The 69,476-nt window shown below is 50.3% G+C and overlaps 3 protein-coding genes across 16 annotated transcripts in view; all 3 read right to left on the bottom strand.

Annotated features, from left to right (window-relative positions):
• Positions 1 to 8,995: 8,995 nt before the first annotated feature.
• HMGN2 (high mobility group nucleosomal binding domain 2) lies at positions 8,996 to 12,278 on the bottom strand. 2 transcript variants are annotated; one of them, XM_089301292.1, is made up of 6 exons: positions 12,156 to 12,278; positions 11,364 to 11,408; positions 11,179 to 11,208; positions 10,896 to 10,946; positions 10,131 to 10,223; positions 8,996 to 9,827 (listed from the first exon to the last, which is right to left on the bottom strand). In XM_089301292.1, exons 1-6 carry the CDS (start codon positions 12,168 to 12,170, stop codon positions 9,792 to 9,794), a joined length of 270 nt encoding a protein of 89 aa, XP_089157418.1. In that variant the 5' UTR covers positions 12,171 to 12,278; the 3' UTR covers positions 8,996 to 9,791. The 2 variants fall into 2 exon arrangements, with proteins under 2 accessions (XP_089157418.1, XP_051712789.1); XM_051856829.3 differs by having other exon boundaries at positions 10,131 to 10,226.
• A 1,143-nt stretch (positions 12,279 to 13,421) lies between these two features.
• Positions 13,422 to 51,703, bottom strand: DHDDS (dehydrodolichyl diphosphate synthase subunit). Of its 13 annotated transcripts, none has more exons than XM_089301279.1 (9): positions 51,645 to 51,703; positions 51,063 to 51,180; positions 49,027 to 49,143; positions 45,045 to 45,187; positions 41,896 to 42,012; positions 40,990 to 41,091; positions 26,402 to 26,516; positions 23,625 to 23,732; positions 13,422 to 15,613 (listed from the first exon to the last, which is right to left on the bottom strand). In XM_089301279.1, exons 2-9 carry the CDS (start codon positions 51,123 to 51,125, stop codon positions 15,377 to 15,379), a joined length of 1,002 nt encoding a protein of 333 aa, XP_089157405.1. In that variant the 5' UTR covers positions 51,126 to 51,180; positions 51,645 to 51,703; the 3' UTR covers positions 13,422 to 15,376. The 13 variants fall into 13 exon arrangements, with proteins under 13 accessions (XP_089157405.1, XP_089157402.1, XP_089157410.1 ...); XM_089301276.1 differs by having other exon boundaries at positions 13,422 to 15,616; XM_089301284.1 differs by having other exon boundaries at positions 50,926 to 51,180.
• A 3,213-nt stretch (positions 51,704 to 54,916) lies between these two features.
• The window catches only part of LIN28A (lin-28 RNA binding posttranscriptional regulator A), a 15,010-nt gene continuing 450 nt past the window's right edge, over positions 54,917 to 69,476 (bottom strand). Inside the window, exons 2-4 of the mRNA XM_002716102.6 lie at positions 69,052 to 69,248; positions 57,420 to 57,604; positions 54,917 to 56,376 (exon numbers count right to left, since the gene is read on the bottom strand). Of these exons, the coding sequence (XP_002716148.1) occupies positions 56,160 to 56,376; positions 57,420 to 57,604; positions 69,052 to 69,248 (599 nt within the window). The 3' untranslated portion in view covers positions 54,917 to 56,159. The remainder of the gene's footprint in view (positions 56,377 to 57,419; positions 57,605 to 69,051; positions 69,249 to 69,476) is intronic.

A 69,476-nucleotide genomic window follows, 5' to 3' on the forward strand; every position in this document is an offset into this window, starting at 1 on the left:
CAAAACCTTAAACTGCCCTTTTTTGTCCTGATACTGTTGTATAAAACAACTCACCCTCCTCCTGGGGTGCCGGCATCCCTTATGGTCACCAATGCATGCCCCAGCTGCTCCTCTTCCTATCCAGCTCCCTGCTATGGCCTGGGAAAAGCAGCTGAAGATGGCCCAAGTGCTTGGGCCCCTGCCACCCACGTGGGAGATCTGGAAGAAGCTCTGGCTTTTGGCTTTGGCCTGGCCCAGCCCTGGCTGTTGCAGTCATTTGGGGAGTGAAGTAGCAGATGGAAGATGTGTCTTTCTGTCTTTCCTTCTCTCTGTAACTCTGAGTTTCAAATAAATAAATGAATCTTAAAAAAAAAAGTCTTGAATTTGAGTTGAAAGTATCAATGGAGCTTAAGATGAATTTCACGTTAAAGGAAGCTCTGTGCCACCACAGGGCCTGCAGGTTATGAGCGACAGAGCGGAGCTTAGCGCTTGTCTTACCAGGGCATCCAAGCCTAAAAGGAGCCCGAGCTTTCACTTTGTTCTTTCTTCCTTAGCAACAGCTCTTGATCCTAGAGTTTGGGGCAGGAAGTATACAGGATAAGTCTGGAACATTCCATCATAATAGATAACAAGAAAGTTAACAAATACTACCAGGGTTCTTATCAAATGGACTTAGGAGCCAACTGAAGAGGCCCGATTGGCCAAAAATAAGGACAATTTGAGCACCAGGAAGCTTAATAACTGCAATGAATTGAAACATGAAATGTTTGTTTTCAGTGATCACTAAAAGTACTAAAAACTAACAAAAAACTACTGGTCACCTCTGGAGGATGCTACTAAAACCAAAACTTTTTAAAAAAGATTTATTTATTTATTTGAGAGGCAGACGCAGAGGTAGAGGTGGGGGGTGGGGGGAGGGAGGGGGGGAGGAAGGGAGAGGGAAAGAGAGGGAGAGAGAAGTCTTCCATCCACTGGTTTACTCCCCAGATGGCTGCAATGGCTGGAGCTGCGCTGATCTGAAGCCAGGAGCCAGTAGCCTCTTCTGGGTCTCCCAAGCGGGTACAGGGGCACAAGGACTCGGGCCACCTTCTACTACTTTCCCAGGCCACAGCAGAGAGCTGGATGGGAAGTGGAGCAGCCGGGACTCAAACTGGCACCCATATGTGATGCCAGCACTGCAGGCGGCGGCCTCATCCATTACACCACAGTGCTGGCCCCTAAAACCAAAACTTTAAAAAAAAATTCTCATCTATTTGAAAGGCAGAGCGAGCGAGAGAGAGAGACAGACTGTGGGGAGCAACTCGGACTAGACTAAGTTACTGGAATTAAGACTTATTCTATGCATCTGCTCTCCCACAATATGGCGCTGAGAAGGGAGAAACAGCTTCTACACAGCTGCCTCCAGTTCAACCAATAAACTGTAGGACCTACTCCTATTGTTGGAAGAAAACTTAGGGAAACATACCGGGTAGAGAAAAATGTTAGGGAAATTGAAGCTGCGGGGGCGGGCCGAGGCAGAAACGTAAGCTATGTTGGAATTCTTCAAGTCAGCCCGGGGAGCAAAAGGCGAAAATCTGGAACCAGAGGCAGAGACGTGGGCCGCCAGGTTGGAATCCGTCCAGCAAAGGACGGGAAGCCAAGCCGAAGGGCGCAGACGTGAGCTGGGTTGAATTCGCCAGGTTAGCCCGGGAACTTGGACTGAATACCGGTGGCGGAAACGTGAGCTGTGCTGTGTGACTCATGGAAGCCGCCGCGCGCAGAGAGAGCACGTGGGGCACAAGCAGATAGGGAACCCGGGGCTAGCCCGAGGCCGTGGTGCGGACGCAAAGGGCGCGGAGCGCGCGGAGCCGAGAAGCAGCCTCGGGGCGGGCGCCGGGAAGCCGCGGGAAGTTTAGAAGTAAAATGAGAGAAATAGGAATGCTGGCAGATAGAAATAAAATAGGAGAAATAGGAATGCCCGGAGATAGAGAAATAGAGAAAAATAAGGCCTCCCCACAACACAGCAATGAGAGAGCTTGGATTCGGTCTGCCTGATTAGTAAGACGACAAGCACCTGCGGGCGGCTAGCAGCTTATGCGCCGCAGGTCACCGAAGACAGGCACGAATTAACATTAATAAGTCTCCCCACAATACGGCAATGAGGCTTGGATTTGGTTTGCCTGATAGGGCTTGTAAGCACCTGCAGGCAGTTCTAGCAGAGCAGAGCATGCGCTGCAGGGCACCGAAGACAGGCACGCATCAGCGCCTAAAAACCTCCTCACAACATGGCGAAGAGAGGACCCGGATTCGGTTTGCCTGATTGGTAGGGCTTGTAAGCACCTGTGGGCAACTCTAGCAAGCAGAGCAGTGTGTGTGCCGCGGGGCACCGAAGACAGGTGCGTATCAACGCCAAAAAATAAAAAGAAAGGGGGATCTGTGGGGAGCAACTCGGACTAGACTAAGTTACTGGAATTAAGACTTATTCTATGCATCTGCTCTCCCACAATATGGCGCTGAGAAGGGAGAAACAGCTTCTACACAGCTGCCTCCAGTTCAACCAGTAAACTGTAGGACCTGCTCCTGATTGGAGGAGAGCAGCGTACTCGGCGTGTGGGTAGCAGAGTTGGGATTGGTGGAAGAGGACTATAAAGGAGGAGAGAGACAACATGCACCAGGAACATCTAAGGGGAACATCTATCTGAAGGAACACCTGAGCAGCCCCCGAGAGAGCCGGCCGGCGGCGTGCCGCTCCACCGCGGAAGTGGGGAAAGTGGCTAGGGGGAACCGCCCTTCCACGGAGGTGGAAGGGTCGGTAGCCAACCCGGGAAGAACCAGCAGCAAACCCGGGGAGGGCCGAGCAGACGAAAGAACAGCGCAGGGTCCTGTGTCGTTCCTCCACGAAGAGGGGGAGCGACACAGACAGACAGACATCATCCACCCACTGGTTCACTCACCAAACGCCCACACAGCCAGGGCTGAGCCAGACTGAAGCCAGCCTGTAATTCCAACCAGGTCTCCCATATGGGTGGCAGGGACCCAAGTATTTGAGCCATCACCTGCTGCTCCCTAGACACATTAGCAGGAAGGCGAGTCAGGAGTGGAGCAACCAGCACTTGAACGAGGCACTCCCGATAGGGAATAGGATGTGGGTGTCCCGAGTGGCAGCTTAACCCACTCTGCCACATTTGCTCACCAACACATTATTTTGGAAACTGGGAAAACTGGCAAAAGGAGACTTGGGTATTTATACTCTTTTTTCCAAAAGAATGGTGACTCTGGATAAGCAAATGAAGGAATTCTATGAAGGTGCATTATGAAAAAATTATGCATGTGTTTCAATTTCTTTGTACCAAAGTACCTTTAAATCCATTTCCCACCCTCATCTCTGAAATTAAAGTCCTATCATAGAATTAGAACATCACCATTTTATAATTCTTGACGAAATAGCGGGCTAGGGATTGACTGAGCATCCGAACGCCTCAGAGACCAGCAGATCTAATGAAAGCACACAGCGTGAGGTTTCCAACCACAAAACCTGAATCCAGCCACACCTCCAGATCCATTACAGAAAACAAGCAGAAAATACAGATACAGAAACCGTGAAAATGACACCCCAGGACTGGGGGGGATATGGGAATTCTGTATTACTACTTCACAATTTTTGTTTTGTATGCTTAAAGCTACCATGAAACAAAATATTTACAAAATTCACAAAGTTTCGGCCGGTGCCGCAGCTCACTAGGCTAATCCTCCGCCTTGCGGTGCTGGCACACTGGGTTCTAGTCCCTGTCGGGGTGCTGGATTCTGTCCCGGCTGCCCCTCTTCCAGGCCAGCTCTCTGCTGTGGCCCGGGAGTGCAGTGGAGGATGGCTCAAGTCCTTGGGCCCTGCACCCCATGGGAGACCAGGATAAGTACCTGGCTCCTGCCATCGGATCAGCGCGGTGCGCCGGCCACGGCAGCCATTGGAGGGTGAACCAACGGTAAAGGAAGACCTTTCTCTCTGTCTCTCTCTCTCACTGTCCACTCTGCCTGTCAAAAAATAAAAAACAAAAAGAAAAATTCACCAAGTTTCAGTTATAGAGGAGGAAATGTTTTGAGATTTATTGCACAGCATGGCGACTCATTAACAATGCCGTATTGTATACTTCAGAGGCTAAGACAATTTCAAATGTACTCACCACCAAAAAAAAAAAAAAAAAAAAAAAAAAAAGACAAGTATTTAAGTTGCTTTATATGTTAATTAACCATTGAGGGGCCAGCATGTGTACCAGGCTAAGCTGCTGCCTGCAGTGCTGGCATCCCACATGGACACACAGTTCCAGTCTCCACTGCTCCATTTCCAATCCAGCTCTCTGCTGTGGCCTGGGAAAGCAGCAGAAGATGGCCCAAATCTTTGGGTCCCTGCACCCATGTGGGAGACCCAGAAGTAGTTCCTTGTTCTGCCTGGTCCAGCCCCAGTCATTGTGGCCATCTGGGCAGTGAACCAGCAGATGGAAGATCTCTTTCTCCCTCTCTCTTTCAAATAAGTAAGTCTTAAAAAAAAGTTAAGCATCGAACCATCCCATTTTTAATATATATTTCATATCACTTTGTATCTCATAAGTATATATAATCATCATTTGTCAACTTACAATTTAAATGAACTCAGTAAACACATTACTTAAAATGACTGGGGCCAGCACTGTGACATAGCAGGTAAAGCCACTGCCGCCTGCAGTGCCGGCATACCATATCGGCGTCAGTTCGATGGGTGCTCGAACTGCTCCCTGCTAATGCGCCTGGGAAAGTAGTAGAAGATGGCCCAAGTCCTTGGCCATTTGGGGAATGAATCAGCAAACGGAAGACCTCTCTCTGCCTCAGCCTCTCTGTAACTCTGCCTTTCAAATAGATAAATCTTTAAAACAAACAAAAAAAGTAATGACTGCCATCTGGGGAGTGAACCAGTGGATGGAGGATCTCTGTCTCTGTTATGTGTTACTCCTAATAAAAATATCATAAAAAGTTTTTTTCCTAAGTTACTATGACATAAAAAAACTTCTGTATCTCAACAATAAAAGCACAACCCAATTTTAAAATGAGCAAAAAATGTGAATAGACACTTAAAAAGATTTTGTTTGAGGGAAACAGAGATTGATACTCCACCTGCTATTCCTTCCCACAGATGCCCGCACCAGCCAGGGCTGGGACAGGCTGAAACCAGGAGCCTGGACTCCACCCAGGTCTCCCCCATGGGTGACAGCGGCCCAACTACCTGGGCCATCCTCTGCTGCTCTCCCAGGTGCATTAGCAGGGAGCCCAGTCACAAGTGGTGCAGCCAGGACTTGAACCAGTGCCCATACAGGATGCTGGCCATCACAGGTGGCAGCTTACCCACTGTCCCACACTGCCAGCCGCTGAATGGGGCCAGCAAAAAATGTGAAGATGCTTAATATCATAGTCACCGGGGAAATGCAAAGCAAAACCACAACAGAATACCACTTCACACCCATTAGGGACGCCTGTAACTTAGAATCTTTTTTTAAAATATTTATTTATTTATTAATTTAAAAGTCAGAGTTACACAGAGAGAGGAGGAAAGGCAGAGAGGTCTTGCATCCACTGGTTCACTCCCCAATTGGCCACAACAGTCAGAGATTGGAGCTGCACTGATCTGAAGCCAGGAACCAGGAGCTTCTTCTGGGTCTCACACTCTGGTGCAGGGGCTCAGGGACTTGGGCCATCTTCTACTGCTTTCCCAGGCCATAGCAGAGAGCTGGATTGGAAGTGGAGCAGCCAGGACTCAAACCGGCGCCCATATGAGATGCTGGCACCGCAGTCGGCAGCTTTACCCACTACGCCACAGTGCTGGCCCCACGGGTGAGTGTTGATGAAGGAAGGAATGGGCCTCCGCAGGTTGCTGGGAGAAATGTAAGTGGTACAGCCAGGGGCTGGTGTTGTGGTGCAGTGGGTCGAGCCGCTGGTTCAAGTCCTGGCTTCTCTGCTTCCAATCCAGCTTGCAGCAAGGGATGGCTCAAGTGTTGGAGTTCCTGCCACCCTCCTGGGCAACCTGGATGGAGCCCTGGCTCCTGGCTTTGGCCTGGCCCAGCCCTGGCTGTTGCAGGCATTTGGGGGACGAGCCTGTGCATGGAAGATCTGTCACTCTGCTGTTTCAATAAATCAGTCTTAAAACAAAACACTCCCGTTCACTATGCCTTAACAACAAAGGGTGCCGGCACTGTGGACAAGTCTAGCAGCTAGTTACTGTGCGACCCAGTGGTCCCGACACAGAACACGCGTCCACACGAACCCTGACCCGGTCGCTCACAGCAGCACGTTTCCTAAAAGCCCCAAGGGGAGACCACTGCGGTGCCCAGCAGTTGATGAGCAAGCAGGACGCGGTGCCCCACACGATGGACACTGTTCCAAGACAAAGGCAGTGAGGTACAGGCTGTGACGTGCATCTTGAAAACACGATGCGAAGCCAAAGATCCGTCACCTGAGACCACAGCTGTTTGATTCCAGAAGAAACGTTCCAAACAGGGAGGTCCAGCCAAAAGGTACAAACGCAGCTACCAGAGCTGGCTGTGTGTGTGTGAGGTGGGGGGTGAACTACTAACAGGCACGTGGCTTTTCTGGGGGTCACTGAAGCATTCTGGGTTGACAGCGGTGACTGTCGCACAGCACTGTGAATAGAATGAGCACTGAATTGTGTGCTTTGAAGCGTGGATCGGATCTCACACTCAGCAGCACCAAGCGCCGCGCTGAGGTCAGGCCGGGTCCAAGCCTACAGTGAGGCTGTCGGCCCGACGGCCTCCTCCTCTGGTCCTCACTCACGCTGACCTCGACGATCCCGAGCTCTGGGCAGATTCTGTGGATCCATACATCTTGCTGGGATTGGTTTGGGAGTAGGCAGGAGATCTAGCATCAATGAAACCCAGCCATGAGGGGCTTGAGGGAAAGATTTGTAAGAAAAAGCCCAGCAGCGCCAGGGCAGGTGCTGCGGTGTAGAGCGTAAAGGTGTGCATCCCTTATAGGTGCCGGTTTGAGTCCCGACTGCTCCCTGATGATGCGCCCGGGAAAGCAGCGGAAGACGGCCCAACTCAATAAACTTGGGCCCCTGCACCCACGTGGGAGACCCAGCAGCTCCTGGCTCCTGAGCTGGCTCAGCCCCAGGCGTTGTGGCCATTTAGGCAATGAACCAGCGAATGGAAGATCTGACTCTTCCTAACTCTGCCTTTAATTAAGTCTTTAAAGAAAAACAAGAAAACCAGCAGCGTCCTGGCCACAGGCGTGCCAGCCCACCTGGAGCCATGGTGCTTGGACTACACACTGGGGGCTGCAGATGAGATGAAAACCTCAGGACCTGTCTGAGCTAACAGTTGCTATTTGTCACTGGGTCTTCCTTACTTAGGAACAGAGTGGGCCTGGGTGTAGGGCTGGGAAGGGTCCGTTTTTGTATCACCCACATCCACACCTTGGTACAAGGACAGGGCTGGCACTGAGCAAGTGGTTACGGCTGCTTGGACAGAAGTCCTTACCACACTTTGATGTCTGGGTTCATTCTTAAGCCCAGACACTCCCATGGCCCAAAGTTAGTCTCATTAGTATGTACAGGGACATTCAGAAAATCTGTGGGAAAATGGAATTGAGAGGAGTTTCTTCTGGTACAGAAAATACTGAAATCTAGGCTGGCGCTGTGGCTCACTAGGCTAATCCTCCGCCTAGCGGCGCCGGCACACCGGGTTCTAGTCCCGGTTGGGGCGCCGGATTCTGTCCCAGGTGCCCCTCTTCCAGGCCAGCTCTCTGCTGTGGCCCGGGAGTGCAGTGGAGGATGGCCCAGGTGTTTGGGCCCTGTACCCCATGGGAGACCAGGAAAAGCACCTGGCTCCTGGCTCCTGGCATCGGCGCCGGCCGCAAAGGAAGACCTTTTTCTCTGTCTCTCTCTCTCTCACTGTCCACTCTGCCAGTCAAAAAAAAAAAAAAAAAAAAAGAAACCTGAAATCTGTACATTTTTTTCCACGAGCTTTTTGAAGATCTCTTCCATTTCCCAGGTGAAGGGGAAGTTCAAGTTTACGGATACTCATCTCTAAGAATGAGTTACGATGAAGTTTTACCTGCCACCTTTCAACCCGGAGCTTCTCAACTACAAAGTGGGGGCAACACATCTCATACAACTGACCCAAAAACTAAGCCACAGTCCATGGCTCACCAATATTGATCAAGAACCAACTGCAGCTTCCCCCAGTTCCCAACTCCACTCAAAACAGAGCCCACGGCGCCCCTCGCCAGGACATCGGAGTGCAGAATGATTTCAGCAATGAAGCACCTGGAAACTAAGAAGCCGAAGTCAGAGAGTACTGTCAGGGGGCCCGCATCCTGACTCTGGCGCTCCTTAGAGGTAAAGTAACAATTTCTTCACCCACTTCCCCATGCATAACATGGGCCTAGCACTGGCGTCCACAATGTCTTTGGACTTAGGAGACAACATGCAAAATCCCTTATTCAAGAAGCCCAGTAGCGACCTTTGTGACAGAGGGTCAGCCCTTCAGCCAACAAAGCCAGCGGTCTGGAAGCAAATGCCAACTGCACTCCAGCCCGAGCCTACCGGAGCTCAGTACTCCAAACAGCCAACACCTCCCGCGCTTCAGTGAAGTCTCTGCAGCTTCTCCCAGCTGAAGCTATCAGGAAAGTTCCTGTCACGTGGCCTTCACAGAGGCAGACCCATGCAGACAGGGCACCTTCTCCCATCAACAGCTCAAAACCCTTCCTCCGCAGACGCCTGGATGAAGCACGGAGCCTCCCCAGCCAGCTACCAGGCGGAAGCAATCTACAGTTGGGAGTCCACTGCAGGGAACAGGTACAGCAAGGACAGAAACCACCGCCCAGGTCACACCTGGGACACCCCCCAACTCCCCCATCAGCTTTGGAGTGGGGACTGTAGATCAATGAAGGCACGCTCGCTGTACACGGGAGCGCCACACCTTCTACCAGAACGCGCCCTATCCCCAGAGACTTGGCAAAACCAGGTCCCCTTGGTGGGAAAAGATCAGAGGCACCATTCCAAGCCAAACTGTATCCAGCTTTATTAAAGATTCTTTTCATAAACAATCATGGTATTTCAGGCAGGACATGGGCAGACAATCGTGAACAGTATACAACTTTCAACTCCCTTCTTCAATGGACGACCAAAATCAGAAAGCCACTATAAAACCCAATGAAGTCTCCACGACGCTCTGGAAAGGGGAAGTTTAGAGTGAGGGCTGACATTTCACATTTAGCATGTTGTTTAACAACTTTTCACAAGCCGACCCTGACTTTCAGGAAATGAAATGAAATGGCAGAATGGTCAACCTGAAGATCCACAATCTAGAGAAGGAACCGCTGCTCTCTCCAGGCCCCATCGCAGGGGTCCCTGTGAAGTCCAGACTGCCCGTCGTGCTGGTACCGAATTGTCTGGGGTCAGGTCCCCACAGGTCTCTGGGTCTGAGGGAGTTAAGTCTATGCTGAAGGCAGACGGGGGGAGGAAGAGGGCATAAAATCAAATTTAGTTGTTCCACACCGCGGGGTGTGTGCCCTGGTGGCTGTGTCAAGGGCAGGGAATCCCTCCGGGGAGCCGAGAGGAGTCTCTCAGACCTACAGGGGACGGTGTTGCCCCCATCGATCCAGCTCCGGAGACCTTCTGTTAGTGACCTCTGCCCCTTCCCCCAAAACAACAATGAAGTGTTCTGTGTGCTAACAACATAGCTTAAAAAAAAAGTAAAACAAAATTCTGCATTTTTATAAAACTTGATAAAAAATAGTATTTCAAACTGTACAGTCACCAGAAGTACACAGTTATCAAAAACGCACACACTTCACTTGGCGTCTCCAGCACCTTCCGCTTTCTGTGCCTGCAAGACAAACAGAGTCACGTGGCACGCATTTACGAGGACCGTCTTCGTCCACAACCCACCTACAGCATCCAGGCGCTTCGACAAGCCCAGCACTCCCTGGGAGAGCAGCCTGCAGGCTGACTTTGCTAGTCACTGCCCCTGAGCCCTGCATCAGACGGGGGCCAGGCAACACCAGATCAGGTGGCCACCAGGCAGCACCTCGGGCGCAGTGCAGACACCTCACAAGTAAACTGGGACCCGCGGGGCGGGGTGGGCGTTCTGGGCGCCAGCGGCTGACCGCACACCTGACGCCCACCGTACCTGGTCTGCTTTGGCGTCTCCGTTCTCTGCAGGGTTATTCCCGTCCTTGCCAGCATCCGCTTTTCCCTTTTTCCCTTTGGGCACCTTCTCTCCCTTCTAAAAGGAAGGGAAAAACAGACCTGTTTCCTTCCGCTTCACCTTAGCAGGATACGGCCTGCAAAGCTCTGTGTAAGCAGTACTGTTTACTGGAAACAACAGGCAGAAGTCCTTCCCCATTTACGAGAGCAAAACTGATCCACACGAGGATAAGGCACGGGCCTTGGGGTCCAGGTCAAACCACCGCCTGCAATGCTGCTTTCGAGTCCCCGCTCCTTCGCTCCCCTCCAGCTCCCTGCTGACACACCGCGGACGCAGACGGCCCAGCACCTGGATCCCTACCAGCCACCGGGAGGCCAGGACAGAGTTCCTGGTTCCTGCTGCAGCCACTGGGGAGTGAACCAGCGGATGGAGGGAAGAGATCTATCTCTGTCGCTCTCTTTCCAATAAACAATTTTTAAAAGAAAAATCAGTGAATCCATCCTGAAACAGACAAACCTAGGCTAAACTTTCTAAAGTTTGCTGTGACCTTCAGCATACAAAATTGGTCTCCTAACCAAATGCACAATGTCCTGCACGCTGATGACAAAGCTACCACCGCTGGGGACCGGGGCAAGCAGGGAGTTCACGACACTCGTCCACGGAGTCAGCGCTGGGCTCACCCAAGGCAAAGGCCCCGTCCCGGGAAAACGACCCCCACATGAGCACTGCTGCCCCTCCCCCACTTACTTTTGCAGGGGCCTTTTTAGGCTTGGGTTCTGGCTTTGGAGGAGCTGGTTTCTTTTGTTTTTAAACAGGGAGAGAGGAAAAAGAACATTAACACACCGACCGAAGACAATAACCCAGACCCCAAGCGCAGCACCAGAGGTAACGCCCCCGCTCTCCAAGGTCTGCGTGGCCTCTGCAGAAACCACTCCAGCAACACCGAGCCGCCCTCCCCTCGCCACCGCCATCAGGATCGCTGAACCAATCAACTCCAAGCGGGCAAGCCACTCCGGCCCGGCGCACTTACAGCGGACAACCGTGCGGATCTTCTCTGTGGCTGCCGGAGAGAGAACAGGACAGGCGAGTCACCCCGGGGCACCTGCTCGCGGCCGTGTCAACCCAGACCCGGGCCGTTCCCACGAAAGGGGTCCTGGGCCTTTAGCCCCCACCCCAGGGAGAGCTCAGGACACCGCCTCAGAGAACAGAACTTACTTCGTCCTTCACCTTGGCCTTATCTCCTTTAGCATCCCCTTCGGCCTACGAAACAACAAGGAAAAAAAGACACAGGCGCTTCCGAGGGGCTGCTGAGGACCCTGGCAAGCCGCGGTGCCCAAGAGCGCCAGCCCAGCCAGCCGTGCCCAGCTCCCGGCGGCCGCCGGGCCAGGAAGCAGCAACAGCTGCCGCCGGCGCTGGCCAACCCTCCGGAGGCGGGGCCCGGCGCCGTTGCCATGGCAGCCGTCGAAGGCGGGAGAGCCGGGCGGCGCGCGCGCGGCCGCGGGGACTCGTGGGCGGCGGCGGCGCGCGCACCGCGCGGGAGGGGGGCCGTGGGCGGGCGGAGGCGGGGCCCCGCGCGCAGGCCCCGCCCCCTCGCGGCGGCAGTTTTTTGGCGGCAGCGCGTTCCCCCGCCCGCCAACCCTGAGCGCCGCCTTCCCGCCCTTTCGGGTTTGAATTGCCCGCCCGCGGGGAGGGGAGGGGAGGGGGCCTGGCGATGGGGGGAGGGGGCACGGGGCGGGCGCGACGAGCCCGAGGGGAGCGGGATAAACAGCCGCCAACATGGCTCCTCCCGCCGCGGCCGCCGCTCCTCCAATATGGCCTCTGGCGCCCGCGGGCAGCCGCGCCGCGCGGGGTGAGCCCGCGGCCGCCCACGGCGCCCCGAGCCCCCGCGCCGGTCGGCAGCGCCTGTTCCGGCCGGCGCCGACTCTCGCGCCCGAGCCGGGGAGGCGGCGGCGGCGGCGGCGGCGGCGGTGGCGGCGGCCCAGCGCCTGGGGCCCTCGCGCCACGTACCTTTCTCTTGGGCATGGTGGCGGCGGCGGCGGCGGGACGTAGGCGCTGGGCGCGGGGATGCAGCGGCGCGCGGGCTTTGGTCGGTCCAGGGGTCGTCCTCGCCTCTTCTTCTTCACACTGCTCGGGCTCCGGGGGGTTTATAAAGTTTTTATAGCGCTGGGAGCCCCGGACCGGTTAGAACCGGATTTCACCTCCCGCCGCCGCTCATTGGCCCAGCTGGGGTCACGTGGGCGGGGTTTAAACTCACCTCCTCTGGAGGGAGTGAGGAGGGGGGCTGGGGGGAGGGCGCGCGAGACGGCGGCGCGCCCAGGGGTGGGGGCGCAGTGGGGGCGGCGCGCGTCGAGGGCACTCGGCGAGGAGGGGCGCGCGGGGGGTTGGCTCCCGCCAAGAGCTGGCTTGTGCAAGCCACCAAGTTCCTTCCACCTTATGCAACCGAGCCACCCACTTCTCGGAGCCGTGCGACACTCGGGGCGCATCTCCGCGGCTCTCCTTCCTGCTCCCGCTGGGGGCCCCGGGAGAGGGCTCGGGCCCGCTCCGCTGGAAGCCGCAGGAAGCGCGCCGCCCGAGGCGCGGGCTGCAGTTGCCAGGGCCAAGGCTGCCGCTGAAGTGGGAGTAGAGCGGGGCAGCCCGCCTGGCGCAGCCGGACGCGCGTGCTCCCGCGCTGCCACTCCGGAGAGCCCTCCGTGCCCTCACCTGGGAGGCGGTCCGCTCGGGGTCGGGTGGGGATCGCAGGGGAGCCTTTTCGCTCAGAGGTGCCTTCCGGGTGCTGTGGGGCAGGTAGGAGCTGTCCTTTCAGCACCCGTTGCTCAGCCGCCTCCCCAAACGCTGAGGCGGCCCCCCATGGCTGATGGGGGGGGCTCCTTTAGGGCCCTGTAATTACTGAACCCCAGGACCCCGCCACAGAATGACGGACAGCGCCTGCCACGGCCTACCAGAGTCCCCTCCCCCTAAGCTCTACCCAGCTTGGAGACATGGAGCCCAGCTGCCCCCACCCGACGAGGCGGCCACCAAGCCTGGGCGCTGCAGACGCAGCTGGCGAAATCCCTCCTACTGTCAAGCTGGCTTCCTTTCATTTGGGTGACGGAAAGGAGGGTGGAGACAAGCGCCCGGGGATTAGGGGACAAGTAGAGGAACAGGTGTTGTGATGGCAAAAGGGCACTTCCAGGGCCTGCCTCCCCTGCCGGAGCGGGAAGCCTTGGTCTTGAGCTAGCCAAACGCACGTGGAGGGCGGCCAGGCGATTGCAGCAGCAAAACAAGTCTTACATCTAAGAATCTTAAAAATTCTATTATGAGACCCAGGAGAACAACAGGATAAAAGTCCTCAAAGTGGGGGTTGGCTTACAGGTGGAAGGACACTTAAATTGGTCCCACCTGGTTTGCACAAATCCTACCAACAGAAAGCAACCGTTAAGTTCAAATCAAGTATTTTGCAGATGCTGCCACCGGACAGCAATGGCCTCAATGCCTCTCCTTCCCACTCCCAGTGTCTCCTGGGGCAGCTGCTCCCTGCTCCACCCTGCGTACCTTTCCCAGAACACAGGACCTCAGGCCAGAAATACCAGTTCCATTAATCATCTCCACCGTCCCCCAATCATATTAGGGAAAGCCAGCCACACTCACAGGGTAGATTCCGTGTGCTGCCTCCAGCCCCTCATTCCCGCCTTAATTGTAGGGCTCTGTATTATAGCCACATAATTCATGCCTCCCTAATTAAGGCTGTCAACAGCCCCATTGTAAGACTGGAAAATGTACAGCACCTGCTCTCCGGGAACATGGTGCCAGGGATTGGTAGTGGGGAGTGCCAGGTGTGTAGGGGGCTTGCCAAAGGATGAGTTGATTGGCTTTTCAATCGCAGTGTCTGGCATTTATGCTTGTTTCAGGAAGCAGGGACAGTGGCCAAGGGGCCTGTGGCACCAGGTATCTAGGCACAGAAAGGCAAGGATGGGTTCGGGTCTCAGAAGTTTGGGGGCTCGGCAGTCTACTCTGCTTACAAGATCCCACCTCCCTTCTGGAGGGAGGCACTAGGGAAACAGATTGCAGAAAGGAAAGCGGGGACACCGAGGGGCAGCCCCGGGCAGGAACCGCCGGAGCAGTCGCTCAGACAGCTCTTCAAAGGCTCTAATCCTCTCAGCGGCGACGCCTGGCAGGGGAGGTGAGGGAAAGGACACAGCCTTCCTTGACTCTGCCCTCTTCCTCCTGCTGGGCAGCCTTGGCCTTCACCAGCAGAGAGCGCCTGGAACAGCCTCGCCATGCTGAGAAGTCAATCGTCTCAGGGCCTTCTTGGGGAGCCAGGTCAGAAGCCGAGAAACCTCAATGACTGAACCAGGAGGACAGGAACTGTGCCTGGTTCTGTTCAGTCCTGATGTGTTACCAGGAAGTAGGCCGGTGCTGCATTCGATTCACCAGGGCCTACAGGCCCTTCTGTTACCCTGTAGCCATGGAGGGAGCCGGTCCCACTGGGAGTGGAGCCTGGCCCCGTGCCCTGCGAGAGGAGGAGAAAAGCTTGTGTGGGCTGAGTCGACAATAGGTAATTGGATTGTAATCACCCGGCTGGCTTCCGCGCGCCATTGGGGGCGCTGAGCCTTTCAGTGAGCAATCAGTACTGCGTGGTGGGAGGGGGTAGAGATTCAATAGCAAATCCCAGGTGGAGAGCCAAGGGGAGGAGCAGCAGATGGGCACATTTTCTTTCAGTCGCTCCTGCCCCTTTTTTCCCTGCCCAAATAATGCTGGCTGCCTCTTAGCTATTTACCAGCCGACCCAAGGTAGAGCCAAATCTTCCGTGCAAGTCAGGGGGAAGGCGGAGATGGATGGGTGAAGGGCTATGGTTCGGGCAGGGAGGGGGTGCCCTCTTCCCTGCAATTGTTTGCTGAAGGATGTGCTGTTGCAAGAAAAGTCCGTCCAGGAGCACAGAGAGAGTGGTGGCAGAGGCGGAAGGGGCAGGCAGCCAATGCACTGTGGCGCCCTGCTCGCCAGACCTGTAGGTGAGCACAGCTGGGTTTACTGGCCTTGGGGGAAGACTCCTCTTCAACCCTTCCCAGGGGCCACTGTCACAGGCAGTCCAAAGATATCTACAGCCCGCAGCCCTGGCCTCGGGGGCTCCCCTGCCAAGCAAAGGGAAGACAATTCTTCCTCAAGAGGGAGGTGCCTTTCACCAAAAAATGAAAGGGGAGTGGGGCCCTGGAGGCAGAGGGCAGGACAAAGTGGCAGGCAGCCAGCCTCACTCAGGCTGATGCGGTGCCCAGACGTGCCAGCCAGTCAGCCCGCTTGAGCTCCAAGGCCTGCAGGAAGCCTTGGACCCGCTCTTCCCGTCTGGCTGAGAGTCTGTGCAAGCGAGTCCGTCGGAGCTGGGTGTCCCCACTGGCCTGGAGCCCCTCTCGCAGCAGCTGCTCTGTCACTGCAGCCTGGTCCCTCTCCAGCTGGTGCCTCTTCCGCTCCTCTGCATACATGTCTCGGGCCTTCTGCTGGAGAAAAGGGGGACCGGGGTGGGGAGATCACTTTTAGGCATGGGTGGAACTGGGAAGGAGGAGGGAGGGGTGGGGCACAGGGCAGGCCAAGTAGGGTGGAACAGTGAAGAGCTTGTACCAGATCTGGAACGCTAGGGAGTAGGTGTGCAGTGGGTGGTGCCCTTGTTGGACAGGCACGACAGTGGCTGTTTTGGGTCCATCTTTGTTTTGTGTGGAAGCATCTCTATTCCTTACAGTTCTTCTCAGGCAAATGTGGGTCTGACTTCTGATTCCCCCACCAACTAGCTTTGTGGCTTTGGCCAAATCCTCTCCTAACCTCATTTCTTCATCTGTAAAGTGGGGGTTGTGCCTACCTTGAAGAGTGGTTTTAAGGATTAGAGATAATATATGCAAAATCCTCTCTAGCATATTAGCAGGCTCTCAGACAGAAACAGCAATTTGGCATGTTATTATTGTCTACTGTCTGCGGCAAGGAAGGTCCTGTTCCTGTCTGGGGCACTATTGCTCACTTCCTTTGGTCTCCCATGTTCCCCACTCCCTACACTGCTGTCCAGGCTGTGGGTCTACATTTACCTCCTGTATGGAGACCAGCCACAAGCATACAGCCCTCCCAGGAACATTCTGAGAAGCATGTTCCATTCTGTTAAGCCACTGACTACACTGTGCCCAACAGACTAGGTGCTAGTGTCCACCGTCCCCTCTCTTAGAAAATAAGCCTGGAAGGTGTGATAGAGCCTCAGGGCCCGGAAACCAGTGCTGACCTCAGGTAGTGATCACAGGCCCCGCAGCACTTCTCAGTCCTTGTGTTTCTCCAGACAAAAACAGGGCAGGGACTGTGCTCCTCCTCCAGGGCACTAGGGGCACCCTGTACATGTGAAACACTCAATCCATTGACCATATGAGCCCAGGAGGGCAGGGATGACACTCCTGGCACAGGAGAGGGGAAAATCTCTTTGGAGCAGAACCAAGGCCTTGCTAATGCTCTTTTTCTGCCAGTCTAACTGGCCACCAATCTCCTCCTGCCAAACCTATTCTGTGTGTGAGAAACCATTTTCCTACAGGGTGCCTGGAGGTACCCTATACTCAAATGGCCCTTACCACTCCCTACCTTCTATCACGGTACCCTGTGTATGTGTCTTTGTCCTAATGAGCCTGTGGGCATTTTGGCTGCTCTGTCTTCTTTCTAGACTCTCTCCTAGGCATAGTACTTCATCTGCTGTCTCACTTGACCATGAGCCATGAGGGAGGTACTTTCTGTGTGTTGGAGACTGACATGGAGGCTCAGAGAAGTGGTTTGCTGAGGTCTCTAGGCAATGACGGTTCACCATATGAATGCAAAAAAATCCCCACTGCAGGCTCTTGAATGGTCTCAGGTATTCAAGGATACTTCTTGTTAACATTACAATGATCCCATGTGGAGCTTTGACTACCACAGGCTTGGGCAATTGCTGCAGAAGCTTCCATGTGCTGGAAGGGCTTCTTCCTGTCCTTGATCATGGGGGACCCTGGGTCCCATCCACAGCAACCCAGGTGCTTACAGGCTGGTTAGGACACAGCCAGGTCCATGAAGTATCGTGGTACGAGGTAGAATGTGGGAATGGAGGCAAGAGGAAGGGCCATGCACGTTCAGAGGAAACAGCAATTATGGCTAGCGGAGGTCAAGGAGTGAAACATCATGGACAGGCAGAATTTGAGCTGACCTTTCACCAATGGGGAGGAATCAGACAGAGGTGAGGTGTACAGAGTACTTTAGCAGTGAGAGTTAACAGGGAAAGGCACAAAACAGAAGACCCTGCTCAGGTCAGAGTAAGTCTACCTGGCACACTGAGGTTTGAAAAGTTTCTGTCCTAAAGACAGCCTCACCTCTCTGAGGCTATTCTAGATCTGCAAAATGGGGCCAGCATCCCACACTGGAGTGCCACTCTGCGTCCCAGCTCCTGTGTGTCTGATCCAGCTCCCTGCTGATGTGCCTGGGGAGCGGTATTTGGGGCTCTGCTACCCATGTGGGAGAACAAGCTAGAGTTCCTGGTTCCTGGCTTTGGCCTGGCCTAGACCTGGCTGTTTCTGCCATTTGAGGAGTGAACCAGTGGATGGAAGATTGATATCTCTCTCTCTCTCTCTCTCTCTCTCTCCCTGTTGCTTTGCCTTCCAAATAAATAAATACATCTTTAGTCTGCAAAAAGGGGTAACAGTTTCCACCCCTGTCTTGTCTAAGAAAAATGAGATGATGAATGCCCAGCCTAGGACCTGGGCATTAACTGTTGCTGTTCTACCACCACCATGTGTGGCCAGGGCTAAATTCTGGACAGAAAGGATGAGTCACCTAGCCACTGACGGAGGAAATGCAGAGCTGGTTAAAGGCTCCTTGTGATTCTGAGGCTTCTTCCAAATGGTGACCTCTGATGAAAGGCCAGCAATGGAGGCTGTGGCCAAGGCAGAGCCTGGCCCAGCAGGGAATCTGTCACTGTTAGGACAGGAGAGCCGGGAGAGCTCCGTAAGCCCATGAGCTCCAACCTCCCCGTCTTGCAGTCAAGGACACAGGCCACGATGGGAAGGGACTTGTCCGAGCTGCCACAACTGGCTGAAGTTTCCTTGGTTTCTTCAGGAGGTGACTTCTTAGGAGGACGACTGTTCTCCAGGGATGACCTGCATCTAGACTCCTATCCAGCTGCCACGTAGTCAGGGTCTACCCTCCCAATCTCAGAGATGCTCTAAGTTCTCATGTAGTCAGCCTTGGAAAATTCAAAGCTACAGAAGTGCTAAGAGTTCAACTTGGCCGTTCCTGGTCATTTATCTACTCTCCCTGTGGGACGGACAGTTGGGAAAAGGAGGGCATTATTTCCTTCCTCAGTGACGTTTGGTACTTAGGCAGTCTTGGCGCAAGGGCTCCAAGAACCTCACTTTGAGAAACGTCACCGTAATCCTCCTGGGCCTTACAGCTCTCCGCGCTGGTCCTCTCCACGGAAGAAGCAGGGCATGTATGTTCCAGGCCTCCGGCACTTAAATCCTCAGGTCCTCCACCACCTCACTGGGGCCTGGGCAGAGGCTGAGGGTGCTGGGCTTCAGAACACCTGTTCACCAATGGAAAGTCCTCCCCAAAGCCACAACCAGCACGCCCAGGTCAGTAGCACAAAGACAGAGAGTGCCTTCTGCAGGAAATGTGATGTTCTGAAGGCCCTGGGGCTTCCCTGCCCAGGGCATTGTACTGGGCACAGGATGACCATGGTACTGCTTGTGTATGGCTCTCCTGTAGGCGGGTGAGGTCAGATGAAGGCCCAAACACACACACGGAACACTTTTAACCACCATTCTCTGACAATGGCCTTTGTTCCAGGCACAATACTCAGCACTTTGATGTGTTAGCTTACTGAATCCTTCTCACAAACCTCTAAGGTAGGTACTCTTATCAATTTTAAAATTCTTTTCTTTTATAGATGAGGAAAATGAAGGGCTAAGTAGCCATGAGTCAGTCACATAGCTTAGCAGGCAGCACCATGATTCCAAGTCAGGAATGCAACTCCAGGTTTTAACTTCTCCGGAGGGGAAGAAGGGACCTGAAGAGCACTAGAACGACAGTGGCTGACCCAGTCTGGTTTCTGCCGTGACAAAGTTCCCCTCTGCGACGTCACCCTGGGAGCTTAGGTGCACCGGCACGTCCTATTCATCTCCATCAGTGAGGCCCCAAGAACCCACCCATGCAACCTGTCACCGAGGATCACTCTGCACTGCTGCCCCCTTTCCCTGGCCTGATTCCCTAGCTGCCCTTCCTCCCTGCTACCTTCTGTGCCAGAGGCAAGGTGGCCACCTGGGGACTGTTGTGGCCCCTTCAGATACCAAGGTCTAGGCCCTAACACCTGGCAGCTGAGCCCCAGCTACACTCAGCATCCACCAGCAGTCTTCTCCCAGGCAGCTCTAGGTCAGAGACTGCTTCCTGCTCTCTGCCTTGTTCTTCCGGACAAAAGGTACACACAGGGCTGACAGGCAGCTCAGACAGGCAGCTCAGAGTTTGACGACAGGAACTTGGTGATGGGAGAAGAGCAGATATGTGGAGGTAGGAAAGGAAGGGTATGGGAACAAAGGAACTGTGGAAAGGCCACTGTGGGCACACGGTACACGACAGGAATGTGGGAAAAGATATTTCTAGTCTGAGGCCAGCCCGGTGAGCATGCTGTTAGTCTGCACTGACCCTCAGCGCTTCTCTAAGGTGCTAAGAGTTTTAGAAACAGAGCTTTGAGGGATCCTGGGTAGGTAAAGCCAGGCTGGGCCTCTTAAGGGGCACTGCTGGAGAAGGCTTCAAGACAGTCAGTGTCTCTGTTAAAACTTGCTCTAGGCCGGCGCTGCGGCTCACTAGGCTAATCCTCCGCCTTGCGGCGTACCGGCTGCGGCGGCCATTGGAGGGTGAACCAACGGCAAAGGAAGACCTTTCTCTCTGTGTCTCTCTCTCACTATCCACTCTGCCTGTCAAAAAAACACACACAAAAAAAAAACAAAACAAAACAAAAAAACTTGCTCTAAAAACTGGAGCAACAATAGTAATTTATCTATTTTATAGCACTTTACAGAATCTATGTAAGGGACACCACACCTGACATGGTCAGAACTCAATAATGTCTGCAGTTATGATCAGAGTACAACATGGAACTCACATATTCCACTCTGACCTTGCCAGGCCACAGCCTACATGTCTTGGCTCCTAATAACATCAGTATTCAGAGCTATTTGTTCTACATTACAAGAAACATAGGAAAGTTTCAAAATCACATTACCAACTTTACCATTAACAATAAACCTCTTAAGTAATGGTGATGTCTGCTTTCCAGTTTGTGTTACCTTAGAACAGATTCCACCAAGCATGTCAGAGAACCGTGTTCAGGTAACCAGAATGAATCCCGTCTGTGGAGGGCTGTCACCTTGCCGGAGTTTCACCATCAGCCCTCCCTCACCATCACCTCCCCTTCTGCACTTCACCCCCACCTCGAGGCCCATCCCCTCTATCTCTGGCTACTGCAGGAGTTTGGTCTCTTGCTCCCTGAGAATCCCGAGTGAATTTTACAGAATGCTAATGAGACCCTGTCATTTCTTAATTCAAATCCTTCCATTCCATTACCATGGCCTATGACGTCCTGTAGGGCTGGGCCTGACTCCTCTTTCAGCCTCATCGCATGCCCCCTCACTTAGGCACACGGCCCTCTTACTCCATTCTTCCAAGACCCAAACTTGACAGCCCAACATCCTTGCACTCACTTCACTGCTTCCTAGCACATTCACTGCCTGACCACAATCAAAAAGGACCTTACCTACTTGAATACCGGTTCACTGTCTGTCTCCTCAACCGAGAACACAAGCTCCAGGAAGGTACACATCTTGTCTGGCCGGCTAACACCTGTCTCTCCTGTGCCTAATACAGTACCTCACTCATTCCAGGTACTCAAAGAGTATTTATTGGATGAATGAAATTTGAGGTAACTCCTCCAACAACCATGTGCAAAGCATCTGAGAAACCTGAAACTACAATAAAAGGCAACTGAACAACCAAATTAGAGATAAGAATATCCACACATGGGAGCACAGCCACCAAGCTCCTGGAGCTTCTTACACAGTCCATTTACTCTCTTTGTACACATAGTTCTTTTTCTTTTTTTAAATTTTTTCTTCATTTATTTGAGTGATGCTGGGATGCACAAACTCAACCTAGGTCTCCCACAAGAGTGGCAGGGAACCAACCACTTGAGACATCATTGCTGCCTCCCAGGGTCAGCACTGTCTAGAAGCAGGAGACGGAGCCAGGAGTTGAACCTAGGCACTCCAATGTGGGATACAGGCATTGCAACCTGTGCCCTAACTGCCAGGCCAAATCCCCATCCCTCTAAACATAATTCTAACATGCTTAATTAGCTGCTTCCTTACCTACAATCGAGTTTATGGTATTATTACTATTTTGCTATTTTATTTACATAAAATAGTAAGAAAAAAAGGAGGGAGACACAGTCAAAATTAGCCACTGACAGCAGTAGCAAGTGAGAGGAGAACACAGAAAAAAATATAAGAAATCTGAAAGCCACGTATCTTGATACAGCCCCACCTTTAAGGACATCACTGTTTACAAGTGCTTATAGTTACCATTATCATTATCATTAGAATGTGATTATTCTAATCATTACCACATTAGCAAGTATCTGCTATATAGCAGGTATCGATGAACTATGTGTAAGGAACATTTCAGAAAGTTTTCCATCAAAAAAGGGTAAGGACAGCTCTAGTTCTCAGAAGGAACTTGGGTCTTGTGAAAAAATATGCTATTCATTCCTCATTCAGTCATTCAGATAACTGAATCTTACTGTTTTTCTTTCAACTTGTAAACTTCCCCTTTCAATTTCCTCATATTCTGAGACTAAATGATCAAGCCTTCACACTTCGACTGATACCAGGAGTTCTGGACTTGATGTCCATGGACAGATTTCTCAGGTTACATGAACCACCCTGAAGGTAATCTCTGTGTCTTAGTGGTCTGCCATTTTCCATGGATGATGGTCCAAGGCTTTTATTAGCTTCTCCAAAGGGGCCCTGACACCAAGGAGACTGACAAGCCCTGACTTACATCAGCTCTCCTGGGCGTCTGCACAGCAGGCTTAACTGTGCCAGCTGTAAGATCCCAGTTCCTAGTTCTGTGCCTTGAGACAGTTTTAGGCTCTTTGCACCTCTGTTTCCATATCTAAAAATGAGGATACCCAAACCTACTCGATATCAAGAGTTACATAAGAAAGCTTACATGAAATCAACTAAAGTGCCATGGTGGCCCCTCAGTGTTACCCCCACCCCACCTGCCACCCCCGTTATTAGTAAGACGCCTTCTAGTAAAACTCTGTCCTCAAGATTTGGTGACCAAGCGTCAAAGCAGAAGAGCAGCATTTTGGCTTGGTGGTTAGGATGCCAGTGTTCTACAGCAGAGTGCCTGCGGTGGATTCCTGGCTCTGGCTCCAGCTTCCTGTTGGTGCATATCCTGGCAGGAAGTAGTGATGGCTCAATTACTGGGGTTCCTGCTATCCATGTGGGAAACATGGATGGTACTCTCAGCTCCTAGTTTTGGTCACATACATTTTTGAGGAGTGAACCAACAGATAGCTCTGTCTCTCAAATAAACAAATTAGGAAAAAAAGGTAAAAGGAGAACTTCAAGCCTTGGCACACATAACTTCATACAATGGAAAGACAATGCTATTTTTGTTTTTTAATCTCTTTTGGAAGTGGTTTGGCTTTTTGCAAAATAAATAAATAATTTTTTAAATGTTCATCTACTTGAGAGAGAAGGAGTGATCTTCTAACTGCTGTTTCACTCCCTAAAATGTCTGCAACAGCCAGAGTTGGGCCAGGCCAAAGCCAGGAGCCTGGAACTCCATCCCAGGTGGCAGGGATCCAAGCACTTGAGTCATTATCCACTGCCTCCCAGAATGAGCATCGGTAGGAAGCTGGATCAGAAGCAGAGTAGCTGGGACGCGGACTGGCACTCTGATATGTGATGCAGGTGTCCCAAGTGGCAACTTAACCTGCTGTGCCATAACACCTATGGCTCTTGTATACTTTGGCTTGCCTTTTGTATACTCCCAATACTGCAATCTTTTATTAGGCTAATGTCTTCAGGGAATAATAGCCAGTCTCTCTGAGAAACCTTTTCTTGGGTCTTTAAGAGATTAAAGACTTGCAGCTTGAACCCCACTCCCACCTCTTACTGATTATATACCCTTGGCTCAATCATCTCTCTTTTAGTTGGTCATTTGTGTAAGGGCAGGGACCACTAACACTTACCTCCCTGGGTTCTTAGAAGCACTGAATGAGGTATTGCATGTAGAGTGTTTGCAATGTGACACACAGCAAGCATGCAGTGATTGGCAGCTGTTATTATCATCATCAACGTGCTTATTAGGAAGTGACTGCTATACATTAAGTTGGTCAATCAATGCTCATCTTTCCTCCCATCCCGTTCAGCCAGGCCAGTCCTGAACTCTTACCTGAAGCATGCTATGGTTCATTTGGAACTGTAGGATGGCCTCACAGAGGTTCCAAAATGTGTATTCTGGCCACAAAACAGGCTGGAACACCAGGCAGGAGTGGGAGGTCTGGGGAAGACAAAGGAGGGAGTATTGTTCAGTGACATGTTGCTGGGCACACCACCCTGCCCAGTCCTCCACGGAAGGGACAGGCTGAGCAGAGCCCAGAAGCCCGGAGGTCAGCCAGCACAGGCACCCCGAGCTGCAGCTGCTGCCGGGCCAGGCCTGATTCTCTCATGAATGGTGGAGAACTTATCTGAGGCAGTTAAATCACTTGCCTGCGGGAAAGCAGAACTAAAATGAGGCTAGATCAACATTTCCAATATGACAGCCAATTTCAGGACTATGGAGTAACATCTGGATTATGTTATTGGCTCGTGGCCCCTGGGGTCACCTGGGAGATGGAATGTTTGATAAAAGTCAGCCATGAACCAATGGCAGCTGCCACTGTGATTTTTAAGTAGCGATAGTACAGCACAGTGGTTAAGGGCATGAGTGCTTGAGCCAGACTGCCTGCATTTAAATGGCTTCACCATTTACTATCTATTTGAGTAGAGGTAAATTATTTAACCTGTCTAGGCTTCTGCTTCCTCAAGTGTGAAACTAGGTAATAAGAATACTTATATGAGATAATGCAGGGTGACGCTTCGTAACAGTCACTGATAGAAGAATCCCTTTCGGAACATTCCTGGCATATGCTTTGTGGGGATGAAGAATTCAATGCTTCACAGGGGATACCGTAGGTTGTCAGTTTATTTTGCCAAATCAACATCACAGCTTCTAACAAGATCCCAGGCATTTTCTCTGAAACAAATTTGGTTCTTCAAAGTGACGATCATTCCAGTATTTGAAGACTAGATTAGACTGCCTGTTATCTGTCCCCTAGGTTATGATGACTTGTTCAGGGTTTGTCTTTCCAGCATCCTCTACGTTTCAGGACAGTAGGGATCATCTTAACTTTGCTCCCGCCATATTTCTGGCACAAAGGAGGAACTCGAGTTCTTTTCTCCTGAGGTGCTACCTTTCAGGGGCACTATCCTTTGGCCATTCCTTGCTATCTAGGATGGCATCTCCGGTTAAGTCGTCCAGTTTACCAACGTGGCCTTTTAAAACTTGGTGCTAGGCCGGCGCCGCAGCTCACTAGGCTAATCCTCCACCTTGTGGTGCCGGCACACCGGGTTCTAGTCCCAGTCGGGGCGCTGGATTCTGTGTCGGTTGCCCATCTTCCAGGCCAGCTCTCTGCTGTGGCCAAGGAGTGCAGTGGAGGATGGCCCAGGTGCTTGGGCCCTGCACCCCATGGGAGACCAGGAGAAGTACCTGGCTCCTGCCTTCGGATCAGCGCGGTGCGCCAGCTGCAGCACGCCGGCTGCGGCAGCCATTGGAGGGTGAACCAACAGCAAAGGAAGACCTTTCTCTCTGTCTCTCTCTCTCACTGTCCACTCTGCCTGTCAAAAAAAAAAAAAAAAAAAAAAAAAAAAAAAAAAAAAAAAACTTGGTGCTAAGAAATAAACTTTCCAGACGTGATCTGAGCAGCAGAGTGGCCCACAGAGCTGTTAGGGGCACACCACACTTTCTTCAATGCAGTCACAGACTCAAAGTATCTTCAGCAGCTAATTCTTGGGTCACTTTTAAGACTGTGGTCCATTAAAATTTCTGGAGCTCAGTTTTGTCAGCTCTTTCAAGCTAATTCTCTCCCTCCAACCTCTCCTTGAACAAGGATTTCCCTGGGAGGCCAATTTAACAGAGATGGACATTTTCAAGCAAAAATAAACTGAATCAGATATGAACTTTTGGGGAACCACTTATGCTGGGGAAAATGAGAAGAGTGTGCACACAGTCTGTATCTGATGGACCGTGCTTACATAGACATGGACCTTTCATCTGAAGAGGAGAGACTGCGAGACCAGGTTCTTGCTTGGAGACGCTAGGGTATCTGGAAGGTTCTCGTGGCAGGAGATTTGTTCTTTGAACATGAGCACAAGTTTTCATGACACAAGACGGTTGGATAGCCCTAATTTTCTTTTTTTTAATTTTTATTATTTATTTATTTATTTTTTTGACAGGCAGAGTGGACAGTGAGAGAGAGAGACAGAGAGAAAGGTCTTCCTTTGCCGTTGGTTCTCCCTCCAATGGCGGCCGCGGCTAGCGTGCTGCAGCCGGCATACCTGTCTTGCACGTTAGAGAACAAGAATCACACAGGGCCGGTGCCGCGGCTCACTAGGCTAATCCTCTGCCTGCAGCGACGGCACCCCCGGTTCTAGTCCCGGTTGGGGCACTGGATTCTGTCCCAGTTGCTCCTCTTCCAGTCCAGCTCTCTGCTGTGGCCCGGGAGTGCAGTGGAGGATGGCCCAGGTCCTTGGGCCCTGCACCCACATGGGAGACCAGGAGGAAGCACCTGGCTCCTGCCTTTGGATCAGCGCAGAGCGTCAGCAGCAGCAGGCCGCAGCAGCCACTTGGGGAGTGACCCAACGGAAGGAAGACCTTTCTCTCTGTCTCTCTCTCACTGCCTAACTCTGCCTGTCACAAAAAAAAAAAAAAAAAAAAAAAAAAAAAAAAAAAAAAACAAACAGGTTTGCAAATCCAGAGACAGATGACGAAAAGCAAATGTTACCAGACACAGCCTGGAGAAGACTTCTTCAGATTTTAGCTCCCCTCTCTTCCGGTTCCCAGATCTCTAGTCCCAGGAGGGCTGGGTATGGGAATGAACAAAATTAGAACAGTGTTTGGAAACTACTTACCTGCCAGAGCAGGAAGTCGCTTAGCCGCACTTCTCCCGAAGTCCGTATCAAGATGTCAGGGTGAGGCGAGTGGCTGGTATAGAGGCACTTATCAAGCAGAGACTCGGAGACATCACTAGCATGTGCAGGAGACAAGGAGAAGCCACACGTCTTTTAGCATTCTCAAGGTGAACTTCCATACATAAAGCTCCCCAGTCTATAGACATCCAACAAACACCTTAGCCGACACTAGCTGGTACACAGAAGGCCCTCAACAAATGTAAACTAAATTAACACATTATTTCTAAATCACCACAACTACAAGGGTATTTATTTCTACCTTCAGCTACTTATTTTTAAAGATTTATTTATTTGAAAGGCAGAGTGTCAGAGACAGAGGGAGAGACAGAGAGATATCTTCCATCTGCTGGTTCACTCCCCAAACACCCACAACAGCTGAGACTTGGCAAGACCAAAGCAAGGAGCCAGGAACTCCAGGTCTCCCACGTGGATGGCAGGACCCTAGGTATCTGGGCCATCCTCCACTGCCTCCCTGACACATTAGCAGGGAACTGAACTGGAAGCCCAGAACAGCCGAGACTTGAATCGGGCACTCTGATAAGGGATGCAGCCATCCCAAACAGTGGCTTAAACCTTAGAACTCAATGCTCGCCCCCTCTATCCTCATTTTATAAATAAGGAAATTGAGGCTTCAGAGAAACGCGCCCAAAGTTACTGAGCTGAGGTTCAAAGCCAGATTCACTCACTGGAATGTGTTGTCATTCACTTAGAACATCTTGTCTACTAGGGTGAGTGGTGCAGTGGTTAAGCGGCTTCTCCAGAAGACGGCCCTAGTCCTTGGGCTCCTGCTCCTGCATGGGAGATCCGGGCTTCAGATCGGCTCAGCTCCGGCCATTGCGGTCATTTGGGGAGTGAAGACCTCTCCCTCTCTCTCTGGCTCTACCTCTCTCTATAACTCTATTTAAATAAAATAGATCTTAAAAAAAAAAAAAAAAAAAGAGAGAGAGAGTGCCCAGTTAGAGTCCTGGCTACCCTATTTCTAATACATCTTCCTGCTGACGTACTCCCTGGCAGGCAGCACATGACAGCTCAAATACTTGGGTCCCTGCGACCCACACAGGAGATTCAAACTGAGTTCTGGAGTCCTGGCTTGCACGGTCCAGCTCTTACTGTTGTGGGCATTTGGGGAATGAATCATTTGCTAGATAATCTCTGCCTTTCAAATAAAATTAAAATAAACAGATATTTAAACATTTTTTAGGGGTAGGCACAGCAATTTAAGTTGCTGCTTAGGACACTTGCATCCCATACCCGAGGGCTGATTCAAGTTCTGGCTATATCCTTGCCACCCATGTGGCAGACTCAGATGAAATTCTGGGCTCCTGGTATTGGCCTCATCCAGCCCCAGCTGTTGGGAGCATTTGGGGTGTGAACCAGCAGATGGAAGACTAATCTCTCCTTCTCTGCCAGTTTTTCAAATAAGTAAAAATTTTTTTTTTTTTGACAGGCAGAGTGGACAGTGAGAGAGAGAGACAGAGAGAAAGGTCTTCCTTTGCCGTTGGTTCACCCTCCAATGGCCGCCGCGGCCGGCGCGCTGCAGCCGGCGCACCGCGCTGATCCGATGGCAGGAGCCAGGAGCCAGGTGCTTTTCCTGGTCTCCCATGGGGTGCAGGGCCCAAGCACCTGGGCCATCCTCCACTGCACTCCCTGGCCACAGCAGAGAGCTGGCCTGGAAGAGGGGCAACCGGGACAGAATCCGGCGCCCCGACCGGGACTAGAACCTGGTGTGCTGGCGCCGCTAGGCGGAGGATTAGCCTAGTGAGCCGCGGCGCCGGCTAAATAAGTAAAATTTTTAAAAATGGTTTTCAAGCCACTTTATTTTTTTTAATGTATATACCATGTGACTGAGCAATGTGATGAAATATTATGCAATTTAAAAAATACAGATAAATCTAAATTTACTGATTTGAAGTGGTGTCCAAGGTCAAATGTTGCATGAAAGAAGCAAGGTCAGCCGGCGCCGCGGCTCTCTAGGCTAATCCTCCACTTTGCAGCGCCGGCACACCGGGTCCTAGCCCCGATCGGGGTGCCGGATTCTGTCCCGGTTGCCCCTCTTCCAGGCCAGCCCTCTGCTGTGGCCAGGGAGTGCAGTGGAGGATGGCCCGAGTACTTGGGCCCTGCACCCCATGGGAGACCAGGAGAAGCACCTGGCTCCTGCCATCGGATCAGCGCGGTGCGCCAGCCGCAGTGCACTGGCCGCGGTGGCCATTGGAGGGTAAACCAACGGCAAAGGAAGACCTTTCTCTCTGTCTCTCTCTTTCACTGTCCACTCTGCCTGTCAAAAAAAAAAAAAAAAGCAGGTCAGAAAATATAGTATGAGAAATACACACACAGAAACCCATACTCACTCACTCACATATGTGCATATATGTACACATTAAACAAAAACCAAGTCTGAAAAGACACACATCATACTATTAACAGTGGGTTGGATAAGAAAGGAAAGACTCTTTTTACTTTTTGTACCTCTGTAATATTTTTTTTTTTTTTAATTTGAAAGGCAGAGAGAGAAAGACAGAAACAGAGACAGCAAACAGATCTTCTGTCTGCTGGCTCACTCCCCAGATGCCCACAACAGGCTAGTCTGGGGCAGGCCAAAGCCATGAACAAAGGAACTCCATCCTGGTCTCCCATGCGAGTGGCAAGAGCCCAAGTTCTTCGGCCATCATCGGCTGACGCCAGGTGCATTAGCAGGGAGCTGCACTGGAAGTGGAGCAGCTGGGACTCCAAGTACTGCTCTCATATGGACTGCTGGCATGGTTAAGTGGTGGCTTAACCTGCTGTGCAATAACAATGGCCCCTATGGACTTCTGTTATAGTTTGAATTTATTATAAAGAGCATTTTAAATCTTAAGTAAATCATACAGATCCTAAAAGTCCCACTGCATAAAGTCCACATTACTCAGGATTTTAAATAAACAGCAGAATCATCAGTTCTCCTCTGTTTGATAAGAGGTACTTGCCCAGGTACATACTCAGACAGAAGGAATTGAGGAAAACTGGCAACTGGCAAGATTCACCTGAAATAAAGCCTCCCTGATCAAAGAAAGGCAGTATCTAGAAGGCTGGTGTCTGTCGGCTCCAAGAACTCCGTCTGCCTGCCCTACCGAGTAGCCACAAGCAGAATTTACTCTCCAAGTGCTAAGAGTTGAATCTTGGGAAGAGTCCAGAAGACAAAACTTCCTGGTGGGAACAAACTTCTTGGCACATGGTCAAGAAAACAAAGTTCTGGGCTGCGTTCAAAACCAGACTACAAATGTCAGCTGTGTGCCTCTGGGCAAGTTGCTTCATGTCTCAGAAATCTTTTCCAAATTACAGAAAGAAATATATTTTCTACAGCATCACAGGAAGTAGCATTCACTTATAATTGGGCAATAGGAAGGGTCTGGCTCAGCTTTCCCGGATAATCTCCGTCTTGCCGTGGCAGCACTGTCTTCTTCCTCTAAGCTGTGTGAGACCCTATAGTCCTCATAATTTCTCTGTTCTCAGATCTCTGAAAGAGCCCATTTGTCCTGTCTACCCTATAGGTTATTATGAGGGTCAAATCAAATGAAATAATAGATTTGAGGGGTATATGTTTAGCTTCATGGTTACGACTTGTGTTAAGATCCCGCATCCCATGCCAAAGTGCCTGGGTTTGATGGCCAGCTCTGGCTCCTGACTCCAGCTTCCTGCTAGTGTAAACTGAGAGGCAGCACTAAGTAACTGGGCCTGCCACCCATGTGGGAGGCCTCATTATCATGTGCGTGTGGGGAGTGAATCTTTTTCTCTCAAATAAATGAATTTTAAAAATTGTTAAAGTGTCCGGGTTCAAATAGGTTCTGCTTCCAATTCCAGCATCCTACTGTTGCATACCTGGAAGGCAGCAGATGATGGCTCAACTCCTATCACCCATACGAGTTCCTATCATCCTTATGGGCTACCCAGATGGAATTTCTGGCTCCTGGCTTTGGCCTGGTTCAGCACCAGTTGTTGCAGCCATTTGAGGGAGTGAACCAGCAGATGGAAGATCTCTGTCTCTCCCTCTATCATTCTAGCTAGCACTGTGGCGTAGTAAGCTAAGCCTCCGCCTGCAGTGCCGGCATCCCACAAGGGTGCCAGTTCATGTCCTCTTCTGATCCAGCTCTCTGAAATGGCTTGGGAAAGCAGTGGAAGATGGCCCAAGTGCTTGGGCTCCTGCACTTGTGTGGGAGATGTGGAAGAAGCTCCTGGCTCCTGGCTTCGAATTGGCCCAGCTCCAGCTGTTGAGGCCATTTGGGGAGTGAATCAGTGGATGAAAGATCTTTGCCTCTGTCTCGCCCTCTCTCTGTCTGTAACGTCTCAAATATATAAATAAATCTTTAAAATAAATACATATATATAGGCCAGCGCCACAGCTCACTAGGCTAATCCTCCGCCTTGCGGCGCCAGCACACCGGGTTCTAGTCCTGGTCGGGGCACCAGATTCTGTCCCGGTTGCCCTCTTCCAGGCCAGCTCTCTGCTGTGGCCAGGGAGTGCAGTGGAGGATGGCCCAAGTGCTTGGGCCCTGCACCCCATGGGAGACCAGGAGAAGCACCTGGCTCCTGCCATCGGATCAGCGCGGTGTGCCGGCCACAGCGCTGGCTGCAGCGGCCATTGGAGGGTGAACCAACAGCAAAGGAAGACCTTTCTTTCTCTCTCTCTCTCTCTCTCTCTCACTGTCCACTCTGCCTGTCAAAAAATAAAATAAAATAAAAAAATACATATATATTAAAAAAAGAAAAAGAACAAGGTGAAATGGCCACCTCCAGATGCAGACCCTGAGGAAACAATTCAAAATCAGGAATTAAGTTCAAAGAATTCAGGCCAGTGCTGTGGCTCGATAGGCTAATCCTCCACCTAGCGGCGCCAGCACACCGGGTTCTAGTCCCAGTTGGGGCGCCGGATTCTGTCCCGGTTGCCCCTCTTCCAGGCCAGCTCTCTGCTGTGACCAGGGAGTGCAGTGGAGGATGGCCCAAGTACTTGGGCCCTGCACCCCATGGGAGACCAGGAGAAGCACCTGGCTCCTGCCTTTGGATAGGCCGCGGCGGCCATTGGAGGGTGAACCAACGGCAAAGGAAGACCTTTCTCTCTGTCTCTCTCTCTCACTGTCCACTCTGCCTGTAAAAAAAAAAAAAAAAAAAAAAAAGTTCAAAGAATTCATTGTGGTATTATCTATAATAATGAAAACTTGGAAACAGTCAACATACCCAACAAATAGCATGGTTAAGTAAATTAAAGGGAGATCCATTCTATCACTATTAAAACCAAGATATGAAGAATTTCTACTAACATGGAACATGGAAAAGTGTTTTCATATTACAAACTAGGTGAAAAAAATACGACTCATGGTATGAACTGTTCATATTGTGGTTTTATCTGTATAAATATTAATGACATAATTGGATTTGTGTTTTAAAAGGATGATTCTGGGAGTGGGCACTGTGGCACAGTGGGGTGAGAAGCTGCTTGGGATGCCCCATCCTATATCAGCGTGCCAAGAATCAAATCCCACTACTACTTCAATCCAGCTTCCTATTAATTAGAGCAACCTGGGAGGTAGCAGATTATGGTCAAGTATTTGGGTCCCTGCTACCCATGTCGAAGAACGAGCTGGAGTTCTAGCTCCTGGATTTGTCCTCACCCAGCACTGGCTATTGCAGGCATTTGGGGTCTAAACCAACAGATGGAAGATATCCTCTCTCTTGCTGTCACTAAAGACAAAAAGTTTTTTAAAAAGGATGATTCCAGGGGCCGGCACTGTGGTGCAGTGAGTTAACCCCCTGGCCTGAAGCACTGGCATCCCATATGGGCGCCGGTTCAAGACCCGGCTGCTCCACTTCCTGTCCAGCTCTCTGCTATGGCCTGGGAAAGCAATAGAAGATGGCCCAAATCCTTGGGCCCCTGCACCCATGTGGGAGACCCGGAAGAAGCTCCTGGCTTCCCGCTTCAGATCAGTGCAGCTCTGGCTGTTGCGGCCAATTGGAGAGTGAACCAGCAGATGGAAGGACCCCCCCCCCACACACACACCTCTCCTCTCTCTGTGTAACTCTGACTTTCAAATAAATAAATAAATCTTAAAAAAAAAAAAAAAAGATGATTCCAGCTTCCAGCTAACTCCCAACCACACCTAATCACATGATGTCAGGAGAAGTTGTGTATGTAGCACCTCCATGACTGCAGTAAACCACACCATGGATTTATTGTGCATGAATTAGATTGTGAGCTCTTGAGGGAAAACCCCTCGGTATATTCATCTGTTTTCCTGCTCTTCCAGCATAGGACCTACCTGGCACAGTGACTCAATATGTGTTTGAATAAATGAATGAATGATTGAAAATAGATTTCAGAATTAAACATGTACTGGCTTTCTGAATGTGAAGAGCTTTAAAAAAGTATTTGACAATGTAACTTTCCAGCAACCTAGAACCCAAACTTAGACATTATCACAACTTGATGGGAAAGATCAACATAGTTAATTAATTGAACACACTCATACACACAGAACTGGAAGGAAACACTTAAAATAAGTGTTACCAGGGTGTTGCTGAGGCTAGGATCTTAGAAGGTTTAAATTTTTCATTTATATATATATATTTTTTATTTTGCAAATTGTCTCTAATGAATATGTATGATTCTTACATTTATAAAATTATATATGCATTGGGGAGGTTGTTTTCTTTTTTAAAATTAATATTTCTGTTTGGGATGAGTAAAAAAGTTGGAAATAGTGGTGCTGATTATACCACACTGTGAGTATACTTATACAATGCCTCTCTATAAATCATTACAATAGTAAAATTTATATTACATGTATTTTACCATAATTAAAAAAAAATTTGGAAGGATAAGGGCATAAATATTCAATAAGATAATGGCTCCTCCCTAATAAATTATGCATGTTAGGGAATGGCCAATCTAAAATAAAATCAAATGGAAACCTATAATGTGGCCGGCGCCGCGACTCAATAGGCTAATCCTCCGCCTTGCGGTGCCAGCACATGGGGTTCTAGTCCCAGTTGGGGTGCCGGATTCTGTCCTGGTTGCCTCTCTTCCAGGCCAGCTCTCTGCTGTGGCCTGGGAGTGCAGTGGAGGATGGCCCAAGTACTTGGGCCCTGCACCCCATGGGAGACCAGGAGAAGCACCTGGCTCCTGCCTTCGGATAGGCGCAGTACACCAGCTGCAGCGCGCCGGCCGCGGCGGCCATTGGAGGGTGAACCAATGGCAATGGCAGACCTTTCTCTCTGTCTCTCTCACTGTCCACTCTGCCTGTCAAAAAAAAAAAAAAAAAAAAAAAAAGAAAGAAAGAAAAAAAAGAAACCTATAATGAAGATATGGCAACAGCCTCTGGAAGGGAGATCTGGCAACATCAAGGATCTTTTACAACAGTGAATGGCCTGGGGCAGGAAAACAAGGGATTCAGAATATGTCAGTGTGTTGCAAACACCATTTTGCAAGGAAGACACTTTCTAGAAGGTACAAAAGTACAAAGAAATATGCCCTATGATAACAACATTTCTACAACATTTAGTTTAGTTTGTTTTTTAAGATTTACTTATTTGAAAGGCAGAGTTATAGAGAGACAGAGGCAGAGAGAGACAGAGAGGTCTTCTATCTGCTGGTTCAGTCTTCAGACGGCCTCAACGACCGAACTGCACTGATCTGAAGCCAGGAGCCCGGAGCTTCTTTTGGGTCTCTCACATGAGTGTAGGGGCTCAAGGTCTTGGGCCATCATCTACTGCTTTCCCAAGCCATAGCAGAGAGCTGGATTGGAAGTGGAGCAGCTGGGACTCGAACCAGTGCCCATACAGGATGCTGGCACTACAGGCAGCAGTTTTACTCACAATGCCACAGTGCTGGCCCTAGCATTTAGTTTTTATAGTCAAAGTGGAGAAACATACTGATGAAGAACATGGACTTTCAAGGTAAATGGTCATTGCGGGAGCCCAGGCTATTCCCCCAGGTACACGGTGACTTTTGGCAGGTCAATTAACATTTTTAAATCTTAGCTTCGGGGGTGGACGTTCAGCCTAGAAGTTAAGATGCCCCATCTCATATGAGAGTATCTGGGTTTGATTCCTATCTCTAAACTCCAGCTTCCTGCTAATGCAGACTCTGAGAGGTAGCACTGATGGCTAAGTAGTTGGGTTCCTGCCACCCATGTGACAGACCTGGATTGAGCTCTTGGCTACTCCAGTCATTTACACAGTTGGGGAGTGAACCAGTAGATGGGAGCTCCCTGTTTCTCAAATAAATAATTTAAAAACAAAAGCAAAACATTGCCTTATAAAACAAGACATATAAAAGTCACTAACTTTTATGACAATTAAATGAGAATAAGCAAGATGAACTCTTAGCCTGAAACCTGCCTCAAAAGATCCAGTAAATGTTGTTGATTTTTTATTATTATATTGCTTCTTGCTCATTTCAACTTTCCACTGAGGCAGTCAGTATGCCACAGTGAATGAGAGCACAGGTTCTAACACCAGGTTGAAATGCCGGCTCCAAGCTTTACCATGAACTTGGACAAATTACATTTCCTCTCCATTTCATATTCTCATTTAAAAATAGGGATAATGGCTGCGTGTTCCAATCCACCTTCTTGCTAATGCATCCTAGGAACTCGCAGATGATGGCTCAAGTACTTGCATCCCTGCCATCCACATGAGAAACACAGACTGAGTTCTGAGCTTTTGGCTTTGGCATGGAGCAATTATTGCTGTTGTGGGCATTAAGGGAGTGAAGCAGTGGATGGAAAATTCCCTCTCCCTCTTTAAGCCTTTTAAGTAGATTAAAATAAATAATATAAAAAAGAAGAAAAAATACATAAATATATAAGTATTCATTCAAAATAAAGACTAAAAAAAGTATCTACCTTATAGGGTCTAAAGATTTAACATACATGGAATACTAAGTAAATTCATGGCACAGAGTAAAGGCTTAGTAAATATTAGCAATTATTATTATCATCACTATCATCACTATTGTTTTATAAGGAATATAGATTTTTATAGGACGCCAAATGATCTGTTCAAGGTAACTCAAAGGAAGAGAGTTTATTAACTATCTTCTAGGCTCAACCTAATTCCTTCCATAATTCCAGACTCACAGAACAATCTACTAATTTGATTGCTAAGAAAGAAAAAAAAAATATGTGGAAGAAGGGAAAATGCAAAGTTAGATGATGGTGACAAAGGAACAGGAAAATATCAGCTATCTGAAGAGAACGCCTGATTGTAATGAATTCACTGACTTTCTGTTATAAATGTGGATTTTTCTAGATTTGAATAATGTAGAGATAGCTGCCTCTGGCTGAGACCAGCGCACTCTGAAATGAACACCAAGCCATAGCAGCTGGTGGGTTCAGACATCAGCCTCCTGAAGCAGGCAGTCCTGCCCAGTCCACAGCCTGTCTGCATGATTAACCTCACAGAGGCACATAACTAAACTATGCAGGACAGAGACGATGGAAAAATGTGCTGGAGAAGAAGCAAGTTACAGTCAGAGGTCACTGCAATGTAGTGAGGGCAAAACACACCAGACAGGAGGCAAGACCAGAATTCCAGTCCTAGGCATGAACATATATTAAACCTACTTGCCCAAGGGCTTTCTAGCATATTATTTTTAATATACTATTTTATATTGTATTGAAACACATTAATTATAAAGGACAATAACATAATGAACACAATGAATAACAAGCTACGAATTAGAACAGTATCAATAACTTCTATCTACTTATTTTTGTGTATCCCTTTCTGTCATCCTCCTACTTGCCTCCTACCACCAATTTAACCAGTACCCTGTCTTTTCCTCAACAATCTACATCTTTAAATTAAAAAAGAAAAAGATTTTTCTATTTGAAAGGCAGAGTTAGAGAGAGAGAGCTTCTATTTACTGGATTACTCCTCAAATGGTGGCAACAGCCAGGGATGGGTCAGGCTGAAGCCAGGAGCTTGGTACTCCCTCCAGGTCTCCTCTGTGGGTGCAGGGGCTCAAGCACTTGGGCCATCTTCCTGTGCTTATATGGGATGCTGGTGTCCCAGGCAGCAGTTTAACCTGCTGAGCCACAAAGCCAACCCTAATGATGCATATCTTATTTATTTATTTATTTTTTAATTAAAAAAAAATTTTTTGACAGGCAGAGTTAGACGGTGAGAGAGACAGAGAGAAAGGTCTTCCTTTTGCCATTGGTTCACCCCCCAAATGGCCGCTATGGCTGGCACATTGTGGCTGGCGCGCCGCACCGATCCGAAGCCAGGAGCCAAGCACCTCCTCCTGGTCTCCCATGCGGGTGCAGGGCCCAAGGACCTGGGCCATCCTCCACTGCCCTCTCGGGCCACAGCAGACAGCTGGCCTGGAAGAGGGGCAACCAGGACAGAATCCGGTGCCCCGACCGGGACTAGAACCCGCAGTGCTGGCGCTGCAGGCGGAGGATTAGCCTAGTGAGCTGAGGCACCGGCCTTATATATTTATTTTTTTAAGATTAAAGGGAAAGATAGATCTTCTGTCTGCTGGTTCACTCCTCAAATGACCATATGGCCAGAGCTGGGCTAAGCCAAAGCCAGGAGCCAGAAGCTTCATCCAAGTCTTTCACATGGGCAGCAGGAACCCAAGGACTTTGGCCACCCTCCGCTGCTTTCCCAGGCACATTAGCAGAGAGCTGGATCACAAGTGGAGCAGCTGCGACTTGAACTGGTGCCAATGTGGGATGCCAGCATTGCAGACAGTGGCTTAACCTGTTAGGCCACAATGCAGTCCCCAACAATCCACATCTTTTTTTTTTTTTTGACAGGCAGAGTGGACAGTGAGAGAGAGAGACAGAGAGAAAGGTCTTCCTTTGCCGTTGGTTCACCCTCCAATGGCCGCCGCGGCCGGCGCGCTGCGGCCGGCGCACCGCGCTGATCCGATGGCAGGAGCCAGGAGCCAGGTGCTTTTCCTGGTCTCCCATGGGGTGCAGGGCCCAAGCACCTGGGCCATCCTCCACTGCACTCCCTGGCCACAGCAGAGGGCTGGCCTGGAAGAGGGGCAACCGGGACAGAATCCGGCGCCCCGACCGGGACTAGAACCCGGTGTGCCGGTTCCGCTAGGCGGAGGATTAGCCTAGTGAGCCGCGGCGCCGGCCTAACAATCCACATCTTATCTGACCTCTGAATAGTATTCAACAATGGTATTCTCACCAGTGCCCATGGCTCTCCCCATCCTGCATCAACAAACTTCCTCTTCTCTTGGCTTCTGTAACACTGGCTACCTCATTTTATTCCTACCTCTCTGGCTGTTTATTCTCTTTCCTCGAAGGCTCACTCTCCTGTATCCAGCCTGTAAAGGTAAAGCTTCCTAGACCCACCCTCTTTTCTCACTCTAGACCCCCTTTGTTTCTGCATACTACCTCCCCGCCACACAAATGACCTCCACACTGCTATTTCCATCCCAACCCCTTTAACTGCCAGCTCAACATCTACATCAACAGCCACAGCCAAACTTCTGGCTTTCTTCAGCAACATAAAGGACACGACTATCCACTGTTACCTAAGTCACAGACCCTGGACACCTTTCCCCAGAGTTAGTCCATCAAGCCCTCTTGATTTTACCTACTTTGTAGCCCTTGATGTGGTCCTCTCTATCCATTCCAGCACCACCGCCATAATCTAAGCTCCCTTCCTGACACTCTCTACTTGAATTAGACCCACAGTCTCTTCAGTCAATGAGCTCCTTACACTCCCGCCCCCGTCTCTAGCAGTTCTTATTCTTTCTGCTTACACAGGTCACTACTCATTTCTTTGGGGGACCTTCTCTGCAGGTCCACTTCTCTTTTTATAAATTCTTCTTGTTAAAAGAAGATTTATTTATTGTGGCCAGCATTGTGGTGTAGCAGGTAAAGCCGCTGCCTGTGATGCTGGCATCCCATATGGGGGCTGGTTTAAGTCAGCTGCTCTACTTCCCATCCAGCTCCCTGCTATGGCCTGGCAAAGCAGCAGAAGATGGCCAAAGTCCTTAGGCCCCTTCACCCATGAGGGAGACCTGGAAAAAGCTCCCGGCTCTTGGCTTCAGTCTCTCCCACCCTGGCTGTTGTGGCCATTTGGGGAATGAACCAGTGAATGGAAGATCTCTCTGTTCTGCCTCTCTTTCTTTCTCTGCAATTCTGTCTTTCAAATACATAAATACTAAAAAAGCAAATCCTAGGCCTTATCATATTGTCACTTAAAAAAAAAAAAAAAGATGTAGTATTTATTTACTTGAAAGGCAGAGTTAAAGAGAGAAAAGGAGAGACAAAGAGATCTTCTAATTGCTGGTTCACTCCCCAAATGGATGCAATGACTGGGGCTGGGACAGGCTCAAGTCAGGAGCCAGCAGGAACTTCTCCTGTGTCTCCCACATGGGTGTCTGGGCCCAAGCACTTGGGCCATCTTCTGCTGCTTTCCCAGGTACATTAACAGGGAGCTAGATTTGAAGTGGAGCATCCGGACTCAAACTGGTGGCCATATGGGATGCCGGCCTTGCAGGTGGTCACTTAATTCACTATACCACAGCGCCAGCCCCATGGAAATATATACTTACTCTCACCACTGAATCCCTGTGTATAGCAATGTGTGTTTTTAAGTTGGCACTTGAGGCCGGCACCGTGGCTCACTTGGTTAATCCTCTGCCTGTGGCACCGGCATCCCATGTGGGCACCGGTTCTAGTCCTGGTTGCTCCTCTTCCAGTCCAGCTCTCTGCTGTGGCCCGGGAGGGCAGTGGAGGATGGCTCAAGTGTTTGGGCCCTGCACCCCATGGGAGACCAGGAAGAGGCACCTGGCTCCTGGCTTCAGATCGGCGCAGTGCCAGCCGTAGTGCCATTTGGGGAGTGAACCAACGGAAGGAAGACCTTTCTCTTTGTCTCTCTCTCACTGTCTATAACTCTATCTGTCAAATAAATTAAAAAAAAATAAAAAAATAAAAAAGTTGGCACTTAAATAAATTGTGTTCCTGGCCCCCAGCTTTGGCCTTAACCCAGCCCTGGCTTAGGAAGTGGGCTAGCAGATGGGAGCTTGCTTTGTCTGTCTGGCTGTCTCTCAAATATATATATAAAAATTAACCAAAAAAATGTGTTGAATGAGTGAATGATTTAATCAATGAACTATGTGACACAGGAAGATGACTTAACTGTTATGGAGGAAAGACAATCATAAAGTAGCTTTTAAAAATGTTGCTGCTGGGGGCTGGTGCTGTGGCGTAGAAGGTTAAGCTGCCGCCTGCAGTGCTGCCATCCTATTTGTCCTGGCTGCTCCACTTCCAATCTGGCTCCCTGCTAATGTGCCTGGGAAGGCAGTCAAAGATGGCTCAAGTCCTTGGGCCTCTGCCACCCACGTGGGAGACCCAGAAGAAGCTCCTGGTTTTGGCATGGCCCAACCCTGGCCATTGCAGCCATTTGGGGAGTGAACCAACAGATGGAAGATCTCTTTCTCTCTCTCTCTGTATCTCCACCTTTCAAATAAATAAATAGATCTTAAAAAAAAAATTACTCTTGGGTCACTGTTGTGACACAGCGAAATTAAGCCATTGCCTGTGATGCCAGTGTTCCATGTGGCACCAGTTAGCGTCCTGCATGCTCCACTTCTGACCCAGCTCCTTGCTGATGCACATGAGATGCTGATGTGCCTGAGAAAGCAGAAGACTGGCCAAGTCCTTGGGCCTCCGTAACCCAGGAGGAAGAACCAGATGGCTGCCTCTAACTCAGCCTTTCAAATAAATAAATAAACCTATATATAAAAGTGTCACTTTCTTATTCCATTCAGAATGAGCAATTTATTGATTTTTTATTTACTTTGCCTGCAAAAGCAAGGTCTGGGTTGGTCTGAAGCTGGGAGCCAGGAATGTAATCCAGGTTTCCCATGTGGGTGGCAGGACTCAATTACATGAACCATCTCCTGCTGCTTCCCAGGATTCCCACTAGCAGGAAGCTAAAACTGGGAACAGACCTGGGACATGAACTAGGCACTCCAATATGGGAGGCAGATAGATCAGCTGGCACCTTAGTGCCAGGCCAAAGGCCCACTCGTAAACTTATCTGTTAATTCTACTTTCCAAGAACTTCTTTAAAATACCTTATTATTCGCTAATATTATTACTAAAAGTTACATAAATAGTAATGTATAGGTAGCTTCTGAAGTCCCTCCTAGCTCTAACAATTAGGATTCCATGTTCCCAGTGACTGACAATCTTCTTGGTACTGCAATGTTGTTGGAGCTGTAACACGAGAATCCTGAAAGACCCCAATCTCAACAAAATACCTTCCTGAAGAGCCACAGGGTCTCATGTCTTACTGAATGACAAGGCCTTGCTGCCTGATTTGCCGTTTCTCTGGGGTTTCTTGGCATGCAGTAAACTCAAATGCTGAGGTAGGCTGCACTAACTCATCCTAACCTCTGTACCGGGGAAGTCTTTATAAATCCCATTTTGACTTCTGGTGAAGTACAGGCACGGGTTGGTTGTATGGTCTGGCACGTGCATTTCTCCCTGTCTGTCACCACATGAAACAACTTGGGATACCTGGGATCCAGCAGGCCTTGCTCCACTCCCCAGGCCATCTCTTTCACAGCGTTGCTGATCTCGTGACGGGATGTGTATGCAAAGCACACGTTCAGGAAACACCTGAGGAGGGAAGACCAGAATGATCTACCAAACAGGGTCAGGGACTGATGGCTGGAGTCATGGATTACAGAGCGACTCTTCCTTTAAAGAACACACACAAACCAAGGGTAACTGCAGACCTTTCTCAAAGGTGAGAAAGCAAGTTTTTTGTGTGTGTTTTCCTGGAGTAACATGGCAGTAGTTTTATAAAACAAATACTAAACAGCCCTAATTGGCCCCCGACCTTTTCAGCCCCTTCCACTGCCAACCAGTTTTCAGAGCATTTGAATCCACTGTGACACCAACACAAGAAAGGAGGAAGGGAAGGAGATCTGGTGTAGAGCAAATCCACTGCCACACATCACGCTCCAAAGCCACACATGATGAAGTTTGGGTTACTGATCTATTCCCCTCTGCACGACTTCCCAGGCTCACACTATTCAGGGTTAAAGGAATGAGACAGAAAAAGAATTTCTTGAAGGATCTGTTTTCTAAGAGCCAGGGATGAGGGCTATTGCATTCCCACCCCATCCCTTGTCAAGTTAAAGACACACACACACACACACACACAAACACAGTGTACACATGTATCAAAGCAGAGGTGGGCACATGAAGGAGCAAGGGTATGAGACACTGTATACGTGTATATGTATACACACATGTGTCACGGTACTGCAGAATGTCCTCCGCATGGAAGGAGGCAGTGCAAGTATCTCAAAGTACTCCCTCACTGTCCCACACCAAACACAGACCAGGGAAGACCAAAGAAGTGCGTCTCCCTAAAGCAAACAGAGTCAAAAACTGACAGATTCCTTCAGAGCTTACTTGTTGTAGTTCTTAGTGGCCCGTACAGCTTGTGCAATCAGCTCCTGGAGATCCAAGGGCAACAAATGTAGGTCACCCAGGACACGGATACACACTCCATGCTTTTGCAGTTTCTCCCTGATTGGGGAAAAGGAGGCAGAGTCGGGGCAGAGCACCTGCTGAGCTGGAGAAGACACAGTGCTTAAACTACAATCAGCTACCAGTTTGTGATGCTCCCCTGTGTGTCAGGCACCGTCCCACGTGTCTTCTTTCACTGTGTCCCCTCAGCAACCCTGAAAGTCTACCACAGCACTGAGCCTCAGACAGGACAGTCAGACAGGCACTGTCCAAGGTCACACAGTCACCAACTGCTGTGTCAGGACTGAAACCTGGGTCGGATTCGAGAACCTAAACTCTTAACCGCACTTTACACCGTTGGCAAGGTGCGCTCTCTGTGATACTTGTCCCATTCTGCCAAATGAACACTCCAGGGCAGGAGCTGTTGCTGTTACTTTTGTTATGTTCTGGTGAAACAGCTAACATTAATGTTTCCTAAGCACCAGGCATGGGTCTCAATGCTTTACCTGCACCAACACAGTCCATCCTCATGCCATGAGGTATGAACCATTATTCCAGACAAGAAAATGGAGGCACGTGGAAGTTGGAAATAAGGATTTTCAGTCAGCTGGTGAATGGACATAAGGACTTGACCCTGAAGAGGCTGGCTCCAGAGCCTGTCCTTGATCACGACAGGACACTACTTCCACACAGTAACCCCTGAACTGACAGTGAGGATGACCTCACCGCTACCTAACCAGCCCTGCTCACCCAGGAACACTACCGAGAAAACCAACACTTCATGTCTGGGAAAGGAGAGCTTAGCAACGAGAAGCCTACTGTGGGACGGGGGTATCAGGTACCTCCTAGAGTACCCTGATCTAGACCCAAAGGCCACACTCATAGCCCGTCCACCCTATATAAACTCCGGCCACACACCATCAAGGTTCATCACCCATTTTTCAGAATCTACCAGAGACAGTGCAGACAAATCTCTGGTCAAATCAAAGCAAAATCTGAAAAACAGCTAGATTCGAGTCCTACTGCCCGCTCTTATCAGCTAAGCGTGCATAAATACTTGGCTTCTCTCAGGCTCAGTTTCTACCTGCTTGCCTCCATACCTGTAAGCTGGTGATGACAACCATCCCTGCCATATTCTCCCCTCCTAGGCATATGATAAGTGAGAATAGGCACATGACAGTGCCTGCTTATTCTCAGACAGCAGAGGCTGAACTTTGGTGAGGTCTGCAAGAGGAGAAGCTGCCAAAGCGCCGGTGAAGAGCCCGGAGATCTGGGTTCTTGACCAGGCTCTGCCACGAGCTTGCTGTGACTGGGGAAAGCCCTTCTCTTCACGGGTTTTTAGCTTCCCGATGACAAACTGAACTGGGCTAATGGTTTTCCGGCTCACAAACTTGTTTCAACTCAAACTAGCACCCCAGACCCCATTCGTGCTGGGTTCTTCTCACATCCACCCCTCGGAACTATGGGGTTGCATGGCATATTGTCAGAAAAACACCTTTAAGGTTTTTTGCTCTGGTTGGGACTTCCTGTCAAACTACAACTGCTTTCTCCACTACTAACTGATTAGCGCAATCTTAGTGACAGCTCTGGTGCCACGCATTTTGATTTTTTTTTTTTTTTTTTTTTTTTGACAGGCAGAGTGGACAGTGAGAGAGAGAGAGACAGAGAGAAAGGTCTTCCTTTGCCGTTGGTTCACCCTCCAATGGCCGCCGCGGCCGGCGCGCTGCGGCCGGCGCACCGCGCTGATCCGATGGCAGGAGCCAGGAGCCAGGTGCTTTTCCTGGTCTCCCATGGGGTGCAGGGCCCAAGCACCTGGGCCATCCTCCACTGCACTCCCTGGCCACAGCAGAGGGCTGGCTTGGAAGAGGGGCAACCGGGACAGAATCCGGCGCCCCGACCGGGACTAGAACCCGGTGTGCCGGCGCCGCTAGGCGGAGGATTAGCCTAGTGAGCCGCGGCGCCGGCACATTTTGATTTTGTAGAACAGTAGTTCTGTCTTAGAACAGTGTAGTAGACAACAGCTCATCTCTGGAGTCAGGGAGATCCAGGTGTGCCCTTGGCTCTGCCTGCCTGACAGCTGTGTGACAGCGTGTGTGCCTCACCTTTGCTGCGTTCCCCCCCAGCCCCCTTTTTTTTAAACCTCAAGCTTCCATCCCCAGCCCCTTGGGCAGTAAACTCTGAGCCAAACAGGGACACGAGAGAGTAATGTCTTTGATCCAGAGTCTCCACACCCCAATACAAGCAGAGAGAAGCCTGGCTACCCTCCCCAATATCCTGGCCCACAAAGGGCCAGAAATAACAGAACCAGTTGCCTAGCAAGTTGGGCTGGACCCATCTCTAACACAGCTCTAGAATCCTCTTTTTATTGTCCTGGCATAGGCAGGAGCTGGGCAGACAAGGGCTGTAATGAGGATGTACAGGCAATTCTGTAGTGAGGTGAGGGCTCCACATTTTGAAGCAAACAATCTCCACTGAACTTCTCTTTGCTCCTTTTTGACTTTGTTCCCTAAGTTAATCCCAGACTCAGCAACAGCTAAGAATGACACTACATTTCTCATGCCTCACCCATCCCCTCAGGAAGACAATGCAGGGTGCAGAGTACACTTTAGGGATCACCACGCAGCAGAAAAAGACTTCCTCAAGCTGCTTTCACTCTAGACCCCCGTCCACAGTCCACTGGTTCTGGGGCAGAAACATGATCAAAAGTAGGCCAATTAAAGGATTTAGTTCATTCTGGGCTGCTCTCTTGAGGCAGAGAGCTGGTCACAGAGACAGGAGGGAGTGTGGAAGAGGCTCTACCTCACTGATTTTAATCCCTGGTTTCAGCTATGCCTGAGGCTGACTGTAATTCCTTGAATTTTGTGAAACATTTCAATGTCCTCAAATAAATACCCACTTTAACAGGCAGAAAGAAAGAATAGTTCCCATTTGTGATGTCTGCCACCCAAGAGATCGAACACTGAAAAGTCAGAGACCCTTAAGTAAGCCTCAGGTAACAAGAGTAGTGAGGGTCAGGGGAGACAAGAGTTGTGAGGGTCAGGGGAGATTGGAGGTCACACGAAGACACATTCTCTCCTCTGACAGCATCTTACTGTTCTTCCATCAAGCGGCTGAACTTCTGCCGGGCCAGATCCATTAGCCCGTCTACCTCACTCTTGGAGCGTTTGAAGTTCTCAATGCTGAATGCGTAGACCGTCACCTCAAGGATGCCCAGGTTCAAACACCAGCGCAGAGTCTAAGAGGGGAGAAGGCAAGGAGATGGGATACAAGGAGGAACGAGAAGGGAAGTAAGAGTACTTTGGCCCTGACTTGGAGTTGGAGGTGGGAGAGAGATTTTTCTGCTCTCCAAACCTGGGTAAGGTAGGATAACACCGGTGCTTATGTTAGACTAATGGACCAAATAAGCAGAAAACACCATTTAAGAAACTGAAAAATGTGGTCTTAGTACTATGCTGAAGCCATTTTTACTTATTGGGAAGAACACTCCACTGAGGGCATGAAGATCTAAGCTCTAGTCTCTGACTGCATCCTATGTGAACACACAGGCAAATCATTTAACCTCTCTGGGCCTCTGTCTCCTGTCTGTAAAACGGGATCACAGTGCATCTCTACCAAGCGGTTAATGAACCACAGAAAACACAAGGAAACTACACGATTCGGAGAGACTGAGAGGGTGATGCATTACAGGAATAAAAGCAACAACGGGATGACTGTGAGGCATTTAATAGTCTGCAAAGAGTTTTCACAGACATTATTTTATTTGATTCTTAAAATAACCACTTCAAAATGTTTTCATGCCTAATTCATAGATAATAAAAATAGGCTCGGCCGGTGCCGCGGCTCACTAGGCTAATCCTCCACCTGTGGCGCCGGCACACCGGGTTCTAGTCCCGGTCGGGGCGCCGGATTCTGTCCCGGTTGCCCCTCTTCCAGGCCAGCTCTCTGCTGTGGCCAGGGAGTGCAGTGGAGGATGGCCCAAGTGCTTGGGCCCTGCACCCCATGGGAGACCAGGAGAAGCACCTGGCTCCTGCCATTGGATCAGCGCAGTGCGCCGGCCGCGGCGGCCATTGGAGGGTGAACCAACGGCAAAGGAAGACCTTTCCCTCTGTCTCTCTCTCTCTCACTGTCCACTCTGCCTGTAAAAATTAAATAAATAAAATAAAAATAGGCTCATAATTGAAGAAATGCCAAAAATCAGAGCCAGCACTGTAGCACAGCAGGTTGAGGCGTGGCCTGCACTGGCATCCCATATAGACACTGGTTCAAGTCCCGGCTGCTCCACTTCTGATCTAGCTCCCTGCTAATACACCTGGAAAAGCAGCAGCAGATGGCCCAAGTTCCTAGGCCCCTGCACCAACATGGGAGACCCAGATTGAAGCTCTTGGCTCCTGGCTTTGGACTGGCCTAGCCCCAGCCATTGTGACCATCTGGGGAGCAGGTAGTAGATCTCTCTGTCTGTCTCTCCTTCTCTCTCTGTAACTCTGCCTTTCAAATAAATAAATAAATAAATAAATCTTAAAAAAAAGTCAAAAATCTACAAAACTATTGTATGATTTATTATAAGATGTTCTAGGACAGGCAAAATTAATCTATCATTACAGAAATCAAAACAGTAGTAGTAGAGAAAGAAGGTGGAGGTGGGTCAGAGGTAACTAGGAAAGGGACATGAAGGAATTTTCTAGAGAGATGGTTCTACACTGTCAGGAATATGGGTTATTGGGATGGGGAATCTTCTATTCTGCCAATGGTCATTTGGATATTTACAACATCATTTGCAGTCCATATAAAATTATCAACTTAAAAATTAGCCAGGTACAGATTTATTGAATTTTAAGTCCCACCTGCAGTTGTCTTGGCAAGGCCAGACTAAATGATTTCAGGCCGTGGGCCAGATATTCCCCACCCCTGGTTTAGAAAGATGAATGCCAATTGTCAAAGCCCCAAAATCTGTGCTTTTCACTCTATGAAATTATTTCTCAATTTTAAAAGAACTGAAATTCATATTTATACTTAGTCTTCTGAGGCTGCTATATAGCAGCACCACTGAAAGTAGAGAGCAGGCTGGAGCTGAGAACACCAATGTTGACATGGGGCACTGGAGTCAGAGGTAGAGAATTAGGGCAGGTGTTGTGGTGCAGTGAATTAAGCCACCATTTGAGAGGCCTGCATCCCATATCAGAGCGCCAGTTCAAGTCCTGGCCACTCCACTTCTGATTCAGCTTCTTGCTGATGTGCCTGGGAAGACAGTGGATAATGGCTCAAATGCACACATCCCTGCCACTCATAGGGGAGACTTGGTGAAGCTTCTGGCAGATGGCTTCAGCCTGGCCCTGCCCACTGTTGTAGCTCTTTGGGGAGTGAACCTGCAGATAGAAGATGGATCTCTCCTTTTCTCTCCTCACACTCACTTGCAGAGTGTCTTTCAAATAAATATCCTAATCCTTTAACAGACATGCATGCAAGCAAATCCACTTCTACTTCAAGAAAATTCCAGGGAGAACACGACACTTGAACAGGTTTAGGCCTCACAGACCTTGCAAGGCACTGACCTCAGTCAACATAGCTGCCACACTTACACGTCAATTTTTTGAGCATTTCCTTTGTGTCAGGCCCTGTGCCACATGCTTTGCATTTTGCATCTTGTTTAATTGTCAATCTCCTAAGATAGAGATGATTGCTAACCCCGTTTTACAGATGAAGAAACTGAGGCAAAGAGAAGCCACATGACTTGCTGCAGGTCAAAAAGCCAGGAAGTAGAACAGCAAGGGTGCCACTGAGTTCTAAGTGTCTCCATAGCCTAAATCTTAAGCACTGCGCCTCACAGTTAGTTACAAAAGAGCTGGGTCTAAAAACTTAAAGACTTCTGGATAGTGTTAGAGAGGACTCCGTTGCCACTCAATCAAGGCAAAAATATTGCTGCCTTGGAATTAGGCCATGTTCTTGGGCCTGGTCCTGTGGGCTATGAACCATATTTCCAATCTTCTTAGTTTCATAAAGGTTGCATTGTTACATTCTTACTGTGAAATGTAATATATTCCAATCTGCAACATGCATTCAAACCAAAAAGTGCTCGGGGTGCCTGTGCAGTAATGCCCCAGTCTGCCTAGCACTGTCCCCAGCTCAACACTGAAAGGTCTATGCCCTGAGAGACCCCTCAGCCCGGACAAAGCAGGATGGGCAGTCACCCAACTTTTGCTCCAGAAACGTCACTTCTAAGAATTTATCCTAAAACTACTATTTATAGTACCCAATAACAGTAGAGCAGCAAAACAGATCAGGTCAATACCTCATGATAAAATGTTCTACAGTCATGAGAACATAGAGTTAGAAAGGCTATAGCTCAACCTAGAAACATACTTGCCAAAATGTCATGTAGAACTAAGGTAAACTGAAGCCATGAATTCAATTTTATAAATGCTAAATTGTGTAGGACATATTATAAAAATTGGATAAAACTTACAATATTAAAACTTATTAAGATGGTAAGAAGAAGCAATTTTGTTCTCATCTCTAATATTTTGTTTTCTTTAAGATTTTACTGGATGGGAGCCAGCGCTGTGGTACAGCAGGTTAAAGCCCCAGCCTGCAGCATTGACATATCATATGGGCGCTGGTTTGAGTCCTGGCTGCTCCACTTCCGATCCAGCTCCCTGCTAGTGTGCCTGGGAAAGCAGTGGAGGATGGGCCAAGTACTTGGGGCCCCTGCAACCACATGGGAGACCCAGAAGAAGCTCTTGGCTCCTGGCTTTGGATCAGCTCAGCTCTGGCCATTGTGGCCATTTGGGGAGTGAACCAGCAGGTGGAAGGCCTCTCTCCCTCTCTGTCTCAACCTCTCTCTGTGATTCTGTCTTTCAAGTAAATAAAAATATATCTTAAAAAAAAAAAAAAAAAAAAGAAACAGGGAACTAATGTCTGTGACCATTTCTTCAAAAAAAATGTTACTGGATGACAGACACAGAGTTAGCAAGCAAGCAATAAAACAGAGAATGAGCTATCAAAACACTCAGACCATAGCAAACCCAGAGCCCAGTCCTCTATGGATTGTTCACGTTGGGTTCTGCCACCCACACCCACCTCAGCCAGCTTGTTGAAGCCTTGAGAGTGGCCCTCCTGCCGCTCCACCTGGCACTTCTTGGCATAACGGCGGTTCCCATCCATTATGAATGCGATGTGTTTGGGCATGGGGCCTGCCTGTGGGACAAGAAGACGGATGAACAGATCTCCTATTCTCTGGGGATGAGGGGAGCACTATCCCTCAGGCTGACAGGGTTGGGCTATATGATAAAATTGCTGGGGAACAGAATTAGACATTTCACACTTGTAGCTCAATAAAAGAGCATTCGGCACTTTCATTTGTTTTTATTTATATATTTATTGAGGACTTATTACATGCCAAATACTAAACTGGGCTCTTCCTACTTCATCTATCTTACAACTCTATAAGGTAAATGGTATCACATCAGTTTTATAGATAAAAAACTGGGCTCACTGAGATCAAGTGATTTGCACAAGTCAAACAGCTCAGAAGATGCAAAGTAGACATTCACACTACAGTCTGTCTGCTTCCAGAGTTCATCTTTTTTTTTTTTTTTTTTTTTGACGGGCGGAGTTAGAGAGAAACAGAGAAAGGTCTTCCCTCTGTTGGTTCACCCCCAAAATGGCTGCTATGGCCGGCGCGCTGTATTGATCCGAAGCCAGGAGTCAGGTGCTTCCTCCCGGTCTCCCATGCGGGTGCAGGGCCCAAGCACTTGGGCCATCCTCCACTGCACTCCCGGACCACAGCAGAGAGCTGGACTGGAAGAGGAGCAACCGGGACAGAACTGGCGCCCCAACCAGGACTAGAACCCAGAGTGCCGCGCCGCAGGCAGAGGATTAGCCTAGTGAGCCGCAGCGCCGGCCCAGAGTTCATCTTTAACAATATGCTTTTGAGGCCAGCATTGTAGTACAGTGGACTAAGTCACCACCTGTGACGCTGGCATCCCATGTGAGCTCCAGTCTGAGTTCCAGCCGCTCCACTTCTGATCCAGCTCCCTGCTAATGCAGGGAAAGCAGCAGAGGATGGCCCAAGCACTTGGCTGCCTGCTACCCAAGTGGGAGACCAGGAAGGAGTTCCAGGCTGATGGCTTTGGCCTGGACCAGCCCCAGTCATTGAGGCCATTTAGGGAATAAACCATAGATGGAAGATCTGTCTCTCTTTCTCCTTCCCTCTCTGGAACTCTACCTTTCAAATGCATAAATAAATCTTTTTTAAAAAATCATATGCTCTTCACCACCACTGCGATTCGCTTGGACCTCAACCAGGAGGCAAAGGAAGGATGCTGACAGGCACAGTCAACACAGAAGGCGTCTTCCACACACACAATCGGTGCACCCACTTCTCAGGCCTAACCAACTAATGCCACCCGGGGCCTGAGACTCAATGTGCTTCGGATCTTCTGATTTTACAGAGAATCAAACATCAGGGTTTTCATAAAAATATAACCTTCAGTAAGTATATCAGAGCAAGAAAACGTATCTGGCTCAGAGCAGTAAGCAAAAATGGGGATTAGTTTTCCATCTAAATCCAGAGCAGTTAAGACACCTGCATCCCAGACCGGAGAACCTGGGTTTGACGCCAGCTCTGGCTCAAGAGTCTGACTTCCTGCTAACACAGACCTGCGAGGCAAAAGGAACAGCTAAGTCATCAGTTCCTGCCACGTGGGAGACCTGAACTGAGATTCAGGCTTCACCAGTCCAGCCTTGGCCACTGCAGGCAGTGGGGGAGTGAATCAGCAGGCGGAAGCTTCCTCTCCCTCCCTCTCTCTCAAATAAGTAATAAATTGAAAAATTAAAAGTAAATTTTTAAAAATCCAGCATATGGTACTAGGATCAATGATTCAACGTACAGAGAAACAAATCTAACATCTAACAGTCTCTGCTCACCCCGGCTCCCAGTTAGGACAAAAATCCGCGGACACAGCCATCTGAAGTTACCTTGCAGTTTTAATGCTCTTTGGTTCCTTTGCTGAGTTCCACTTCACATCATGCATTGCTCAGATTCAACAACAGGTTTTGGTGCAAGACTATGCACACGACCAGAAGGTCCACCGGTGCTCTGGCCCACTGCTCACCTTTATGATGTTGGCACAGAACCGCTCCCAAAGGGACAGTTCTCCTTCCTTGATCCATGACATAGTTCTCGCCCGGTCAGAGGATCACCCCAGAATAACAAGACACCAGTCTGGAAACCTTGCATAAACAAGAAAAGAGAGGGAGACGTCACCAGGGCTTGCAAACAGCTACAGCGGATTTCTCGAGATTGATCCCCGACTGCACAGCGCGACTAGCACGAGAATCTTACGTAGAACTGCACCGGCCAATGAGACCTCTCCGGTTCTCCTGGCTTCGTGCACCTTGGCCCCTGGCCATTTTCCTCATTATCTGCACTCACTTCTTCTGAACATCTACATCTGCTTGCTGCCACATCACGGCGCCTACGTCTCGATCATTCGCCGCGTCCTCCTCCATCTTCCCCCAAGTCATTTCCCATTCTGCGCTCCCAGTCACCAACCCGTGCAGTTGCGGCACTCGCTACCTCCTACTTCACTGGTATTGTAATTTTCTGTTCCCTCGGCTGTCCCTCGATCCTTCCCGCAGCTGCCTCCCCGCCCAGCCATCTCCCTCTCCTCCGTTTCACCCCTTCCTCCCACCACCTGATCCGCTCCGCTGGGCTTCTTCCAACGGCTCCAGTGGGCCGACACTTCCTCACGACACGGCGCTGAAAGACCACGTCATCGCAGCGCGCTGGGCCACGCTCCTCCCGCCAGCCAATGGGCGGGGCGTGGCCCTGCGCCTGCCGGGTAGTGGAAGGAGCGGCGGGAGCTCTGTGGCCCTGCAGTGCGCGTTCGTCCGCTGGCGGCGGGCGGCGGCGAGGGTGGAAGCTGAGCCCACGTGACGGAGCAGGGGCGGGCGGGCGGCCGGCCGGGCTTCGGGCCGTGCATTGGGGAAGGCTGGGTCCAGCCCGGCAGGGGGAGGCGAGAGGCCTGCGGACCAGATCGGACGGCCTCCGGCAAACGTGCCGTCAGCTAAGCACGAAGGGGATCCCGCCTCGCAAGTTGAGGCGCCCCTAGGCCGCTGACGTCGTTCTGTAGCCGGGCACTACGTTGGGAAGCCGCAGGTCTGACTTCGTTAGAAGCCCTGGTACAAGCCTTAAGTCATACTTCTGCTCTGTGCTTAGTTTGGGAACCAGTTGCTAGCCCCAGTTAGTCTTACAGGGGCGCTGAATGTCCGTCCATTTTGTGCTGCTTTAGGGCACCCAGATGGTAGGATTTACAGGTTCCTACAAGAGGTAAGGCTACAAGGAGTTCTGCAAAACCCAGGTCATTATTTAACGGAGACAAAATCGGCGTCAGCTCTGTACCCATCCTTTTTTTAAAGAGATCGGAGGGAGGGCTTTAAGAGCTTTTAGAAAATGGTGCATGAATCTTAAGAACTGAGTCACAGGAGAAATTGCTACTTCGACTTCCTCAAATAAAAACGGGAAAAAAACTTTACAGAATCTCATGCGACCAGTATTTTTCTTTTAACTCATAGCGCAACCTCCATATGGATGATTTGCGTAGGTGACAGAATTTTCAAAGGACCGTCCGCCTCTCACTTCGCATGGCTCATCTCATCAAGCAGTTGTTGCACACCGTCCATCCCATAGCCACTGTGTGCCTTCCACTCCCCGATGAAAGGGTCATGTATGGAGTAACATACTTGAAGAAAGCCCTAGAGAAAAGTAACCCGCCCGTGAACATTTCCCGTCCTGGCTTTGCAACCTAGGAGCAAATTTCAGCCTCGCTTATTTGCGTTTTCCAAGAATATTTACTGAAGCTCAGTGGTTTGCTGGCTGTGAGCATCCACTGTCACCTCTGACTCTGGGTACAATTAGTTAAGGGGCCACAAAGTCCCTGGAGTTGATAGGAAGCTTCCTACCCTCACTCTGGTAATGTTGCCAGGGCTCGAGGATTTAATCCAGTTTCTCTGTTTCCTTGCACTTTGTGTTAATACTTGGTTTGCCTCCAATTAAGTTTTATCCTTTTTAAATCCTCCTTCCCCTCGGGGGAGATGAATGTTTAAAAACTCAGTGTTCATTAGAAGGCTAGCAAACGTTGACTCAAAGAGAATGTTGTCTAAATCAAGTCAGTGAATCTCCTCTGGCCTCAACTTCCCCAGCTCCACATATTTCCATTCCTTGGGGTGCTGCAGGGGTTAATTAATTACGATTTGTAAAGGGCTTTGAGGAGTAGGGGACTATTATTAGGGTCTCATGCCCCAAGCCAAGGCCCCATCCTTTCATCCCAGCCAGTGGCACAGGCAACCCCATTCTTATGCATGCCAAGCCTCTAATCCCCTCTTGAATGTGGCAGCTTCCAAGGAGAGGACAAGAGCCTTAACTAGAAACAAAAATCCACCATAATGAGGTGCTAAGAGGACTGAACTTTCAAGATTCATTCCTTAACAAAGTGACCGAACAGAAAAACTTAATGGTTCTTCTGTGACTTCTGAGTCCCCATCCAAGCAGGTGGGAATCCTGGGAGAAAAGCACCCTAAATAACTGACAAGGAGATGACAGTTTCAGTACCAATAAGTCTTGATTTATTCATTGTATTTCCCCAGGGAAAGGAGAAGGGATGGGGAGAGTCAGCATATGTGTTACAAAGCAATTAGAAAATGGGAAAGGAGGAACCCAGTACAGCAAAAATCAACCTTCAAATACACACTCCCCAGTGATGGGGTCACCAAACCCAAGGGGGCTTATTCTCCTGCAGTTCAGGAATGGGGGGGGGGGTCAGCCAAAGAACAGACGCAAGCTTTCCTACCCTGCCTCCCTCCCGCCCATAAATTCAAGATTTCACATAAAGCTTTGGTTTCTAGCAGTAAACATGGAGTTACATTCGTCCGTCTCCTATCAAACAATCTTATGGCCACTTTGACATAAGTTTCTTGCACCTGCATAAAAGTTCCTGAGTGACTTGGATGTACATTCATAGTCCCCTTCTTGATCTCCAAACCCCTTTTCTACACAGAAGGTGCCCAATAGCTTCTCTTCTTTCGGATAAATTGAGGTCTGACCCATCCAAATGCATCAGTGTCTTAAGTCTTTGGCATGAGTCCCATCAGGAAATGGTCTTGACTCAGGAGGTTGGGAACAAGGGGCGGAGCTTCCTATTTTGTTCAGGATTTTTGCATGAATCCTTTAGATGTGTGGAGACACCCAGGATTCAGTGTTTAAGTGTGGGTGGGGGAATGGAGAAGAGGGTAGGTTAGGAGTCAAATTTTAAGGACAGAGATCCAGAATAGGATAGGGGAAGGGGAACACCAAAGACAGCTTAAGATCCCCGCTTCAAGAAGAGAGCCTCCCGTGTTTCAGATCCTTCTGCCTGGTGCAGAACCTTCTGTCAAAGATGCTTTGGCTATTTTTCTCTCAATACAAAAAGAAGTTTGTAAACAATAAAACCCCAAAAGAACATGGAGAAAGACCAACACATTATATTTACACAAACTAGGCCACCTAGCAATCACCAACTCAGAGACGCAGTGAAGTCCTACAAAGCCCAGACAATACAATAACTGAAGGGGGGCAGCATTTGGGGGAGACAGGAACCCAGGACCAGACACACATCACCCAATGCGTTCTATTGCATTTGTCCCGTTTCAACACAGTGAGGTAGGTTGCGGTGATCTCTCAGCATGTACATGAAACCCCCTTCTCCTTTAGTTACCGTGACACAGTCATCACTACAGTCACAGGGCAGGACACTGGCTCCGGACACCACCACCGAGGCCCTCACTTATGGGTCTCCCTGGAAGCCAAGAATTTGGGAATGTTAAGGATTTTTTAGTCCTTGCTTCATGTTCACCCCTGGACAGCACAGCATGGGTACAGGGGTATTGGTCTTCAACTCATCCTTACCAGCTCCCATTTTTCACACACGCATGTGTGCACACAAACACACACACCCTGTTGTGCATAGTGGGCCTCGCCTAAATCTGGTTGGTGAAGGATGGCTCTGTTAAGTGAAGCAAAAGACCTGTGTCCTAGGGTCAGGCAACCTTGACCATGGCTTCCTCTCTCGGCCTTTCAGCTGGCATGGCCTGACTTCTCTGCATTTTCCTGTCCAGACTAATTTTCAATCTTCCGGGAGGAGGAGCTCAATCATGGGACAACCCCATTAACACTTCATCTCCCTGAAACATTTTCAAGGTGGAGGGGGTTTCAAGAGGACACTGTGGCAAAAAAGCCAGCTCCAGTTGGCAAAATGAGGTAGTTCAATAGGCTGTGCACTCCAAATAGTTGCTCTCCATGGTGATAAAAACAACAAAAAGCCTTCCTGCTGTGCAGACCTGGAGCTGCTGCGGACTTATCCCTGAGATTGCTCATGTACCTGAGAACACAGTGCAGGAATGAGGGCCTTTGATTAAAATATACAAAAATACAAACCCAGACTATTTATATTAAAAAAAAAAAAGTTCAAATGCACAAGATACGTCGTTCGCACATAGTTAGTGCAGTTGGCATCCTGGAGAAAGTGGGACCCAAGGTGCAGTTATCCAAGGGAGCAAATAAATAAATCGCATTGGCCCAGAATGGGGTCAGGAGTGAGCTCAGGAGCAGCGGGTCTGTGACTGTTCCCCTAGCCACCCTTTTTGCCGATCGTCACAACCCACTGCTTGGGACAGTTCCCAGCACCCTGTCCCAGGATCGAGTTATGAGGAAACAAGATGTGGAAAACCCTGCCTTACTCCCGAGAGTCCCTCCCACAGGATGTAGTGGTTTGGGGGTTGGGTCCAGGAATCTGGTCCCACAACCAGTCTTCTCACTCTGGCTAGGGAAGTATTATTCCATATCCTTCCTTCAAAGGAAAACTTCCCCCATCCAGGTGACTTTGCAAAGCTAGAGATTTGGCACGCGGGGCCTCAGATAAAGCATGCAGGCTACAGGGTGATACCCCCCCCAAATCCCTTAATTGCATTTGGATATAGCATGGTTGGAATTCCCTGCCTCACTCCTTCCTCCCGGCATGAGGGAAAAAGGGGTGATGCTGTGAACCCCAGCCTGGGATACGTGGCAATGCCAGCTCCCCCCAACCCACCCTGTCCCCACTTTCTCCACTCTGCAGTTGATGCCTGCTCCTTGAAACTTCCTGATAGCCAAAAAACCAGCCCCCACCCCCTGCGGCTCAATTCTGGGCCTCGGGGAGCATGGCAGGGCTGTGGATCTCCTCTTCATCGTCCCGGAAGTAGGCTGGCTTTCCCTGGGCGCTGGGGGCCTGCTGGGCCTTCAGGGGGCACGAGGCCACCATATGGCTGATGCTCTGGCAGAAGTGGCACTTCTTGGGTTGGGGTGGCAGCTTGCACTCCTTGGCATGATGGTCTAGACCTCCACAGTTGTAGCACCTGGGACAGAGGAAGACAGCAAAGGTGAAAGACAGGCACGAGACACGGTAGCACGCCCCCCAGAGTAATAAGGTCTCCTGGCCTCAAGTCTGCATTCATCGCCAACACTCACTTCCCTTCCCAGAGACCAAACTTCCCTGGAAGGATGATCTCTAAGAAGCCACACCCACTCTGAGGGGGCTTTAAGCTCAATAACCAGCCATTTGGAAAACAGAAGGGGCGGGTGCTGTGGCACAGCAGGCAAAGCCACCACCTGTGGCACCCCCTTCCCATATGAGCACTGGTTCCAATCCCAGTTGTCCCACTTCTGATCCAGCTCCCTGCTAATGTGCCTGGGAAAGCAGCAGAAGACGGCTCAAGTCCCTGGACCCCTACACCCACGTGGGAGACCCAGAAGAAGATCTTGGCTCCTGGCTTCAGCCTGGCCTAGCCACAACCATTGCAGCTATTTGGGGGAGTAAACCAGCAGATAGAAGACCTCTGTCTTATCTCGGTCTTTCTCTCTCTCTGCCTTTCAAATAAAAAAAAAATTTTTTTTTAAAGAAGCAACAGAAACATCTCAGTCCCAGCGACTCCACTTCTAATCCAGCTCCTGCTAACGGGCCTAGGAAAGCAGCAAGTGATGGTTCAAGCACTTGAATTCCTGCCACCCACATGAGAAACCCAGATGGAGTCCTGGCTTTGGCCTGGCCCAGCTCATGCTTTTGTGACCAGTTGGGAGAGTGAATGAGCAGATGGAAGACTCTGTCTCTCCTCTCTCTCCCTCTGTCACAAACCTCCTGCCCCATGAGTGAGGCATCCACGGTCTGCTTCAGCTCCTGGACCACTGGAGGAGGTTGGCAGCACTATCTTCACCGTGTGTCAAAGTGCTAGGCAGGGCACCTCTCGGGGGCCTTCCCCACACTCCAACCAGCTGCATGTGGCCAGGGACCACCAGCTTCCATTTCGGCTGTGGCCGTCTGGTCCAACGAAGCAGAAGCAGCAGGGTTGGAGAGCTCTTCCCATTCTGAGCACCCTCCACGCCAGCCGCCCCCCCCCCTTACCTGTCTCCTTTAGATCTGCGCTTTTGCATGCTCTTCCCCTTTGGCCGCCTCTCACTGCCAATACAGAACACCCCACCAGGCCCGGTGACACGGATGGATTCCAGGCCCTTGGCGGACTTCTTGAAGGTGAATTCCACTGCTTCACCCTCCTTCAGGCTCCGGAAGCCCTCCATGTGCAGCTTACTCTGATGAAGGAACACAAGGGAGATTTTAACATTAGCTCCCAATATTGCATCAGAAACCAAAGTAGGTGCCAGGTGCTGTGGCACAGCAAGTAAAGCCTCATCTTGGGACTCCTGTAACTCATTTTGGATCCCCAAGCACCTGGGAGACAGCAGGTGGTAGTATAAGTACTTGGGTCCCACACAGGAGACCTAGATATAGACCTGGCTCCTGGATTTGACCTGGCCCAGACCCAGCTGTTATGGGCACTTACAAAGTAAATCAGCAGATGGAAAATCAATCTCTCTCTCTTTCTCTCTGCCTTTCAAATAAATAAGAAAAACAAGAAGAGCACATATCTACTGCTGTAAAGTAGGAAAAGCAGGAATGGCAGCACTCCCATTTCACCAGGAAGGAAACTGGCTTATTAAGAAGGAAAATCTGCATTAACAAATATCATGATTATACAGGGATAATTCACTGAGCTCATGGAAAATGGAATTAAGGGGCTGGCACTGTGGTGTAGTAAGCTAAGCCTCTGCCTGTGGGCCAGCATCCCATATCGGTGCCAGTTCTCATCCCAGCTGCTCCTCTTCCAATCCAGCTCTCTGCTTATGGGCTGAGAAAGCAGTGGGAGATAGCCCAGGTAGTTGGGTCCCTATACGCAAAAAGAAAATGGAATTAAAAGGTACATTTATTTTGGTACAAAAATATTTTGAAATTCATGCACACACAGGTCCTCAAGAAGTTTGTGGAAGGGGCAGGCATTTGGCCGTGAGGTGGTTCCAGCTTCCTGCAGCTTCCGCCATCCACGGGAGACACCCAGACTGAGTTCCAGGCTCCCAGCTCCAGCAACCAAAGCCAGAAGCCCGGAATTTGAAGCCCCCAAGTGGGTGGTAGGGGTCCAAGCACCCAGGCCATTCTCTGCTGCTATCGCTGGCGCCCCAGCAGGGAGCTGAATTGGAAGCAGAGCAGTTCCAAATGGCACTCTGACATGGGATGCTGTCGTTGTAAGCAGCAGCCTAACCCACTACTTGGGATGCATGAAGGCTGCATTGGAGCCTGGTTTGAGTCCCTGTTACTCTTCTCCTGATTAGTTTCCTACTAATGCACCTGGGAAGGTAGCAGGACAGAGCCCAGCATTTGGGGTGCTAACCAATGGATGGAAGAACTTTCTCTCCCCCACTTTCTGTCACTTTAATTTTCAAATAATCTTTTTTTTTTAATTTGTTTTTATTTATCTGAAAGATAATTTACATTGAGGCAGAGCCAGAAAAAGAGAGGTCTTCCATCCTCTGGTCACTCCCCAAATGGCTGTAATGGCCAGAGCTGAGCTGATCCGAAGCCAGGAACCAGGAGCTTCTTGAAACAGAATTAGGGGCTGGTGCTGTGGTGTAGTGGGTAAAGCCAATGCCTTCAGTGCCAGCATCCCATATGGGTGCAGGTTTGAATCTCGACTACTCCATTTCCGATCCAGCTCTCTGCCGTGGATGGCTCAAGTCCTTGGGTCCCTGCACCCACATGGGAGACCCAGAAGCTGCTCCTGGCTCCTGGCCATTGCAGCCAATTGGGGAGTGAACCAGCAGATGGAAGACCTCTCTCTCTCTGCCCCTCTCTGACTTTCAGATAAATGAATAAAACCTTTAAGAAAGAAAATGAAACAGAAGGAAAATTTCTAAATGTTAGCATTTGTAAGGAATCAACAAATATAAAATGGCAAACTATGAAAAGAAGCACTATAAAGCCCTTGAACATCACGTGTTCACATAATGCTTTTATATTATTGCCAAGAGGCCAAAAAAGAGGATGTTTGACCCAACAGTTATAACTTCAGCATCTCATATCAGAGTGCCTTGGTTCGCACCCGCCTTCCAGCTCATGACTCCAGGCTCCTTCTGATGCAGACTGTGGGAGGCGGTGGTGACAGCTCAGGATTCTGCCATCCACATGAGACCTTGATTGTTTCCCCAGTTCCCAGCTGCGGCTCAGCTGAGCCCAGTCCACGCCACTGCAGGCATTTGGGGGAGTAAATCAGCAGGTGGAAGTTCTGGCTCTCAGGTAATTATTTTTTAAAGAGGCAGAGTCACAGACAGAGGGAGAGACAGAAAGGTCTTCTAACCTCTGGCTCACTCCCCAAATGTCCTCAAAGGCTGGAGCTGGGCCAATCTGAAGCCAGGAGACAGAAGCTTCTTCCAGGTTTCCCACGTGGGTTCAGGGGCCTAAGCACCTGGGCCATCTTCTACTGCTTTCCCAGGCTATATAGCAGAGAGCCAGATTGGAAGAGGAGCAGCCGGGACTTGAACCGGCGCCCTTATGGGAGGAGCCACACGTCAGAGCCAGCCCCTCGCGTGTGATTTTTTTTAAATCAATTTTAAAAATCACCCCCCACACACATTGAGATAACAGAAAGATCTAAACTGAGGGACATTCTATAAGAAAGGCCTGGTTACATTTCAAATATGACAAGGTCATGAAACAGTGCTGTGGTGTAGTGGGTAAAGCCGCCACCTGCAGAGCCAGCATCCCATATGGGTGCCGGTTTGAGTCCTGGCTGCTCCACTTCCGATCCAACTCTCTGCTGTGGCCTGGGAAAGCAGAAGATGGCCCAGGTCCTTGGACCCCTGCACCTGTGTGGGAGACCTGGAAGAAGAAGCTCCTGGCTCCTAGCTTCGGATCAGCTCAGCTCTGGCCGTTGCAGCCATTTGGGGAGTGAACCAGTGGATGAAAGAATTCTCTCTCTCTCTCTCCCTCTGCCTCTCTGTAACTCTGCCTTTCAAGTAAAATAAATAAATCTTTAAAAAAAGGAAAAAAGCAACGCAAGATTCTGCAAAGAATTCTATAACAAGTGAAAACAAGACCTAGGGCCGGCGCTGTGGCACCATGGGTTAATGCCTTGGCCTGAAACGCCAGCATCCCATATGGGAACTGGTTTGAGACCCGGCTGCTCCTTTTCCAATCCAGCTCTCTGCTGTGGCCTGGGGAAGCAGTAGAAGATGGCCCAAGTCTTTGGGCCCCTGCACCCACGTAGGAGACCCGGAAGAAGCTCCTGGCTCCTGGCTTTGGATTGGCGCAGCTCCGGCCGTTGTGGCCAATTGGGGAGTGACCCATCGGATGGAAGACCTCTCTCCCTCTCCCTCTCCCTCTCTCTCTCCCTCTCCTCTCTCTCTAACTCTGACGTTCAAATAAATAAATAAATCTTAAAAAAAAAAACAAGACCTGAAAAAATTTGCCTATGGAATTGTAGATAAACGTATCCATAGCAAGTTTCCTGATTATAAATCATGTACTGACATTATGTAAGAGAATGTGTCTCATCCTAGGAAACACAGAAGGTGCTCACTGATGCGCTCAGTTAAAGACAACACAGAAGTCTTCTGTACTATTCTCCTAACCTTAGCCAAGCTTGAAATTTTATCAAAATCATGTTCCTGGAAGCTCAAGGACAAAGACAGCATAATCCGGGCAGTTAGATCAGGGGACTAAAATGGAAAGTCATTGAAAAGATTCCCCCAATAAATGGGAAAATCAATAGGCGAGGAAAACAATTCCATAAGTGCTGCTGAGAAAGGAATCATCCATTGGAAATGAAGCCAGATCCCGTCACTTCATCCCATGCACATGCAACACACGTTTCAGAGGAATTAAATATCTAAATGTTGAGAAAACTGTGAAAGCCGAAAGACAAACAGACTGATCAAAGCCACAGTAAGCTAACTGGTGTATCTGTAAGAAAAAAATTACACGCCAGAAATAGGTAATTTGCAGGAAAATGTAACACAGTGCATTCATTCATTTCATTTGTTAAAAAAAAATAAAAGACAATGAGGGGGACAGCGAAGATGGTGGCCTCACATATTGGCTCTGGCCCCTGCGCTCAACCTGCTGCTAACGCAAACCCTGGGAAGCAAGGTGATGGGTTCTGGCCACTCGCGCAGGCCCCTGCCCAGCAGTTGCAGGTATTTGGGGAGTAAACCAGCAAATGGGAGTTCTAACAAACAATTTCAAAAGAAAAAAGTTAGAGGGGCTGGAACTGTGCATAGAAGGCTAAATAAGCCTCCACCTGCAGAGCCAGCATCGTGTAAGGGCACCAGTCCCTGTCCCGGCTGCTCCTCTTCAGATCCAGCTCTCTGTTTACGGCCTGGGAAGGCAGTGGGAGATGGCCAAGTGCTTGGGCCCCTGTACCTGCGTGGGAGACCCGGAAGAAGCTCCTGGCTTCAGACTGGCTCGGCTCTGGCTGTCGTGGCCATTTGGGGAGTGAACCAGAGGATGGTTCTCTCTGTGTCTCCCTCTCTCTGTCTTTAACTCCACCTCTCAAATAAATAAATAAAATCCTTTTTTTTCTTAAGCACATTCAATATAATGGGCATCACTCAGCCATTAAAAAGAATGTGAAGTCCCTGATTTACTCACAGCCACATCTTGTTAGCTAGAGTAATAGCTGGCACATTTTTGGAGGAATTAATGAATGAGGAGGTAGATTTTTATAATTATTCAGCTTGGGAGGATGACTAGATATTGTTAGAGGGGGGAAAAAAGTAAGACTTTAGAATAATCCCATTAAAATGCATTGTTTGCACCAAAATCTGCAAACATGAACACTTGTAAAAGAGCTTAGCAGCCTTCAAAAGAATATTCACAGCTCCCTCCAGCCCCGCCACTCACTGCATCAAGGACACTGGCCACTACAGTCAGACTCCCACAGCGTGTCAAATACAACAAGAAGTAGCCAGAGGCGTGCAGCAGTTAGGATGCCTGCATCCCATATCCCAGAGGGCTGGGGTTCAAGTCCCGGCTCTGCCTCCAGTGCAGCTTCCTGTCAGTGTGCACCCTGGGAGGCAGCAGATGATGGCTCAAGACCCTGGGTCTGCCACCCACACTGAAGACCCAGAGGGAGTTCCAGGCTCTTGGTTTCGATCTGGTCCAGCCCTGAGTGTTGTAGGCATTTCAAGAGTGAGCTAGAAGAGGCAAACTGTTTCTGTCTTTCAAATTAAATATTCCAGAGGTACAGGGATCCCTTCACTTAATTTTAAGGCCTAGAGGTACATCTAGGAACGTGAAGACCATGTGAAGATTACAGCCGGCTTCAGATACTAAAGCCGGCTGTAATGAAAAACACAGCAAAATTGAAAGACTCGTTCCCCATCCTTGCCACACAGCAACCTCTGAATGCACAACTAGGTGCCATCCATCTGTCTTTGAACTGGGACCAGACTGTGTCAGGAAGTTAGGCCAGGAGCCTTCGCACCCTGCAGTTCCAGCCTCGGCCATTTGCTGCCACGTCCCCCAGGCTGGGACACTCCCAGTTCTAGGCAGCGATTCAGCAGATAAGTGGTTAAGGAGTGGTTAAGGGATGCAGTGGAAGGCCTGTTCTCTCCTCTCTTTGCTCATCTATAAAATGGAGTGAATACTAATTTTATGATGGTGCTCTGAGGTTTTATTCAGGAAAAGTAGTTAACACTTTGCCTTCCACACATAAATCCTCAGGGAGCTGCAATTATCAACCTCTTCAGATGGCAAGGGGGCAGGGCAGCTGGGACCCAAGGGCCATGGAAACTGGGATTTATCTCAAGCTTCTTCACCAGCCAGCTGTGGAAACTCAGAGACGCAGCCCCTCTCGCAGCGCGGTTGAGCCCAGCAGTCCTTACAGTGCGGACAGGGGCTGCGATCCCCATGTGCAACACGAAACTGACTCAGGTCCTTGGAGGTCGCTGCAGCAAGGGAGGTTGAGGCCTGTTTAAGACTTTCAAAGAGGAACCAACCCCTGGCAGGCGTTCAGTGCATCTGGCGGGCCAAGATTTAAGCTGGTGGTCTGCAAAGGTGGCTCCCTGCCCCCTCCCGGTCCCTTCCTAAAACACATAGTTTGAATTCCTCTCTTATCAGACAGGTAATCAGCCTGCAGCCCCAAAGAGCAAGCCTCCCAGGGCCTGCATCTGAAAGGAGCCTGAAATTCTTGTACCACCCCCAGCCACACACAAAGCAGGGCCCGCCCCTCTCCCATCCCCTCCGAAAAGAAAAGGCCTTAGGGGGAGGGGCATGGCCTGAGCTCCCCCAATAGAGCCCAGCCCCAGGAGACAAAGAGTTGACACTGGTTGGTTCTGGTGGTCAGATTCCTAGAGTTCCAAGGCTGCAGAGCCCCTTGGCAGTCCCGCCCCCTCCCCCCACATTCTACAAGATCAGTTCCTTCCTTCCTCTCCACGTTGGGGTTATGGTCACAGGCAGAGAAATGGATACAGAAACACCTCTCACCCAGTGAGCCTTGCTGGGGTTGCCCAAGTCCCCCCTCAGCCACCACCCTTCCTTCTGTCTGGCCTGACCACCCACCCCACACATTTCCTGAATGGATCTCCTTCTCAAGGGTGCCTCCATGCCAGTTCGGCAGGCAGGAGCCTGAGTCACGTGTGCAGATACGTTATTTTAAAGGCAAGGGCAAGGGAGGAAAGGTCTTCCTGTCGCAGCAGGTTCCAGTTAGGAGGGCGAGCAGTGCTCAGGGAACCACAGCCTGGCACGGGGGACATTTACGGACACATTTCTTTTCCTGATGGCAGAGAAGGAATTGCTGCAGTTAAAGGACTCGGGCCTCTGCCCCCTTCTTAACACCTCACTAACTGCCTACACTCTAACCTTCCCCCACCCAAGTACCCCTTCCCAGCACCAGGTTATGGCTAAGTTTAGAAATAGAAGGGGACTTTTGTGTCACTGAATGTGGACAAAAAAAAAAAAAAAAAAAAAAAGGAAAAACCACACAGCAACCCGAGTTTTTCCACTTGCTCTGAGAACGTCGCCCAGGCTCTGGTTGTATGGCAGCGAGGCCCATCCCCAGCGGTAAAGAGGTCCCGTCCAGCTGCAGCTGCTCCCCCTCAGTCCTGGTCACGGTCCCCTCGCACAGAGGTGGCAGCAGGGGCAGCTTCAGCATACTTGCTCTGGTCACAGGGGTCAAAGCTGGAGGGTCTGGCCACTGTGCAACCCCCCAGGGCCATTCCAATCCTCTAATGCATATCTCCACCTTTAGTGCTAGGTTCCCAGCAGTGCAAATATTTGTTAGATAAACCAAGTCCTGGCTATCCAAGGTGGCTATTGTCAGTTGAGGCTCAGTATAGGCAGAGTTGTCTTTTAACCCTCACCATTCAAGGCTGGGTGGCACACGTTAGGATGACCCCCATGTTACAGCTTGAGGGTATGGAAGCTGGGGAGGGGGCAGTTAATAAGTACTTTAACCAGCGTCACAGAAGGGGCAAGAGCTGGGCTGATTTTAACTAGCCAGGATGGCTACCTGAGCTTCATTCCTGAAGGTAGGGTTTGCTAGGGGCTGGGAAACCAACCGGTTTTCCCAGAAGCAGTTTACTTGGTGCTGTGGTGTGGGGAGTGTGTATGTGAGTGAGGGAGGGTTGGGAAATGCGGTGAAACAGATGTCCAGACCAGTCTACAGAGTCAACCGCCCGCATCGCCTCTGCTCAGCCACGGCCGGCTTCTTCCACCAGATGGCGCTGCTCATCAGCCTGAACGCCCAAAGCAAGCCCAGGGGCGCCTGGCCTAGAGGACTGGCCTGCTACCTGGTCCGGAATTCTGAATGCCTGTGTTTGCAACTCCATGGCTCCTAACCGCGGTGGGGTGGGGTGTCTAGTTCCCGCCCCCACCCATTGCCTCGCTCAAGGCTCAAGGAGTGTGGCGCAAGAATGAAAGGTTCCTGGAGTTCTAAACTAGTAAACTTTCCTTGGACTTCAGTTTCCTGTTAGATAACTCCAAGCTGAGACATACTGTTAAGTCAGTCTGCAAGCAGATCCAGGGAATTTTCTAGAAAGTCGTCTTCTCCGCACCCACCCCCCACTCCTCTGAGCTCTCAGACTATATAGATAGAAGCCTGCAGAAGGGAATGTTGTTACCTAGGGCAATTTCTCCCAAACCCGTGAATCCCACAAGGTCACTCTATTTGCAGCTTTGCTCAGGATGGGGGTACATCTTTTCCTTGGTCCTCAAGGAAGGACCCCAGAAGAGTCTACCCAACTACCTCTCCCAAAAGGAGACTCTCCTTTTCCTTCCTGTAGATGGAAATTAAATAACATAATGAGCGTCCAGCAAATCTGTGCCTTCAGCCCATCAACAGAAACAAGAGGACCCTGTCTGGGGCTCAGAGATGCGGTCCTGTGACATGCATGTTGAGCCAGGTCACATCTTTGCCAGTCTAGAAAGGGGGCAGCTCCCAGGTGCCAGCCTCCCCCTCTCCAGTCTTTTCCCTGGAGGAAGACCCTGCTATAGGTTGTCCAACAGTTAAGGGAACTCCTGGCTTCACCAAGGTCCTAAAGATGCCCTATTTTTTCCCACACCCACTCCTTCAGCCTGCCAAGCACATCCTAGAAAATAGACCAGACAGCAGAGTCCCTCTTTTCGAAGAGCTCTTGCAGCTTACAGCTAGAGAAGGGGTTATGCCGCACATCAGAGATTGGAGGTGAGTGACAAGGAAGTGATGTGGGCCAGGTGGGAACGACGCCCCACCCCCCAAGCCCAGCGGTCCCCAGCCAGATCCCGACTGAGGGGACTTTCACAAAAGCAGGCCACGTGGCTTGAGAGTGCAATCTGAGCAGTTTCTTAGCATTGAAATTTTTTTCTCCGCCTAACCCGACTTGGTCCTTTGTGGGTTTTTCACTTGCCTCCAAGACATGGCTGATTTCTGAGGGGCTATATTTCCAAATTTCTACAAATCTCCGGAGTTTGGGGATTCAGCCACAGGAAACACGAGTTAAAGCAGGAGTCTTTAAATGGCCACAGGGATTTAGCATTCTTTGTGAGTCTCAGTCGGGCACTTTCCCATGCCAGCATTCCCCAGGTAAGTCTGGTTCTTAAACCAGATGCGATCTTGCCTTCCAGGGGAGGTTTGGCAACGTCTGGCGACACTGTAGTTGTCACAACTGGCTTCTAGGGGGGAGACAGGCTAGGGACATTGCTGTAACTGATCCAGGGCACAAGAACAGCCCCTGGGGACAAGGGGGAAAGGAATTCTCAACAGCACTGGGGTTGAGAAACCCTGATTTAAGGGTTTGCAGTTGGCCACCACATTCTTAAATCCCTGTCCCCAGATTTGGCTGAGTAAAAGGGTCTCAGAGATCTCTTTGCTTTCCAGGTGGGGGCTGCTACATCTTGGGAGGGGGGGCGCATAGTGAGATTTGGGAGGGAACCTCACAAGCACCAGTGGATTAGGAAGCAGAATGTCTGTACGTTGCTTTTCCCCTTCTGCTTTCCTGGAACGGGGCTCCCTGGTCCTCGTCTTTCCCCAGCAGATGTTGGTTCAGCCAGGATGCCCTCCGCCAGCAGTTTACAAAGGCACAATTCTTAGGGACTATCCTAAATCTAGTTAACTCCTCTACCACTAGACTTCCAGAGGAGTCTTTCAAGCTTACCGCAAAGGTGGGGGCGGGGGAGGGCTGAAGAGCAAGCCCCAGTGGCCTCGTTAGGGACCACCGCCAATGACTGCCCTCTTTGACTAGAGTTGGGAGAGCTGGGACTTGGGGAAACACGTTCTTGATTCTTTATCCCAACTCAGCTCACTCCTGGTAACTGATTCCACTCTGGGTACCTGGACGTTCCGAGACAAGAAAACCCCGAGTACCCCCAAAGCTAGACCAGCGGTGCACTGTGGGCTTCGCTGCCCAAAGCTGAAACCCCCACACCACCCAGTACTTTTCCATTGCTCGGGATCCTCAGGAAGAGTCGGCACACAACCCCACTTGCCCAGACCGCCCCCAGCCCGGGAGGGGCTGTTGATCACCTAGGAACCCCTGAGGATAAAGGGACACATGCCTTGCAGTTTCGCCCTACTCAGCAGCCCTAGGACCCATTTTATTCCAGCCTCCCCAAATTTGGGACGCTGTCCAGTCCATCTCCAGACCAGGAAAGATTTTAATCTCTTTGTGATCAGATAAATGGGAGAGTAGGGGAGGCTTGCCACCCTGCTGAGGAGGGCCATTCAAAGCTGGTTCCTGTAATAAAGTGATTTAATAGATCTAAAGAGGCCAATTCCCTTCTTTCTCCCACAATTACTTCCTGTGGGTTATCATTCACATATGTAAATGAGACAAGGAGTGGAGCAAAGCCACCAGCCTCCAACTAGCTGTCTGACAAGGAGGGGGGTGGGCAAGGGGGCTGCCAGGGAGGCCGTGGAGCATCCCGGGGCCGGTCCTCTTGGCACATGTTCCAGAAGCCCCAGTGACCCGACAGTGATGGGTGGATCCCCGTCGTCCTGCACCCTCGAGCTTCCTCGTCCCCTACCCAACCTCCTCGTGGCTGCGCTGAGACTTCCCCGCTTCCTCCAACCAGTCCACCCAGCATCTCCCCTCCCCCCTCCCCCTCCAGAATGCCATCCCTCAGGCTCCAACCCTTAATCCCCACATCCTCCTTTCCCCTCCCCCACAGCTCCTACCGCCAACCTCCCCGAAGTAACCCCTCCCTGCCCGGCCTGGGTGTCAACCCACAGGGCCTGGGATTAGCAATTTCTTCTTTCCAGGTCCAGGCCCAAGGTGGAAGGGGCACCCAGGCACGACTTCCTTTTCGCGGTTGCTAGGGGTTTTTGGTGGCCCAGGACCACCGGAATGCCTCTAGGACACTCAGGAAGGGGAAGCCAGGCAGACCTGAAGTCCCGGGCTCCTTGTTCGGGGGGCCAGGAATGTTAGGACAGCCATCAATGGCTGTCTGGGGCCATAAATGCCAAACTGAGAATAGGTCCAGAGGCCAGCCTCCCTCCACCCCCAGCCCCGCGACACTGAATTCCACCCCCCACTGTGCTGCCCTGCTTTCACTGAGAACTTGGGGTTGTGACTGACCCAACTCCCGCCCAGCCTAGCCTAGGAACCTAGGGCCTAGGCTGCTCAGTGTTTCCTTCCTGGTTGGAAGCAAAGGCCCCGTCCTGAGCCGTAAGGAGCGCTCAGGAGTTTTCGAGCCCCCAGTGGATCCTTCAGGGATCTGCCAAAGCTATCCGGCTCCAGAGCCTGAGTTCTGGGTGACCACCTGCTTTCAACAGGGGACGAGGATGACTTCTCTGCCTTACGCCCTTGGGCTGGGCAGCCCGTCCGGCACTCAATCCCGCCGGCCCACCAGCTCCATTCGGTCCTTAAAAGCGCTGGGCGCGTTTTGCCCGGCATGTGCTTCCCTGGCTGTCCTGCTCACCCTCCCCCCACCGGCAGGCACAATACAACCTTAGTTTCTGCCACATGGGGTCACCTCCCTGCCCCCTGCCCCCTTCCCAGGGGAAAGAGGTAATAGACACGTGGTAAGCCAGAGGGGTTCCCGGAAGGGGGCGGGAGGGGGGTTGCTGATAACCAGGGCTGCCTCCTCTATGGTCCAGTAGAAGTTAACCGGGACACAGAACCAGGGTGTCACGCAAAGACGGGGTGCTTGGTCTCCTTCAATCCAAGGCCATCCCACCCATGGATATGCACTCCCAGGCCCCTTCCCCTGGCAAAGTTACCAGAATCGGTCTCACCTGGTGCACAAAGACGTCCACCGGGGGGTCGAGCGCGACCCCGGCGCGGGCGGTCATGGACAGGAAGCCGAACCCCATGCGCACGTTGAACCACTTACAGATGCCGGCCCCGTGCAGCAGCTGCGGCTCGTCCGCCGCCCGGGCCGCGTCCTCCGGCGCCTCCTCGGGCGCCTTCTCCGCCGCCTTGGTGCAGCCACCTGGACACAGGGAGGGCCAGGCGCTCAGCTTGGGGCTGGGGGTGGCACGGACGCGGAGGGCCCCCTCAGGGATCGGGCAGGGCCACCCGAGTGTCAGGCCCGCGGGTGGACACCCAGTACAGGGCAGCTAACCAGCGGCGGGTGGTAAGAAACTCCGCCGCCTCCCGCGTTCCCCAAGCTCACGCCGGAGCCAGTGGTGCCCCTAAAGTTTTGCTCCTCTTCCCACAA

The sequence above is a fragment of the Oryctolagus cuniculus genome, chromosome 7 (assembly GCF_051225735.1).
Source record: "Oryctolagus cuniculus isolate XC-2025 breed Fujian yellow rabbit chromosome 7, ASM5122573v1, whole genome shotgun sequence".
Taxonomy (NCBI): domain Eukaryota; kingdom Metazoa; phylum Chordata; class Mammalia; order Lagomorpha; family Leporidae; genus Oryctolagus; species Oryctolagus cuniculus.

What these genes read in the sequence shown, in the direction of transcription:
- HMGN2 (XM_051856829.3), bottom strand. An exon ending in GATCCGCACGGTTGTCCGCT is followed by an intron (nt 10,947 to 11,178) that starts GTAAGTGCGCCG and finishes TAAAAACAAAAG; the next exon opens with AAACCAGCTCCTCCAAAGCC. An exon ending in CTAAAAAGGCCCCTGCAAAA is followed by an intron (nt 10,227 to 10,895) that starts GTAAGTGGGGGA and finishes CCTTCCTTTTAG; the next exon opens with AAGGGAGAGAAGGTGCCCAA.
- DHDDS (XM_089301276.1), bottom strand. Translation starts at nt 51,125, where the DNA reads ATGTCATGGATCAAGGAAGGAGAACTGTCCCTTTGGGAGCGGTTCTGT. An exon ending in AGCCGCTTGATGGAAGAACA is followed by an intron (nt 42,013 to 45,044) that starts GTAAGATGCTGT and finishes TTCCCCAATCAG; the next exon opens with GGAGAAACTGCAAAAGCATG. An exon ending in CAAGGCCTGCTGGATCCCAG is followed by an intron (nt 26,517 to 40,989) that starts GTATCCCAAGTT and finishes TGCACATGCTAG; the next exon opens with TGATGTCTCCGAGTCTCTGC.